Raw genomic sequence first — 72089 nt, forward strand, 5'->3', positions numbered from 1 at the left:
AGTTTTGGAGGGGGACTGTGTCCCACCGCCTGCTGAGGGTTTTCACTCCACCCCCTCCGTAGCCCCCTATGTAATACATTGTACATAGAATACATATTGGATTGTAGAGAGAAAACCTTTCTACCCGTATCATCTGAAGTCGGGTGGAAAATACTCAGTAACGTCTCTACTAACCAAATATGTGTAACTTTGGAGGGGGACTGTGTTATAGACATATGCATTTAGTCTTGAATGTTATATTAATTCCAAAATAATACATGAATGTACTGTTATTTTGATGAATATCAGTTGGGAAGACAAAACACCATAACACTTTTTCTTTTGCTTACCCTGCTCGCTTCCAGTGTGAAATAAAATGCCATTTCATTCGAGACTTTCATGCACTCTTGCCTTGCCCCAATGGAGGTACCAAATACCAATTATTAGCAGTTGATTAGTCGAGAAGTCACCTGCTTCAAAAACACAATGTAAACAATGATGGACTAACATATCTGTTAAACGAATTAGATTAATGTAATGGAAATGGCTGCAACTTTACACATATAAACCAGCCCAAGGCCAGTCTTGACATGAACCAAAAATGCATCATGTCAATCACATGGCCTGACAAAATAAAATATTTTTGAGGCAGTATGCTAGTAAAATCAAGTTGATATATGTTTATATCACCCCAATTATGTACAGCCTTCTAACAATTTTCTTAAACCCACCTCTCCAAATTGTCATTTCTTAGAAAAAGTTATTATTACTTAGCCTTTGTATTGTCTTATTTAAAGAGCTTGGTTGTGTATGTGTGCCATTCAGAGGGTGAATGGGCAAGACAAAATATTTAAGTGCCTTTGAATAGGGTGTGGTAGTAGGTGCCAGGCACACCAGCTTGTGTCAAGAACTGCAACACTGCTGGTCAACATGGGCCAGCATCCCTGTGGATGCTTTCGACACCTTGTAAAGTCCATGTCCCAACAAATTAAGGCTGTTCTGAAGCCAAAAGGGGAGGGGGGGGGGGGGGGGGGGGGGTGCAACTCAATATTAGGAAGGTGATCCTAATGTTTGGTTTACTCAGTGTATTGCATTGCAGTGAATGTAGTGGGTGGAGTAAGGAGTGACTAGCACTCTGTTAAACCCATTACCCAGCAAAAGAGACAATTTATACTGAACAAACATATAAATGCAACATGTAAAGTGTCCCATGTTTCATGAGCTGAAATAAAATATCCCAGATATGTCCACACTGTATGCACAAAAAGCTTATTTCTCTCAAATGTTGTGCACAAATTCATTTACATCCCTGTTAGTGAGCATTTTTTCTTTGCCAATATAATCCATCCACCTGACAGGTGTGGCATATCAAGAAGCTGATTAAACTGCATGACCATTATACAGGTTCACCTTGTGCTGGAGACAATAAAAGGACAAATAAAATAAAATTGTATTAGTCACATGCGCCAAATACAACAGACCTTACAGTGAAATTCTTAATTATGAGCCCCTAACCAATAGTGCAGTCTCTAAAATGTAAAGTTTTGTCACACAACACAATACCACAGATGTGTCAAGTTTTGAGGGAGTGCGCAATTGGCATGCTGACTGCAGGAATGTCCACCAGAGCTGTTGATTATGTGGCCTATTTAAAAAAAGAACAATGATAAACAGGGAATATAAAACAAGAAGACAGAAGATATGGTGAAGTAAGGAGTTTTATTAAAAAGCAGACTTCTCAATGTTGCATTTGAAAGAAATCAGTTACTCTTGAACTACACAAATGTCAACCTCAACTAAAACTGATGGTGGAAGGAAAAAACATAACGAGGATGGAGATTTTGTATTCTTTATGCAACATCAAAAGTGTCATCTTGTGTTTGTCTTGTATATATTATTGATGCTTGAGTTAGAAAGCGCATACACATTTTAATCATCGTCATTTAAAATATAAAGCAGTCACAGAGTTCCATTAAAACCATTTTGCCAGGTTCCAACCCTAAGGAACCCAATCTCTAAGAGATCGACAAATGTCAAGTCACTTGTCCTATAGATTTGTCAAGTAGGCTAAGTTACCCCAAAGCGCTGCTCTAGGATCAGCTTAAGCTACCCTCATCTTGAACATGACATTTAGGAGTAAAAACACAGCAGGTCCTGGATCAGTACTTAAGTGGAACTTCTATCTAAAAACAATCAGGTTCTCAATCAAATCTACAGTAGCTGAGAGAGGTGCACTGAGAACCAATAAGTTGCCTTAAGCCAGTGTTTCCCAACTCCGGTCCTCGAGTACCCCCAACAGTACATATTTTTGTTGTGGTCCTAGACAATCACAACTGATTCTACTTGTCAACTTATCATCAAACCTTTGAGAAGTTGAATCAGGTGTTTTTGTCCGGGACTAAAACAAAACGGTGTGCTGTTAGGGCTACTCGAGGACCGGAGTTGGGAAACACTGGCCCAGGTAATCCTGAGGGCTGGAGTTGGAACTGCCACGGGCCTCCACTCTGGAGTAAGTAGCTCACATGGACCAATAGCAAAGCTGGAAGCAACAAGGCAGGAATTAGCAGGAGCCCAGCTATTGACGACAGATCTCCCATAGTGCACGTGGGTCCTCCCTGTTCTGATTGTCAGCGCTCTGAGCACATGGCTTTGAAGGTTGCTCCCAGAGACTTAAGTCTGTCGTCCAACCTTCTCTCTTACATTTTTTTAATTAAATGTATTTATTCTTTATTTTAATGGCATTATGTCCAAAGACAAACAAACAAACTTAGTGCAGTTATTTTCTTAGTCTGTCCATAGGTTCACATGCACATCCATTGCAATAGTCAGTCTTCCAATTCCTCAGACTTTACTGTAGTAAGCTGGGTGGGTTTATGCTAACAGTCAATAGGTTTTGTATTGGTAGACAAAATGGACACTCATTCATGGCCGTCTGCTTTGTCAGAAGCGACCATAGCAAAGAGCTTGATATAATTTCGAAGTAAAATGTGTCAAGATCATAGACTTTAATAAGGTAGGAATAATGGGTGTCTGGGTATCAGCATGCATTACAGACATTTAACAAAAAGCCTGTTGTTACTGAGGCTGACCCTATTTCAACATGTCGAAAATCCATATGAAAGGACTTGTAGTTACTGTATTTTAGAACCTCTCCTTTCAGGACTAAAAGCCAAACCAGGGGTACTGAGTTAGAGCTGTGTAGAAGTGTGTACTGTAGGAATTGGGTAACCATATGCCACACAAAGCAGTTGGTTATGGGGAACACTTAACAGCTCAGATTTCTGTGTGCAGACTGTTCACATTGCATTGCCAAATGGTGGATTTACACACCCACTCAGCACAATCCCATATTCTATCCTACTCATTGAATTCATAGGTTTTGTTGGACAAGCTGGACCAAAATGCAATGTCAGATTATCGCTGATTTCTGGTAGTCAATAGGCCTCTATTTGAAGAAATAGCAAAGTGCTACACTAACGTAAACATTGTAAATTATAGCATTGTATTATGTTACATATGGGACAGAACTTTATTTCTTCAGCCACCACAAAAAGAGCTCATTCTCTTTCGGTTAGCCACAACATTCTCTGAGCTTCACTCAGTTTTCTAGTGCAACATCATTTCATTTCCAACTTCACCCCCACAAAAAGACGTTAGGGCGAGAGCTAAGAGTACAGTTTGTGAGGGTGTTTTTTGGGGGCTTGGAAAGAATCAGGTACATAAGATGCAGAAAGGCAGGCAGGAAGCGGATCAGATATAAACAAGTTGAAGCATTAAAAAAGGTAAATAAACAAAGAGAATGTACATAAGGGCTCCTATGGGTGAAAGTCTGTACTACTGTAGCCTTCTCCATGGGCCATCTGAAGCTTTTCCAGTCTTTGTGGACATTTATGGTGATAACTGTTTGAGTGTGTGATATATCTTGCAGATTTATCAAGTTCACATGTTATCCAGATGGTTTTGAAATAACAAAGTGACACCAATAACTAAATAACCTGCCACTCAAGCAGTATAGACCACTACTGACAAGTCATGGAGTAAACCTGGTTGTTATACGATCCAGTAGCATGAAACTAACAAAGGTTTCTAATATATGTGATAATATGTCACTATTGTAGTCTGTCAGATTCTCTAGACCTATACAAGCAGTTCCATGCAAAATGTCACAGTATTGTTTTTCTCGAGTTTACACATGTTTTGCTGAGATTTAGGAAGGCAAATGGTTCGGGGCATAAGTCCAAAGTCATTATTAATATTTGCTTACAAGAACACAGTTCTTAAAGCCTTAGGGGTTATTTTCCAAGAAAAAGCAAGACACCTGCATCCTAACCTCACCTGCCAATGTATTCTGAGAAAACAGAGCCTATTTCCCGTCAGCATCATTTACCTTAGCATTCAGAACTGTACATAAAACTCTCCATTATGTCATTAGGACTCTAAAGCTAGTTTATGTATTTGTTGATGTCCCAATGCAAACAGATGGTGACTAAGCACAACACTCTCTCCCCCTGCAGTCTCAATTAAGGCACTGATCCCCACCCCTTCTTCAGAACAGGAAAACTCACCTCCCTAATGACAGTATTTTACTGGAAAGCCATTTCACTTCCCCTTAGAGCCAGTAGTGGTTGCACATGCAAATTGACCAAAGGAGTCGATTTGCAGTTATTACCTCTATATTACAGGTTTGGTTTACAGTCTATCTTTCCTATCTTATTAGTGATTTGCAACAACAGGTTTACTTATAGATTAATAGAGATTGAGAACAAGGAAGATAATTGGTTTCTTGTCGGGATGTGGATAGAATAAGTATATAGGCCTACAGTACAAACATTGCTAGTTTGACTGTATATTTGGAGATTTTCCACAATGGAAGACTTTCACAGTGCTACTTTATTGAAATCACACAGCAGCTCTAGTGGCCTCTAGAGGGAAAGTCAGATACCCCACCTTTGTTTTCAAAGAAGTGTCATGTTATTCCATTCTCTGGCCCACTTTTAAATGAGTACATACAACACTGTACAAGGTGCTAGAAAATAGTTATCTTGTGGTACCAAGATACTGTATTTTACTGTACAGTACTGTTCCCGTACTCTACCAAGGCTAGGTGAAGCAGTTCTACAGTTCACATTTACCCATAGTCCCACACACCCATTCACCAATCCCCCTCCCCTACCTTATTCTCCTATGCAGGTCACATTTCTCCAAAAAATACTCTTGTAAACATTTTTGTTTTCTCATTACCTAGTGCAATTATAACCCTGTGCTCCTTATTAAAGAAACCGGACCATGTTAATGCCTCCCCAAAAGAACCATACAACAGGATCATATAGATATTCAACACAACATAACGGGCCCATTCTAAAAAATGGCACTTATAATAAAGCATTTGAATTTGACAGAGGAAATGTGATCTTGTTGTTTCTTTGTTATGAGATCCCAAGCCAATATGATAACTGCCAGCGTCTTGAATCGTGGCTTAGTGTAGGCTGTAGTCGATTTACATTGATATTCGCTTCTAAAACCAGATCAATCTTATTTTCACTTAATATAGAACAATAACATATGACAACAATTCAAAGCAAGGCTTTTCAAAAGGCTGGCCATTAAAATTATTGTCTTGGAAGTTGATTATTTAGGTTTTTGGGACCACTCCTTACCTTGTGTTTTTACCCAGGTCTTATGATCAAGTACACATTCATAAACTACAACATACCGTGTGGGTGTCTGATAGGCCTATCAATGTGTTACCCCAAGCAACTTATTCCGGTGGGTTATCGACCAACCATTTTCGTTAGAAGCTATTTATAGACTTCTTCCCTACTTTTGGCAAAAAGTAACAGAGCGAGAACAGACAAAATATATAAAAACTAAAGTGCAACAAAACTAGTAAATGTCGCTGTGCAACATTTTGTCTCTCGTCTCCCCCCTGCCGTAGAGCAACAGTCGCCGTCAGCATGACCGACCATCCAAGTCCACAAACCTCAAATCCTCCAATCGAACAAGGAGATATGGGGGCAAATTTCAGTTAGCCTACTTCTTTAGAACAGTCTAGGCATCTCCATAAGCTCCCCATCAATCTCTTCCTATAACATCTTCAAGTGCAAATGCAATAAGCCAACAGAAATGTATCATATTAGTTTCATTCAATAAATTACAAAAAACAAATAGCGGATGCAAGAAAGCTGTAGGCTGGGTGCTGTAGTCTTAGTGCTGATCCTTTCGAGCACGCCGTGACGCTAGTAAAACCGTGCTTTTCACCGGCAACTCACTTTGAAGTCCTCACTACTATGTAGTATGCTCAATTCAGCATGTCTCTAGTGCCCTCCACCCCAGATGAAAGCCAGGCCATACCCAAGTTAACAAACCTGGGTGAAACACAGGCGAAATGCATGACTCTGAAAAGAAACGCATATATAAAGGTACCTCCTTCCATATTAATGATATATCTTCAGGAAACTGCAGCTGTTGTTTCTTTTCTGTATGCATATTCATAAGTGGCTCTGTTGTTGATGTATTTTAGAATCTCTGTATTCGTTTTGCATGCAAGCTTTCTGTTAGTGCATGTTCGTGTCTCTGACATTTCCATGACTCAGTCTGTGTTACTGTGTACTATTGTAAGGGTATGCTAAGTTTGAAAGCACTGTTAATCTGATTTGTCAGAGTCTCAGATGCATCAGTACTGTATTAGAGGTTAAAATCACAAGGTGTGTGGGAAACAGTGATTGTGCGTGTGTGTATATGTATTGTATGTACGTGCGTCTATCCGTTAAAAGACACAGGCATTGCATTGACTGGCCAATCAAAGATGACGTCATCTTGTCTAAGGATGATCCATAGACAAAAAGCTCTTCGTGTTTCCAGATAATCTTTTCAATTGCGTGGAAAACCACAACCCTTAAGCAACACAAAGAGAGGTTAAAAGTTTCTTCTCTCTCTCTCTCACAACATCACATGCTATTTTTTTTTCCCAACGTGAAATTGTTCAACTGATTTGCTGTATGTTGCGACGAGATCGTATTGTATCTTCCAAGAATTTGTGTGGCACTTTAAGAAGGAATATGGTAAATTGTATTAAATACACTGAGCCATGTTGCTCCTGTAGAGTACTGTATGTTTAGTCTCTCACACCCCCAGTGTAGTGTGATCTGTTTCAAGGTTACTTAGGTTATTTATAGAACCCATGCTGCTTTCCTAGAAAGAGGACTATCATTTTACAGTCTTATCTGACCCACACTCCATAGATGTACAGTAACTGTTACTGTTGTGTAGCAAGTTCTACAACTATGCAGGAAGGATAACACAACAGTGTTACTTATTTCAGTTTTAACTACAATGTGGTCTTGAAGATGAATACTAAAAATAGTCCGGAGAAAATTACCTGATGTCTCAGGTCTAAAGTAAAGTTCTTCCATGTTCAAATGAGAGATTTTTTAATTCTCGCTAAGTAATTCTGTTTGTTCCCCAGCAATGCTTGTGTCTGTTCAACATAGCACATCTTGTACTCCCTGCCCTGCAAAAAATACACCGTGTGTGTGTGTTGTACTGTAAGTTCTGAGAGCATGGCTTTTTGTACTGAGAGGTTACCTTAGGAAAGGGCGGAGGAGGAGGAGGGGTGGAAGAGGAGAGAAAGAGCGAGTGAAAGAAAGTGTGGCGGTGGATGGATCAGAGATAGACGCCAGAGGATGTTCACTGCCCGTTCATTCTCAGGTCCTCTCCTAACTCCTTCCCTTCCTGTCCTGGGGCCATGTCACCCCGCCCCCCGGCCTCGCCTCCCGGCATCAAGGCCCCCTCCAACCCAGCCTCCTCCTCCTCCTCCTCTTCCTCCTGTTCCTCCTCCCCTGCCTGGGGACCGACAATTTCTGCGTCCACTCCCTCCCCTCCAGCCTCCCCCAACCCTGGGCTGACTGTGTCCAACAGAGAGTGAGTCCTGCGTGGGTCCTTCTGCTCCGAGTACAGCCTCTGGTCCAGGGACAGGCTAGAGGGGGTCAGGGATTTAAAATCGGTTTCGAAGGGGAGCACCACCCCAGGTCCGGCGGCTCCCAGGGCCAGGCCCAGGCCCACACCAGCAGCCACCCCTACACCGGCCCGGTAGACCTCCATACCATCAGGCAGCATGGACTTGATCTTGGGCAGCCAGCGTTTGCGAACGCGCCGCGCGTTGGTGCACATGTCTGCGGCGATCACGTTCATCTCACTCTCTTTGAAGTTGGGTGCAAAGTTCTGACAGTAGACTGGAGAGAGAGAGAGAGAGAGAGAGAGAGAGAGAGAGCGACAGAGAGAAAAAGACAGAGAGAAAAAGACAGAGAGAAAGAACAAGAGACAGAGACAGAGGGAGAGAAAAAGAGAGAGAGAAACAGAAAGATACAGAGAGAGAGAGAAAGAGACAGAAAGAGTTGGAAGACATTATTTTTTTTAAATAACCCGCTGTTTTGCCTGTGTCTCAGTCTATATAAATAGTTGATCAAAACCCCCCAAAATGAATATTACAGTATGTTACAGTATGATTTTTTAAATGTTTTTTTTTTAACTGTACTCACACTTTCATAAATGCTTGTGTTTTCATAACCTAAAATTGCTAATGGCTACAGACTAGTCTGGAACATCACACTTCTTCATTCAAAGTCTCATAAACCATCTACAATAGTTTGACTCTGAAACAGTAACATCATTCAACAGAGGCTGCCATCCCCCTGAACCATTATCCTCCATTCTAAACAACCAGATATTTGACCATGTAAGATCACCGTTTGACGAACTTCAGACTCACGTTTGACAGCGTTGAGCACACGGCTGTCCAGAGGTTTCCTACTGGGGTCACTGGTGGAAGAGCGGATGCCAGTCCCACAACTGTTAGCCAGGGTGTTCCTGCAGGCACACAGAGCCAACACCAGAGGGCAGCATGAACACCACTTTCATATGAAACGTCCGCACTGCAAACCGTAGGTTTATGTTGACTTGAGAAGATAGATTCATACATATATACTAAACTTTGTGCAAGTAAGGGCATTGAAAACAAGGAATCTAAATGTAAGTTGGATATGTGTATGGATTCTGAGTCTGAATACGAGCGCATATGAAACAGATACTTCATCATGAAAACTATACTGATAAAGCTAACAGCTTCTGGATCTGAGTCACACCTAAAACATGTAAATCATTTAACTGTTAATCAATACCTTTTAGATTGGCTTTGACTTACCTGTCGAAGAAGGTGGCGAGCAGGCGACGCAGTAGGACTTTGTGTTTGATGCCAGCACACAGGTGACAGTTCATTAGCTGGCCCCGTGTCATAAACACAGATGTACCTTGGGTGGTGTGAGAGAGAGCTTCCTGATTGAAATAGGTTTCCCCATCACGAATCCATTACCCTATGTATTTCTATCGCTACTTTATAACCCAACTCTCATTTCTTTCATTAAACATTTATGCTGTAAAAGTACTCTCACCGAGACAGTGCTATTTCACCCCATCACTTATCTCCATTCCCATCACTTATTTTATGTGACACCTCTTGAATAAATAAGATTTCCATCGTATTCATTACAAACGGCAAATCAACTTGAACATTTCATACAGCATTTGATCTAATCTCTACCTTCTACCTCAACCCTTTTACCAAAGACTAACAGAGACCTCAACCTTGCTACTTCAAAAAAACTGGTCTCATCTAACCAGTATTCACCAATCCACCTCTCATTCTCTCCTCCTGCTGCCTACCTCCCACCAGCTCCAGTTTCTCCCCCGGGTCTCCTTCGGTGTAGAGCTTGGGGTGGCAGCGGTAGCCGATCTGGCTGACGAGGCTGGCGGGCAGGGCCACCAGGTCCCTACGGATCAGCACACAGGAGCGGCTCTCCAGGGACAGGGGCATGGCTGCCATCTCTGGCTTTTCCTGGACTGGAGAGGGACAGGTGAGGAGAGGGAGTGGGTTAACTCTGTAGTGGAAGAAATCATAAGTGTTATGGAAATAACAATAAACCCTTTCTATAGAGAGGGAGGCAAAATCTCCCTGGGTGAAATACAGAGAGACAGAAAGACAAAGAGAGACAGGCAGACCTACAGGCTACGATCTAGTCCTTCTACAGTGCTCTTACATATTTCAAGGAGAAAGCTAGATAGAATTTAACATCAGCCTACACACAAGGTTAAGGTGATCTCCATTAAAAGTGAGGGTGTTTAATAAATGATTCAAGGCCTAGCACAGCTAAGTTCCAGATTCGCAACGTGCTGTATCAGCATCTTGAGAGACACAGGGGGGAGTGTGACTGGTTTCAAACTGTGGATTAATTTCCCTCCCAAAACCTTCACATTGACCTCTAAGATGGCCAGCACACACACATTCTGTCTCTGTCTCTGTCTCTGTCTCTGTCTCTGTCTCTGTCTCTGTCTCTGTCTCTCTCTCTCTCTCTCTCTCTCTCTCTCTCTCTCTCTCTCTCTCTCTCTCTCTCTCTCTCTCTCTCTCTCTCTCTCTCTCTCTCTCTCTCTCTCTCTCTCTCTCTCTCTCTCTCTCTCTCTCTCTCTCTCTCTCTCTCTCTCTCATCCCACAATGTCACCCTGGGGTGTTCTGACTGATTGTAGATAGAATGGATTTCATAAATATCTGAAACTCTAGACTTAGACAAACCTGTCCAATAGCAATGCCCTCTGCAACAAAAAATAAAAACCTCTGCAGTAGGGACAGTGGGGTGTTTTAATGTCTGTGTGTGTGCGCGCATGAGTGTGCAAGTACAGTGCATTCGGAAACTATTCAGAACCCTTGACTTTTTCCACATTTTGTTAAATTACAGCCTAAAATGAGTTCAATAGTTTCTAAAAAATAAAAAATAAATATCACATTTACCTAGGTTTTCAGACCCTTTACTCAGAACTTTGCTGAAGTACCTTTGGCAATGATTACACCCTCGAGCCTTCTTGGATATGACGCTACAAGCTTGGCACACATGTATTTGGGGAGTTCCTCCCATTCTTCTCTGCAGATCCTCTCAAGCTCTGTCAGATTGGATGGGGAGCGTTGCTGCACAGCTATTTTTATGGTTCTCCAGAGATGTTCGATCGGTTTCAAGTCTGGGCTCTGGCTGGGCCACTCAAAGACATTCAGAGACATACTGAAGCAACACCTGCGTTGTCTTGGCTGTGTGCTTATGGTCGCGGTCCTGTTAGAAGGTGAACCGTTGCCCTAGTCTGAACATCCCACAGCATGATGCTGCCACCACCATGCTTCACCGCAGGGATGGTGCCAGGTTTCCTCCAGATGTGACGCTTGGCATTCAGGCCAAAGAGTTCAATCTTGGTTTCATTAGACCAGAGAATCTTGCTTCTCATGGTCTGAGTCCTTTATATGGCTTTTGGCAAACTCCAAGCGAGCTGTCATGTGCCTTTTACTGAAGAGTGGCTTCCGTCCTGCCACTCTACCATAAAGGTCTGATTGGTGCAGTGCTGCAAAGTGCAGTGTTGTAAAAACATATCAAGGATAATCAATGGAAACAGGATACACCTGAGCTCAATTTTGAGTCTCATATCAAAGGGTCTGAATACTTATGTAAATAAGGTATTTCTGTTTTTTAATTATCAACATTTTCAAAATGTTTGCAAATGTATTAAAAATCTGTTTTCACTTTGTCATTATGGGGTATTGTGTGTATATTGATAAAGAAAAATAAATAATTTGATTCATTTTTGAATAAGGCTGCAACATAACAAAATGTGGAAAAAGTCAAGGGATCTGAATAATTTTCGAATGCAATGTATGTGTGCGTGCGTGTGCATAAAAGCCAATTCATGCTCGATCCGAAGATGGAGAGTATGATGTAATTGCGGAGCCGCCGGAGGCATGCAGAGGCCAAATTGAGCTCTGTACCGCATTGCCGTGCGCCACCTACATTTTTTAACAATGTGGACGCCTCCGTATAGCACCGCATTGACATGATTGGTTGATGGTAGGTGGTGGCAGGAGATCCAGTATAAAAACAAACTCACTTCCTTAACAACTTCCTTCACAACAGCTTTGCTCTAAGTATAAATGCCCTGAAAACTGCAGATGCTATATTGCAGTAAATGCTGTACAGCCTCTGCAGAAGTCGGATTGACCATGCAAAGCCTTTTAGTTGTATAATTAATACAGCAACTATAACCTCATATAACATTTTCATAAGTCTACATAAATAAGACTATTTAAAGCCCACCATCAAATGAGCATGACAAGACACAATGCTAATAGTGCACAATGTTCATGATTGATGTTATGAGATGCATTATATGAAATCCCATTTTATGAAGCCACGTGACATTATTTATGACACATTCATGATTTTGTAAAAACAATGTATAGGTCAGCCTGGAAGACTGGCATGCACGGCTATCAAAGTGTTATCTGATACAAGATTACTAACCTGATCCATTCTCCAGCTCACACGCAACACTCAGTAATGTGTTCATTAAAAATTGCCCCTTAAAACCAATTTTATACATGGCTGTTTTTGTGTGTATAAGGTGAATGAATTTACCTAACATGCATATTCTTGATTCTAACAATGAAAAATGAAAAATATATTGCTTAATTTTTGCATGTTTCATGTACAGTGTTGGGGTAATGTTACTGTACTTAATGTTACTTTTTTGATTACTTTTTTGTGGTAAAGAAATAACCTAACAACAGTAGTTTTTCAATTTAAGTAATCAGTTACTATGTTACTTTTTCAAATAAGTAACTACTTACTTTTACAATACTTCTAAATGTTTCCATATATAGACACACCCTATGTGTTTTAATAAAATCAACTATATGCACTGAGCTTGTATAATACTTTAATTGTACTGTTTGATGAAATAATTAAGTCACATAAATGACTAAAGAGGGAGCCAGAGATCAAGATAACCAGAAGAAAAAACCTGTTCCCAACCGTCCTCCTTCCGCTCCTACTGGCCTTTGCCTTTTTCATGTGGAGGGCCAATTTACAATTTATCTTACAATTTCTACCGATCTGCGTGCCAGTTTTTCATAAGCACATTTTCATTAATTTCAATTATAATAACGTATTTTAGATATATTGCAAACTAGGTCAAAATAGCCTACATAAAGCAAACAAACAAAAACAGGTAGAAAATATCTTGATAGAAATAAATATCCTATAAATCACTGGCTACACATGGAGGATTGTTCATGTTCTCCAATTGCATTCATCTTTCTACTCTGCCTGTCTTCAACAAACTTGAAACATTGTATCAACTATCAACTGGGTATGGCCTGCAACTGGGTCTAGCAAACTTACAACATTGTATAAATGACTCTGGGTTCTCAGAGTTTCCTGTGCCAGTGAGCTTCAGACAGACACAGCTGTATTTGTGCAAGGGATAAGAAGTAATATTTTTTTATGACGTTTACACTGGATCAGAGCATGACATTTTTCCCATTCACACCGAGAGTCGGTGGTTATTGAAAGGGGTAGAGCTGGATAAATTTTTCAAATACATTGAGGAACTATTGTCATTCTTAATGGATGTCAACTGTTCTGCCTGCGGATATGGAATCCTGACCTGTTCACCGGACGTGCTACCTGTCCCAGACCTATTATTTGACCATGATGGTCATTTATGAACATTTGAACATCTTGGCCATGTTCTGTTATAATCTCCACCCGGCACAGCCAGAAGAGGACTGGCCACCCCTCATAGCCTGGTTCCTCTCTAGGTTTCTTCCTAGGTTTTGGCCTTTCTAGGGAGTTTTACCTAGCCAACGTGCTTCAACACCTGCATTGCTTGCTGTTTGGGGTTTTAGACTGGGTTTCTGTACAGCACTTTGAGATATCAGCTGATGTACGAAGGACTATATAAATAAATTTGATTTGATGTAAAAACAGACTTTGTTTACTTGCTGTTTGAGGTGAATAAAAAAAATACATAAATGCAGACATTCTGTACATTATCTTGGAAATAATGGACAACGTAGTGGAGTTAATTCTTCCATGGTAATGTATAGAACAGAAGAGTTTATCCCGCTTATACCACAGTTACCAAATAAAACAATATTTACCGGTATATATAAAACATTATTTACCGGTAGAAATAAAACATCTTCATTCATATTTTCATTTTTTTTATAACAAATTCATACTTTCTCATCTTTTGGTTGCTAGAGATGCGACCCAGTCGTTGACTCGATTAGTTCTATATTTAAGGACGCGACCCTGATGTTAATTCTATATGTTCCATTACTATGCTCACTAGCAATGTTCTTATCCCTTGCTTGCTAGCTAGCCAAATAGCTACAGTCAACAGTTACGACGTCTGCAGACAGAATAACAGCGAACTAGCTGAATTTGCATTTGCTTAAGCTGTTTTCTATTGACATTATTTTGGATACATCCAAAACAATGAGCAGATGATGCCCAAATTTTGCCTGGCATTAGTGCCTTCTCTCAGGAAACTCGTCGATATAAATAGTTTGTTGCTAGCAAACCTGCCAATATGACAACCAAATTAAAAAATATCAGTTGCTGAAAACAGCTGGTCAAACCAGAAACATGTCGGAGGATTTGACAACATAGCACCACTTGCGTCATGACTACCATAGAATTTCACGTTCATCATTCACCACATTAGGTCATCCCAAAAATATGTCTCTACAAAAACAAATCAATTGCTAATTAGCTAGCAATGTTTTTCTTTGTTGGACCTGCTTTTACAATGTATCCAATTTCGGGTTTATGTGATTGTTGGTTTAGCTTTCTGTAACTTTGTAGCAATGGTCTGCATGTGTAGGTGCATATTGCATCATGATTGCAAGGTTTCCCAGTATCTTTTCCAACTGTCCCGATATCTTGTCCAACCGTCCCGTTATTTGGTTTTAATGTCCATTCTAGAATGCTCTTCTAGCCAATCAGAAACGAGTATTCAACAATGCTGTGGTATAACATGTATTATATGTTATTTCTACCGGTAAATGTGTGCTTTAGCATTGTTTTCTTTGGTAACTGTGGTATATGCGGGATAAACACCTCCGTTCTGCACATTACCTTGGAATAATGAACTCCGCAAAGGGACTCGGCGGTCATCCATTATTTTCAAGGTGATGTATAGAACGTCACATTTATCCCGCACATCAAAGTGAACACCAAGGAAATAGCTGGCAGTTAAACAAATGAGTAGCAGTTATACTAATATACAGTAACAGAGAACTGCATTATTAAGCAACAGTTGATACTTACTTCCGTATGGGTTGGCTGAGCGCCCATAGATCTGACTGTAGGCCTCTTCCGTGATCCCGTCATACGGCTCTTCCTCAAACTCCTCATCCTCATTCTGGTAGGAGGTTGGGCTGTCCGTGGTAGGCAGGCTGGAGGCCCCAGGACTGGACCTCTCTCCCCCTGCCACTGGATAGGGCTGCATCCCCGGGAAGATGGTGGTTCCCCCCGCCCCCGTGTAGAACAATGAGCTTCCCTTGGAGAGCCGCCCTCCCAGCTCAGATGAAGAGGACCCTTTCTTATGGTGACTCAGGCTGGGCAACGGATCGCACCCCTCCAGTTTGATCCTCCGCGTGGGCTGCACCAGGGAGGGGGACCAGCCCGGCGGCCCCAGGATGGACGTCCCTGACCCGGCCAGTGTGTTGTTACTGGGGCTCTGGGGCTCTGAGCCTGGTTGCTGCTCCTCCATGGCTGCCGTCTGAGAGTCACAGTGGGGCGAGTTGGCCTTAAACATCAGGTCCATGCCCCGCTCCACAATATGCTGGATTTGAAGATACCCAGCGGTGTACATCACCACCAGCTGCTCACTGGCTGCCATGGTCAGCTTTCCCGTGTAGCAGAAGGATAATATCAGCTGGAAGCAGGCGGGAGTCACCGACGAGGGCAGCTCAAACTGGCTCTTGGACGAGCTGCTAAACAGGTCTCGGAAGTAGAGGCTGCTGGCGGCTAGTACAGCCCGGTGGGCCTTGAAGGCCTGGCCTTTAACCAGGATGGAGACATCACAGTACTGACCGAGCAGGCGCTGCTCATTGAGGGAGCCCAGCACCGTGCTGCCGAAGTTGGGGATCTCCAAGTGGAGCAGCTGGGACATGGTGGTGGAGAAAGAGGAGGAGGAGGAGGAGGAAGAGGCTTCAGAGAGTCACCACTGACAAGGCCAGAGAAAGGGACATCTGTATAAGGAGAGAAGGAGGGATGGATTAGACAAATTGGAAAACTTGAGAAGAGAGGAGAATAGAGTATGTGAAAGACAGAGAGCAAAAAGAGACGTGAGACAGATAAGTGAAACCGATGTGTGAAACAGAGGGTACAGCGGGAAAGGGAGGAAGAGAGAGGGGGACGTTGGAGAGAAAGCAGAAAGAGACATGTGACAGAAGAATGTGTGTGAAGAGAGAGACATGGGAGAACTGCAGAAATATGGTATAAAAACATAAATTAAGGTAATATGCAAAGTAAGTATTCAACGTAGTAGGCCTCAATGACCAAAGGAACAGTTAATATAATCAGTGTAATGATATACAGTGGGGCAAAAAAGTATTTAGTCAGCCACCAATTGTGCAAGTTCTCCCACTTAAAAAGATGAGAGAGGCCTGTAATTTTCACCATAGATACGCTTCAACTATGACAGACAAAATTAGATTTAAAAAAAAAAAATGTATGAATTTATTTGCAAATTATGGTGGAAAATAACTATTTGGTCAATAACAAAAGTTTATCTCAATACTTTGTTATATACCCTTTGTTGGCAATGACAGAGGTCAAACGTTTTCTGTAAGTCTTCACAAGGTTTTCACACACTGTTGCTGGTATTTTGGCCCATTCCTCCATGCAGATATCCTCTAGAGCAGTGATGTTTTGGGGCTGTTGCTGGGCAACACGGACTTTCAACTCCCTCCAAAGATTTTCTATGGGGTTGAGATCTGGAGACTGGCTAGGCCACTCCAGGACCTTGAAATGCTTCTTACGAAGCCACTCCTTCGTTGCCCGGGCGGTGTGTTTGGGATCATTGTCATGCTGAAAGACCCAGCCACGTTTCATCTTCAATGCCCTTGCTGATGGAAGGAGGTTTTCACTCAAAATCTCACGATACATGGCCCCATTCATTCTTTCCTTTACACGGATCAGTCACCCTGGTCACGTTGCAGAAAAACAGCCCCAAAGCATGATGTTTCCACCCCCATGCTTCACAGTAGGTATGGTGTTCTTTGAATGCAATTCAGCATTCTTTGTCCTCCAAACATGACGAGTTGAGTTTTTAACAAAAAGTTATATTTTGGTTTCATCTGACCATATGACATTCTCCCAGTCTTCTTCTGAATCATCCAAATGCTCTCTAGCAAACTTCAGACGGGTCTGGACATTTACTGGCTTAAGCAGGGGGACACTGCAGGATTTGAGTCCCTGGCGGCATAGTGTGTTACTGATGGTAGGCTTTGTTACTTTGGTCCCAGCTCTCTGCCGGTCATTCACTAGGTCCCCCCGTGTGGTTCTGGGATTTTTGCTCACAGTTCTTGTGATCATTTTGACCCCACGGGGTGAGATCTTGCGTGGAGCCCCAGATCGAGGGAGATTATCAGTGGTCTTGTATGTCTTCCATTTCCTAATAATTGCTCCCACAGTTGATTTCTTCAAACCAAGCTGCTTACCTATTGCAGATTCAGTCTTCCCAGCCTGGTGCAGGTCTACAATTTTGTTTCTGGTGTCCTTTGACAGGTCTTTGGTCTTGGCCATAGTGGAGTTTGGAGTGTGACTGTTTGAGGTTGTGGAGAGGTGTCTTTTATACTGATAAGTTCAAACAGGTGCCATTAATACAGGTAACGAGTGGAGGACAGAGGAGCCTCTTAAAGAAGAAGTTACAGGTCTGTGAGAGCCAGAAATCTTGCTTGTTTGTAGGTGACCAAATACTTATTTTCCACCATAATTTGCAAATAAATTCATTAAAATTCCTACAATGTGATTTTCTGGATTTTTCCTTCTGGTTTTGTCTGTCGTAGTTGAAGTGTACCTATGATAAAAATTACAGGCCTCTCATCTTTTTAAGTGGGAGAACTTGCACAATTGGTGGCTGACTAAATACTTTTTTGCCCCACTGTAATTTACATGTATTTTTCAACTCAGTAAGTATGCTCCCATCACTTTGACTGTATAATCTAAGCTGTAGCCAGCAAGGAAACACATGTATAATAACTAGAAACACCTAACTTCAGAGACACAAAAATGTGTGACTTTGATAGCTCCCTTTACGATAACACCCAGTTACAGCCAGGCATGCTCCCCAGACATATTTGCATACGTTCCTTCTTTCCATGAACCTTATCTCTGTGTTTTTCTCCACCACACACTCGCCAGTTTCATTATTGAGCAACGCTGCAGGAGGGTTTCCAAGAATACAAACGGAAAATTGTCAACCCCTCTCTACCCCCCTCCATAGACACACACACACAGCCCTCTTCTCCTCTCTCTCACACACACACACTTGGATGGACGCAAGCACCAAACACAAACACAAACCTCCATCCCAGACCATTCTGACCTGTACAACCCAGTCCTTAGGAAAGGAGAGTGGACACACCATGAAGCTTCCGCACGCCAGGACCAGAAGAGAAGAAGGGAGGAGAGAGAAAAAAGCGCTCTGATGCTCTTCATCTGTCTCAAAGCCTTGCTCTGTCTCACTCAGCGCTCTGAGCTTTTCCCTCTCCCACTGTTTCTCTCTTTTAAAGATCTTCTCCCTCGCTCTCTCTCTCCTTTCACTCACCCTCACGCTCTTTCTCTCTCTCTCTTTCTCCCTCGGTCTCTGTCTCTCCCAGGGCTGAATTCAACAAGTGCTGCTGCAGCTGGAGAGAGCGCATCAGTGATGAAGGGAGTGGGAGGCTCTCTGTGTGCAATCAATGCAGCATCTATACGTATGTCGCAGGGAGAGGGAGGGATGGAGCCAGGGAGCGAGATGGAGAGAGAGAGAGAAAAACACAGGCTACAGTTACAGACAGAGACAGAGATGGAGACTGGGCAAGGGAGGGAGGGGGTGGGCTGAGACAGAGGGAAAGTCATCTAAGGACAGTACGAGCAAAGAAAGACAATTGCGTTTGGAGCAACTTCAGCTCCTATCTGGATGTAGACAATGGCCAAGAGAGAAAACATAATCAAAGAACTAAGTAAATAAAATTAAAGTTAAATCAGAGAAAAAGGGGAGCAGAGAGAAAAATAGTTAATTATGCTGTAACACAGTCATTTGCTCTGAAATCGTCAATGCAATATCTTATTGAGAATGTGACTCACACAAAAACAGCTCCTACTATTACCACTACTGATTCTGAATGACGGAAAAGATTGAACTTGCTAGCGTTTGTGCAAGTATTACGTTAGATTCGTTTAAAATGCTGTGACTGTCTGTTGGGGGATTTCTAACATGAGCGAGTGAGTTCTCCCAGTGAGATGTCACTGAGTTCACTGTCTTAGTTTGTTCAGGTAGACAATTTCCTCTGTTGTTGTCTGGTTACATTTTTGCACAGGCACTAAGCAGGGCTCCCGGACTGGTGTTTGGGATGGATTAGAGAAGGAAAAAGGACCCCAGACGTCATTGAGTTTGACAGAGGAAAGCCCAGGGAAAGGTTAGACAGCAGCTTACAGTACAGAGAGTGTCTCTGCTAAGGACTGTGAGGGAAGCTGTGAACATAAAACAACCATGACACACACATGAGAGAGAGAGAGAGAGAGAGAGAGAGAGAGAGAGAGAGAGAGAGAGAGAGAGAGAGAGAGAGAGAGAGTGCGTGGGGTGTGGGCAACATGAAATGTGTGTTTGTAAAAAGTTGGAGTTTCACTCCTAATTTACTCACTGCGTAGCTATGTAAACAACACCTGCTATGTAAACAACACCAGAATTTTTAACTCCCTCCCTCTCTGGCTCTCTCTCTCTTACTCACTCCCTCTCAGACAAAAACCCAGCCTGCCAGATGTAATGAAAAGATACCAAAACTGGGCAAACTTCTCACTTCACATCACCACAGGGAAAGAAAATGGAGAAGGGAAATCACACAGTCAGTTAGTGTGGTCACACATCAACAGTCATATTCCTGCCACAGCAGTGGTGATGTCTGTATGAAAAACTAAAACTCAGACGAGTTCTGTCCCATTTAACACCTGCATACCGTCATTGACACTCTTCCCTCTTCCCTCATCCTGTCTATCTGTCTGTCTGTCTGTCTGGTTGTCTGTCTGTCTGTCTGTCTGTCTGCACGCTGAAGCCTTAGGATACCTCCCCTCACTCCTGCTTTCTCTTTCCCCCTCCCTCTCTTCACACCACTTTCCCTCTGAGCTGCTGTCTTTCTGCCAATCAATGCACACGGGGCTGCAATGCAGTGAGTCCCGCGTGCGCCACAGCATAGAGAGAAGTGAAGCATGCTGGGTATAGAGTCTACAGACATGCATGTACGTGCCAGCCTGGGCAGAGAGGGGGAGGGGGAGCCAGAAATATGTTGAGTCAGGCAGACGGGACGACACAGCACTGCGCACAGCACATCAGAGAGAGAGAGAGAGAGAGAGAGAGAGAGAGAGAGGGCGATGCCACATGACAAGAATAACAAGATACTTTCATCAGAGAGAGAGAGTTAATGCGCTTGTGTGAGAGGGTGTTTGTATGTGTGTGTGTGTGTGCGCACATCCACTCTTTATGTGTCACTGTGAGTTATGAGTGTGTAGGTGTAGTTTAGAGAATGGGACATGACATTTGAATGCTTTTACTGCTCCTTCTAAATTTGTTGGAATGTGTTGTGGAAATTTGAATCAGGGCAGCACTCTGGGGCCTGGTGCTGATTACTTGTAGTAGCAGGCTGGAGTATTTGAATATGCAATACATGACAAGTAACAAAACACTGATACAATGACAGACAAGGACAGTCACACAAATGTAATACACAACGATACACAAACAATACAACAGCAGAAATTATGTGTGGGTTAGAGTGTGTCTGTGTGTGAGTGTGTTTGTATTTGTGTCCCTTCACAGTCCCCGTCATTCCATGAGATGTAATAATTCGTTTTTAAAGGTAATTTTACTGTTTGCTTGAGTAATTGGAGACAGAAGGGAGTTCCATGCGATCATTGGTCTGTATAATACTGTGCGTTCCCGTGAATTTGTTTTGTACTTAGGGAAGAGACCCCTGTTGACATGTCTTGCGGGTTATGTATGGATGTCTTAGCTGAATGTTATTTGATTATGCAGACAATCTGGAATATTCATCACAGTAATACTTCTCATAAAAACTAGGAGAGATGCAGTTAGTTTCCCGTCAAGCCTCAACCAGGAAAGACTGGCAGGCATGTTGTTGATGTTAGTTCTGTAGGTGCAGTTAACGGCAAGGTGTGCTGCACTATTGTGAGCCAGCTGCAGCTTTGCTAGGTCTTTTTTTGCTGCACTTGACCATATTACCGGACAATATTCAAGATGGGACAAGACCAGAGCCTGAACAACTAGTACAGTTGTTTTTTGTGTAAAAAAGGCAGAGCATATTTTTATAACAAACATACCCCTCCCCATCGTCACAACAACTCTGTCAATATGACTTGACCATGATAATTGACCATCCAATCCAATACCTTTTTATTTATTTCATCTTTATTTAACCAGGTAGGCCAGTTGAGAACAAGTTCTCGTTTACAACTGCGAACTGGACAAGATAAAGCAAAGCAGTGCAGCTGTATTCATCGACCTGGCCAAGGCTACGACTCTGTCAATCACCACATTCTTATCGGCAGGCTCAATAGCCTTGGTTTCTCAAATGACTGCCTCGCCTGGTTCACCAACTACTTCTCAGATAGAGTTCAGTTTGTCAAATCGGAGGGCCTGTTGTTGGGTTCAATTCTCGGGCTGACTCTCTTCTCTGTATACGTCAATGATGTCGCTCTTGCTGCTGGTGATTCTCTGATCCTACTCCACACATACGACACCATTCTGTATACATCTGGCCCTTCTTTGGACACTATGTTTACTAACCTCCAAGCGAGCTTCAATGCCATACAACTCTCCTTCCGTAGCCTCCAACTGCTCTTAAATGCAAGTAAAACTAAATGCATGCTCTTCAACCGATCGCTACCAGACCTGCCCGCCCATCCAGCATCACTACTCTGGACGGTTCGGACCTAGAATATGTGGACAACTACAAATACCTAGGTGTCTGGTTAGACTGTAAACTCTCCTTCCAGACTCACATTAAGAATCTCCAATCCAAAATTAATTCTAGAATCTGCTTCGTATTTCGCAACAAAGCATCCTTCACTCACGCTGTCAAACATACCCTCGTAAAACTGACTATCCTACCAATCCTTGAATTCGGCAATGTCATTTAAAAAATAGCCTCCAACACTCTACTCAGCAAATTGGATGCAGTCTATCACAGTGCCATCCGTTTTGTCAACAAAGCCCCATATGCTACCCACCACTGCGACCTGTACGCTCTCGTTGGCTGGCCCTCGCTTCATACTCGTTGCCAAACCCACTGGCTCCAGGTCATCTATAAGTCTTTGCTAGGTAAAGCCCAGCCTTATCTCAGCTCACTGGTCACCATAGCAGCACCCACCCGTAGCACGCGCTCCAGCAGGTATATTTCACTGGTCACCCCCAAAGCCAATTCCTCCTTTGGCTGCCTTTCCTTCCAGTTCTCTAATGCCAATGACTGGAACAAACTGCAAAAATCACTGAAGCTGGATACTCATATCTCCCTAACTAACTTTAAGGACCAGCTGTCAGAGCAGCTCACAGATCACTGCACCTGTACATAGCTCATCTGTAAATAGCCCATTCAACTACCTCATCCCCATACTGTTAGCTATTTTATTTATTTTGCTCCTTTGCACCCCATTATCTCTACTTGCACATTCATCTTCTGCACATCTATCACTCCAGTGTTTAATTGCTATATTGTAATTATTTCACCACTATGGCCTACTTATTGCCTTATCTCCCTTATCCTACCCCATTTACACACTCTGTATATAGACATTTATATTGTATTATTGACTGTATGTTTGTTCATTCCATGTGTAACTATGTGTTGTTGTTTGTGACGCACTGCTTTGCTTTATCTTGGCCAGATCGCAGTTGTAAATGAGAACTTGTTCTCAACTAGCCTACCTGGTTAAATAAAGGTGAAATAAAAAAAAAAGAATAATAAAATAATAAAAACAACACAGAGTTGTTGGGATAAACAAACGTATAGTCAATAACACAATAGAAAAATCTATGTACAGTGTGTGCAGATGTAGTAAGGTTAGGGAGGTAAGGCAATAAATAGGCCATAGAGGTGAAATAATAAACAATGCCACTTCATATAATGTTTACATACCCTACATTACTCATCTCATATGTATATACTGTACTCTATACTGGAGGTCAACCGATTAATCGGAATGGACGATTAATTAGGGACGATTTCAAGTTTTCATAAACACCTTTATTTAACTAGGAAAGTCAGTTTAGAACACGTTCTTATTTTCAATGACGGCCTAGGAACGGAGGGTTAACTGCCTTCCTCAGGGGCAGAACGACAGATTTTTACCTTGTCAGCTCAGGGATTCAATCTTGCAACCTTACGGTTAACTAGTCCAACGCTCTAACCACCTGCCTCACGAGGAGCCTGCCTGTTATGTGAATGCAGTAAGAAGCCAAGGTAAGTTGCTAGCTAGCATTAAACTTATCTTATAAAAAACAATCAATCAATCAACCATAATCACTAGTTATAACTACACATGGTTGATGATATTACTAGTTTATCTAGCGTGTCCTGCTTGCATATAATCGATGCGGTGCACATTCGCGGAAAAGGACTGTCGTTGCTCCAACGTATACCTAACCATAAACATCAATGCATTTCTTAAAATCAATACACAGAAGTATATATTTTTAAACCTGCATATTTAGCTAAAATAAATCCAGGTTAGCAGGCAATATTAACCAGGTGAAATTGTGTCACTTCTCTTGCGTTCATTGTACGCAGAGTCAGGGCATATGCAACAGTTTGGGCCGCCTGGCTCATTGCGAACTAATTTGCCAGAATTTTACGTAATTATGACATAACATTGAAGGTTGTGCAAGGTAACAGCAATATTTAGACTTAGGGATGCCATCCGTTAGATAAAAAACGGAACGGTTCCGTATTTCACTGACAGAATAAACATTTTGTTTTCGAAATGACACTTTCCGGATTCTACCATATTAATGACCTAAGGCTCGTATTTCTGTGTGTTATTATGTTATAATTAAGTCTATGATTTGATAGAGCAGTCTGAGCGATGGTAGGCACCAGCAGGCTCGTAAGCATTCATTCAAACAGCAATGTTGTGCGTTTTGCCAGCAGCTCTTCGCAATGCTTCAAGCATTGTGCTGTTTATGACTTCAAGCCAATCAATTCCCGAGATTAGGCTGGTGTAACCAATGTGAAATGGCTAGCTATTTAGCGGGGTGAGCACTAATAGCGTTTCAAACGTCACACGCTCTGAGACTTGGAGTAGTTGTTCCCCTTGCTCTGCATGGGTAATGCTGCTTCGAGGGTGGCTGTTGTCGATGTCTTCCTGGTTCGAGCCCAGGTAGCGGCGAGGAGAGGGATGGAAGCTATACTGTTACACTGGCAATACTAAAGTGCCTATAAGAATATCCAATAGTCAAAGGAATATGAAATACAAATCGTATAGAGAGAAATAGTATTCCTATAATAACTTCAACCTAAAACTTCTTACCTGGGAATATTGAAGACTCATGTTAAAAGGAACCACTAGTTTTCATATGTTCTCATGTTCTGAGCAAGGAACTTAAACGTTAGCTTTCTTACATGGCACATATTGCACTTTTACTTTCTTCGCCAACACTTTTTTTTTGCATTATTTAGACCAAATTGAACATGTTTCATTATTTATTTGAGGCTAAATTGATTTTATTGATGTATTATATTAAGTTAAAATAAGTGTTCATTCAGTATTGTTGTAATTGTCATTATTACAAATAAAAAATTTAAAAATCCTCCAATAATCGGTATCGGCGTTGAAAAATCATAATCGGTCGACCTCTACTCTATACCATCTACTGCATTAGCATTAACACTGGAGTGATAGATGTGCAGATGATAATGTGCAAGTAGAGATACTGGGGTGCAAAAGAAAATAAAAAAATAATAGTATGGGGATGAGGTAGTTGGGAATGCTATTTACAGATAGGCTGTGTACAGGTACAATGATCGGTATGCTGCTCTGCCAGCTGATGCTTAAAGTTAGAGAGGGAGATATAAGACTCCAGCTTCAATAATTTTTGCAATTCGTTCCAGTCATTGGCAGCATAGAACTGGAAGGAAAGGCAGCCAAAGGAGGTGTTGGCTTTGGGGATGACAAGTGAGATATACCTGCTGGAGCACGTGCTACGCGTGGGTGTTGCTATGGTGACCAGTGAGTTGAGATTAGGCTGGGCTTTACCAAGCAAAGACTTATAGATGATTTGGAGCCAGTGAATCTGGCGACGGAGGGCCAGCCAACGAGAGCATACAGGTCGCAGTGGTGGGTAGTATATGGGGCTTTGGTGACAAAACGGATGGCACTGTGATAGACTACATCGAATTTGCTGAGTAGAGTGTAGAGATACCTCGGAGTTTAGCTTCCTCAACTTGCTCAATGGTTAACTCTTCATGCACAATGCCAGTTGAGATGTAGGTCTTAGAGAATGTTTTGAGCCAAATGCATGCTTTTAGTTTTAGATGTACAGTATTTAAGACCAGTTTATTACTAATCACCCATTCTGATACTGACTATAACTCCTTACTTAGAATTTCAGTGAGCTCACTGGCTTTGGGTGCTGACATGTAGAGTGTGGAATCATCTGCATACATAGTCATTCTAGCTTTGTGTAAGACCAGTGGCAAATCATGTAAAAATAGAGAAGAGTAACAGCCCAAGGTAACTGCCCTGTGGGACACTGCACTGTACACATCTGATGTTGTAGTAGCTTCCATTGAAGAAAACTCTCTGGGTTCTATTGGATAAATAACTTTCCAACCATGTGATGGCAGGTGATGTAAAGCCATAGCAAGTGAGTTTCTTCAATAACATCAAAGGCTGCACTGAAATCTAACAATACAGCTCCAACTATCATCTTATTATCCATTTATTTTAACCAATCATCTGTCATCTGAGTCAGTGCAGTACAAGTTGAGTGCCATTCTCTATATGCATGCTGAAAGCCAGTAGTTAACTGAAAAATAGCATTGTATTTGGACAGAGATAGGCATAATATGGAGAAAAACATAAGTAAAATAAAAACATTGTTTAGCTAATAGAGTCCAATAATCAGGCACTTGTGAGTTTCAGTTGGTGTATGTGTGTGCGATGTTGGACTGAAGCTACTGACCCGGAAGTTTGTCTTTCTCTCTCACCCAGGCTTTTGGGAGGAAGGGTGGACAATGAGCTTGTCGTAGAAGATTTAAGCAATGTCCCCATGTTCTCTGGTAGCTTTCATAGTTGGGATAAGTTATTTCCACCTCTGGCGCACAGCTTCAGAGAAGTCCTCGTTGAGGAAGATGTTGGTTCCTCTCAAGTTCTTGGCTCTCTCAATAACAGCCTGTCACGCCCTGACCGTAGATTGCTTTGTATGTTTCTATTTTTTGTTTGGTCAGGGTGTGATGTGGGTGGGCACTCTGTTTGTATGTCTAGGTTTTGGCCGGGTATGGTTCTCAATCAGGGACAGCTGTCTTTCGTTGTTTCTGATTGAGAACCATACTTAGGTAGCCTGTTTTCCCACGGTTAGTTGTGGGTGGTTATTTTCTGTTTAGTGTTGGTTGCACATTGCAGAACTGTTTCGGCTATTATTTTGTGATTTTGAATTCAGTGTTCAGTCAGTTAAGCTAATAAAGATGAACACGTACCCCGTTGCATTTTGGTCCAATGACTCTTCTTCTTCCGACGAAAGCCGTTACAGAACCACCCACCACCAAAGGACCAAGCAGCGTGGTAAGGAAGAGCAGCGCTATCTGGAGAAATGGACATGGGAGGAAATACTGAAAGGCAAGGGACCCTGGGCACAGGCTGGGGAGTATCGCCGTCCGCAGGAGGAACTGGAGGCAGCTAATGCTGAGCGGCAACACTACGAGGAGTTAGCACGGCAGCGCAACAGGCATGAGAGGGAGCCCCCAAATTATTTTTGGGGGGTGGCACACGGTGAGATTGGCGGAGTCAGGCGAGAGACCTGAGCCAACTCCCCGTGCTTACCGGAAGCAGCGTGGTTCTGGTCAGACACCGTGTTATGCGATGAAGCGCACAGTGTCGCCAGTGCACGCTCATAGCCCGGAGGGCTATATGCCAACCCCCCGCAAGTGCCTTGCGAGAGTGGGCATCCAGCCAGGGCTGATTGTGCCAGCTCAGTGCGTTTTGGTCTCCGGGGGCCCTGTTTCGGTCCAGGGTATCCTGCGCCGGCTCTGTGTACTGTGTCTCCGGGGCGTTGGGAGGGTGCAGTTCGCCCTATGCCTGCGCTCCGCCCGTGCTGAGGCGAATGTGGGCATTGAGCCTAAGGGAGAGGTGCGTGTGGTATGCAGCAGATCTTCAGTGCTCCCCCACAGCCCGGTTCGACCTGTGCCTGCACTCTGGAGGGTCCGGGCTAAAGTGGTCATTCAGCCTGGAGGAGTGGTGCCAAGGCTGCGCACCAGAGCTCCAGTGCTCCCCCACAGCCCGGTCCATCCGGTGCCTCCTCCACGCACCAGGCCTCCTGTAGGTCTCCCCAGCCTGGTGGGCCCTGTGGCCCGATATAGCCGTCTGTAACGCAGGTTTTTTCCTGTTGCTGTAACAATTGCTTGTAGACATATTTTGTTGATTTAAGAGATCACACACCTGTGATAGGGAAACACTGTCCTCTCCATTACTCCAACCTTCTTTAACTTTGAACGGCATGATGGTAGCAACGTTGGCTTACGCTGGAACGCTACACAATTCCTGCCAGCAACGTCCCAGCAAGAAATGCAAACTTGCAGTGTAGTCGAGTTTCAAAAATGATCTAAAGTTTGTAATTTCCACTATGAAATTTCAGGCTTGATTTGCCCTCACGAAAAATGTATCAACCCCTACAAAAATGTTCATTAATTATAATCCACATAATAATTAAACATTTCTGTTGCTGCAGGATTATTTTCCTGCTGTAGCAAACTGGCTCAAATTAAGATCCTACATACAGTATGTAGGCTTAACACAATATATGTTTTAATGCATATAGCGCAGCAGCACCTTTCAATGTTTATAATGTGTGTTATTCCATATCCCTTCGAGGATAGATACAAGTCAATTCAAATTCTATACAATGTTAAACAGAGGCAAACATAGACTAACAGCTTTCCAGCACAAAGTCTAGTCACTGCTATAATAGTGAAGCTATACATTCTCAATATGTGTCACACCCTGATCTGTTTCACCTGTCTTTGGGATTGTCTCCACCCCCCTCCAGATGTAGCTCCTCTTCCCCACTATCCCCTGTGTATTTATACCGGTGTTCTCTGTTTGTCTGTTGCCAGTTCGTCTTGTTTGTCAAGTCAACCAGCGTTTTTTGCATCAGCGCCTGCTTTTCCCAGTCTCTCTTTTCTTGTCCTCCTGGTTTTTACCCTTGCCTGTCCTGACACTAAGCCCGCCCGCTTGACCACTCTGCCTGCCCCTGACCCTCTGCCTGCCCGCCGTCCTGTACCTTTGCCCCTGTTGCTGTAATAAACATTGTTACTTCGACACGGTCTGCATCTGGGTCTTATCTTTATCCTGATAATATGAACAATCCCTCTCTATAAATATTCAGATACTGCAGTTGTTCTCATGTCTAAAGTTTAACAGACAACAGATTCCATCTACATTGTTGAGACGGTCGGCTCCATGGCAACAGTTCTACCAATCGGGAGAGAGCCTCAGCTCTCAGTCTGAGAGGAGCATTATGGTATGCATTGAGAGAAGTGTGAGAGAGAGACAGAGGTAGAGAGAGTGAAAGAGAAAGATAGAAAGGAGGAACAAAGGAGAGGTGTCTGAGTGCTTATAGCTGCCTACAATACAACGTCAGGCTTTGCTTGACTACTCCCCAGGGAGAAGTTGTCTGTGCAAAGTCAATGTCAGATCATTTATTTTTGTCGTTGGAATCGTTTTGTGAACTACGGCTTGTGTAATATGCATACAGTGATTTGTTTGTTGTTGGTATGAATATTGTTTCGGTTTTTTTGTTCACGGCTTTCTTAGCTGTCTCTAAGCTCTCGTTATCATCACAATGGCTACATATACAACACAATGTCCAGTGTAAACGTACAGAGTATAACACATTTATCATATTCATACAACACAACATCCATATATTCCCTAACTAGTCTGGTGCATAGCCTTATAGTTATTGTAGTAACTAACTACTATTTCTCTCAACCATTACACTCACATCTCAACCAACCTCCACTTGAGTCTCTCAACACAGGTTTCTGACAGTGTACTCCTAGGGAGTAAAATCAGTAGAGGGACTGCCAGTGAGTGCGCTAATGGACTCCAAGTGGGCGTAGGAGCTAAACAAACAAACATTCACAGCAGCCCCACTGACAATGAATACAGCATGAGAGAGAGGGGATGGAGGATGACAAAGGGAGAGAGAGAAAGAGAGAGGGGGTGGAACAGGGGAGACAGCGAGAGGTAGGTAAAAAGGGGGACAGAGTGACAGAGGCAGAGACATAAAAAGAGAAACAGACAGAGAAAATGACCTAGGTGAAGAGAGAGATAACACAACAAATGCCATTAGAGTGCTTGAAGAAGACAGCAGTAGAGAACTCAGTATTACATTAGAGAATTGTGCAGGTTATTCCCTTCCGTCCACGGAAACCCAAACCCGAGGAGTGTGTGTGTGTGTGTGTGTGTGTGTGTGTGTGTGTGTGTGTGTGTGTGTGTGTGTGTGTGTGTGCTAACATGAGTGTGTGTATCGAGGGCAGCATAAGTCCCATGTGATCTAATAACAGCTACAGTAAGACAACAGTCATTGTCACAGAGTCTATATTATAGACCAGGGGTGCTCAACTATTACCCTATGAGGCCTGCTGGTTTTCTGATCGACTTGATAGTTAATTGCACACACATGGTGTCCCATGTTTAAATCAGTCCCTGATTAGAGGGGAACAATGAAAAAATGCAGTGGAACTGGCTTCGAGGTCCAAAGTTGACTTTGAGGGTCATAGACCTTGTGCGAATCAGGTGCTAGAATAAACTCACAAATACACTACATGACCAAAAGTATAACAGCCTCCACTCTTGTGGGACGGCTTTCCACTAGATGTTGGAACATTGCTGTGGGGACTTGCTTCCATTCAGCTACAAGAGCATTAGTGAGGTCTGGCACTGATGTTGGGCGATTACGCCTGGTTCGCAGTCTGCGTTCCAATTCATCCCAAAGGTTTTTGATGGGGTTGAGGTCAGGGCTCTGTGCAGGCCAGTCAAGTTCTTCCACACCGATCTCAACAAACCATTTCTGTATGGACCTCGCTTTGTGCACAGGGGAATTGTCATGAATAAACAGGAAAGGGCCTTCCCCAAACTGTTGACACAAAGTTGGAAGCACAGAATCGTCTAGAATATCTATGTTGTAGCGTTAAGATTTCCCTTCACTGGAACTAAGAGGCCTAATCCAAATCAACTGCCCCAGACCATTATTTCTCCTCCACAAAAACTTTACATTTGGCACTATGCATTCTGTGAGCTTGTGTGGCCTACCACTTCGCAGCTGAGCCGTTGTTGCTTCTAGACGTTTCCACAGGGCAGACATTTGACTAACTGACTTGTTGGAAAGGTGGCATCCTATGACGGTGCCAGTGTTTTTCTATTGAGATTGTATGGCTGTGTGCTTGATTTTATACACCAGTCAGCAATGGATGTGGCTGAAATAGCCAAATTCACTAATTTGAAAGGTGTCCACATACTTTTGGTGACGTAGTGTATGTACATTATTCCATGGTCAAATATATAAGGCATTCAAGGGGAGACCGTCAAAAGATTCCTTTAGCAATATGATCTTTATAAGATCTATATTAATACATCATCAAAGAAGGCTTATGTATTCTTAGTGATTGTAAAACTGCAGGAACAATATAATCTAGTGTGATGGAAAATGTTATTATGTGAAGAGAGCCTTGAAAATGTTAATCTTGTTTTTTGTGTCATAAATAATCCTTGGTTCCTGCCTGTGCTTAGTAAAGATATGAGAGGGGGCGACATGACCCCCTCCTTAGGACCATCTGGCAGAACTCCCAGAATATGTTCTATAAGTTAATATAGGAGACGGTGCCAGACACATGCAGGAACTAACCCTATGAACCATGCCCATGTAACTTGTCTGTGTAGGCAGTATATAAGAGATCTAACAGGCCTACCCCAAAGGAGCTCACTTCAGACCAGGTACTTTATGCATCTAAGTTTGACTGTGCCCTCTCTAGCTTGCTGTTAATAAACAATGATTAATTTAAGATTGACTTCGAGAGTCCCTGTGTAGAATTTCCACGACACTAGCATCAATATCCTCTAATAGCAATCTAGCCAGGGACACAAACGTTTGCTGTTCTAATCAGCAAACATGCTGATTAGGAGGTCCTGTGACTGTATTTTCAACAAGCAACTATCAGGAAATAACACTGATGAAAAGTTTTCGCACTTTGACAGTGTTTGTTTCATCAGCTGTTGTACGATATGATAGAAAACACAAGGAAAATCATTTTGACTGCACTGGGCCTTTAAGGACAGTGGGGTCAACACTACAGACTCGGGCCTGCAGAATGTTACTGTCTCATACAGGGATGTAGTTTCCACTCGGTCTGAGGTAATGGGAGGTGTGTGTGTGGGTGGGTGGGAGGGGCATATGGTGTGTGTGTGTGTGTGTGTGTGTGTGTGTGTGTGTTTGTGTGTGTGTGTAAGAGAGGTGGCGAGAAAGTGTAGCATGTATGCATGTGTAATATAGTAAGCTGGTGTGAGTTTGAGAGAGCGAGAGAGAATGTAGGCGTGTGCCTGAGTGTGTTCTTGTTTGTGTACAGTATGACACAGAGAGAAAGGAACGAGTGTAGGCGTGTGTGTGTGTGTGTGTGTGTGTGTGTGTGTGTGTGTGTGTGTGTGTGTGTGTGTGTGTGTGTGTGTGTGTGTGTGTGTGGGACAGAATTGGGTACATCCTCTGCAAGGTAAGAGGACTCTATAACTCAATCTACAAAAAAACTCTGCTGTGTTCCTGTGCCATTGAGTCACCTGTTTTTAAGGACGGAGCGCCCTGATTCTATATGAGTCAGCAGAAGAGAGGGGGAGAGAGAAAGGGAGAGAGAAATGAGATTAGAAAAACACAGAGATACATGGTATATGAAGGGAAAGTGAGTGAGTGAGAGAGAGAGATAGGGAAAAAGAGAGAAAAAGAGAGGGAAGAGGCACATAGTGATGAATGAGAAAGACACAAACTTTAGTAGGCTATATGCAGTCTCAAAATTGAAAAGTGATTAAGTGAGAGGTGCCAAAAAGAGAGAGAGAGAGTGAAAGACAGAAAACATGCTAGTCAGGTCAGCAGAGCACATACATAACCTCCATTCTCAGCTGAGTGAATTACTGTACGTCATGTGATGCACGTCTGACATTAGAGTGGGGCAACATGGCTGCTGATGCGCAAAGTGAAAGGAGGACACATCATTCAGCATCACCGGTCACTGTCGGCACACCGAAACATACACAACACCCTCAGTATACTTCTGAACTGGAGCACAGAGAATTGGTTGCAGATAAACTACTGTAAACCTGCAGGAAATATTGAATTCCATATCCAGCAAGCTCTATTATGTAACCTACAGATTTTCCATGATAAGGACTTGGCAAACTTCTGCTGTACTTTGCTGTGGGTCCACCCATGTCAAAATATACTGAACAAAAATATAAACACAACATGTAAAGTGTTGGTCCCTTGTTTCATGAGCAGAAATAAAAGATCCCAGAAATGTTCCATACACACAAAAATCGTATTTCTCTTATTTCTCTCAGACTTCCACACATTTGTTTACATCCTTGTAAGTGAGCATTTCTTCTTTGCCAAGATAATCCATCCATCTGACAGGTGTGGCATATCAAGAAGCTGATTAAACAGCATGATCATTACAAAGTTGCACCTTGTGCTGGGGACAAAAGGCCACTCTAAAATGTGCAGTTTTGTCACACAACACAATGCTACAGATGTCTCAAGTTTTGAGGGAGCATGCAATTGGCATGCTGACTACAGGAATGTCCACCAGAGGTGTTGTCAGAGAATGTAATGTTCATTTCTCTACCATAAGCCGCCTCTAACGTCATTTTAGAGAATTTGGCAGTACATCCAACCGGCCTCACAAACGTAGACCACGTGTACCACGCCAGACCATGACCTCCACATCCAGCTTCTTTACCTGAGTGATCATCTGAGACCAGCCACCCAGACAGCTGATGAAACTGAGTAGTATTTTTTCTGAAATAAAGGTATTTTGTGGGGAAAAACTCATCCTGATTGGCTGGGCCTGGCTCTCCAGTGGGTGGGCCTACGCTCTGTCAGGCCCACCCATGGCTGCGCCCCTGCTCAGTCATGTTAAATCTATAGATTAGGGCCTAATTAATTTATTTCAATTGACTGATATCCTTATGTGAAGTGTAACTCAGTAAAGTCAGTGAAATTGTTGCATGTTGCTGGTTGGTTCAGTGTCATTTTATTGTTTCCACTTGCTTTCCACAGACACAGCTAGACACGCAGGTATGGCACTTTCCACAAACACACAGCTAGACACTCAGGTATGGCGCTTTCCACAAACACAAAGCTAGGCACGCAGGCAAGAATGCACGCACGCACACACACACACACAGACAGAATCTCACATTAGTGGTTTACCAGACTTGGCTAGGTATTATAGCAGTTACACCCCCCCCACACTCCACATACACTCAAATAACATGTCAACTTAAATAATTACTGGAAGCCCCTGAGCAGTCCTCTCAAAGGAGGTGTCTTTTCCTATAGACCTAGTAATAAACAGCATAGACAAAGACTTTATATATTATATTTACATGTGATTGACCTTCAGTGAGTTTACTTAAAAGAGGGAGAGTCGTGGGTCTCCACGTAATCTTGGTTAACCCAGAACTAAAATCTCTCATCATTTGGTCAGATACTTGATGTTTACGTAAACATCGAGCATCTGACCAAATTATACAAAATTTTTGTTCTGGGTTAACCGAGATTACATGGAGACCTGTCCATGAGAGATTAGTCTCCATGCATGATAGGATTCATAATAAGGGAATTGATTGTGGCAGCCCTTTTTAAATCTCTTTAAATGTGTATTGCTGTAATCACTAAAATACTTTATAGTATGTCAAATCAAATCAAATTTGATTTGTCACAAACACAGAGTTAGCAGATGTTAATGCGAGTGTAGCGAAATGCCTGTGCCTCTAGTTCCGACAGTGCAGTAATATCAAACAAGTAATCTAACAAATTCACGATGACTACCTTATACACACAAATGTAAAGGGATGGAAAAATAATATGTACATATAAATCTATGGATGGCCGTGCGGCATAGGCAAGATGCAGCAGATGGTACAGAATACAGTATATAAACTCAGCAAAAAAAATAATGTCACTTTTTCAGGACCCTGTCTTTCAAAGATAATTCGTAAAAATCTCAATTACTTCACAGATCTTCATTGTAAAGGGTTTAAACACTGTTTCCCATGCCTGGTCAATGAACCTTAAACAATTAATGAACGGACCTGTGGAACAGTCGTTAAGACACTAACAGCTTACAGACGGAAGGCAATTAAGGTCACAGTTATGAAAACAGGACACTAAACAGGCCTTTCTACTGACTCTGAAAAATGGCAAAAGAAAGATGCCCAGGGTCCCTGCTCATCTGCGTGAACATGCCTTAGGCATGCTGCAAGGAGGCATGAAGACTGTAGATGTGGCCAGGGAAACAAATTGCAATGTCCGTACTGTGAGACGCCTAAGACAGTGCTACAGGGAGACAGGATGGACAACTGATCGTCCTCGCAGTGGCAGACCACGTGTAACAACACCTGCACAGGATTGGTACATCCGAACATCACACCTGCAGGACAGGTGCAGGACGGCAACAACAACTGCCCGAGTTACACCAGGAACACACAATCCCTCCATCAGTGCTCAGACTGTCCGCAATAGGCTGAAAGAGGCTGGACTGAGGGCTTGTAGGCCTGTTGTAAAGGCAGGTCCACACCAGACACCACCAGCAACAACGTCGCCTATGGGCACAAACCCACCGTCCCTGGACCAGACAGGACTGGCAAAAAGTGCTCTTTACTGACAAGTTGCGGTTTTGTCTCACCAGGGGTGATGGTCGGATTCGCGTTTATCGTCGAAGGAATGAGCGTTACACTGAGGCCTGTACTCTGGAGCGGGATCGATTTGGAGGTGGAGGGTCCGTCATGGTCTGGGGCGGTGTGTCACAGCAACATCGGACTGAGCTTGTTATCATTGCAGGCAATCTCAAAGCTGTGCATTACAGGGAAGACATCCTCCTCCCTCATGTGGTACCCTTCCTGCAGGCTCATCCTGACATGGCCCTCCAGCATGACAATGCCACCAGCCATACTGCTCGTTCTGTGTGTGATTTCCTACAAGACAGGAATGTCAGTGTTCTGCCATGGCCAGCGAAGAGCCCGGATCTCAATCCCAGTGAGCATGTCTGGGACTTGTTGGATCGGAGGGCTAGGGTAAATTCCCCCCAGAAATGTCCGGGAACTTGCAGGTGTCTTGGTAGAAGAGTGGGGTAACATCTCACAGCAAAAACTGGCAAATCTGGTGCAGTCCATGAGGAAGGGATACACTGCAGTACTTAATGCAGCTGGTGGCCACACCAGATACTGACTGTTACTTTTGATTTTGAACCCCCCCCCTTTGTTCAGGGACACATTGTTGCATTTATGTTAGTCACATGTCTGTGGAACTTGTTCAGTTTATGTCTCAGTTGTTGAATCTTGTTATGTTCATACACATATTTACACATGTCAAGTTTGCTGAAAATAAACGCAGTTGGCAGTGAGAGGAAGTTTCTTTTTACATATGAGAAGAGTAATGTTATAACGGATCTCGTCCTCCTCTTCTGAGGAGGAGTAGCGAGAAGGATCGGAGGACCAATGCGCAGCGTGGTAAGTGTTCATGATGTAATCTTTAATAAATAAAAATGAACACTGAAATACAAAACAATAAAGTGAACGAACGAAAACCGAAACAGTCCTGTCTGGCGACACACACCAAGACAGAAAATAAACACCCACCACTCAAAAGTGAAACCAGGCTACCTAAGTATGATTCTCAATCAGGGACAACGATTGACAGCTGCCTCTGATTGAGAACCATACTAGGCCGAACACAGAAATCCCAAATGAGAGAAAAACGAACATAGACAACCCACCCAACTCACGCCCTGACCATACTAAAACAAAGATATAATAACAGAACTAAGGTCAGAACGTGACAAATGTAGGATATGTAGACATTATTAAAGAGGCCTTATTTAAAGTGACAGTGATAACTTTATTAAATCCATGTTAGTACAATGATGTAGTAAGAATTATACTACTTCTTTGACTTAATGTAAAGTGTTACCACGCCTTTCATTGATATATCTATAGCACATTTCCTACCCTACTGACTACACACAGTTAACAGTCAAGACACCATTTATTTGATTTCACCTTTATTTAACCAAGTAGGCTAGTTGAGAACAAGATCTCATTTACAACTGCGGCCTGACCAAGTTAAAGCAAAGCAGTGCGACAAAAACAACAACAGAGTTACACATGGGATAAACAAACGTACAATCAATAATACAATAGAAAAAGTCTATATACAGTGTGTGCAAATGGGGTAGGATAAGGGAGGTAATAATAATAATAATAGAATAATATGGGGATGGGGTAGTTGGGTGTGCTATTTACAGATTGGCTGTATACAGGTACAGTGATCGGTAAGCTGCTCTGACAGCTTACGCTTAAAGTTAGTGAGGGAGATATACGACTCCAGCTTCAGAGATTTTTTGCAATTCGTTCCAGTCATTAGCAGCAGAGAACTGGAAGGAAAGGCAGCCAAAATAAGTGTTGGCTTTGGGGATGACCAGTGCAATATACCTGCTGAAACGCATGCTAAGTGTGGGTCTTGCTATGGTGACCAGTGAGCTGAGATAAGGCGGGGCTTTACCAAGCAAAGACTTATTGACAGTGGGTTTGGCGATGGGTATGTAGTGAGGACCAGCCAACGAGAGCATACAGGTCGCAGTGGTGGGTAGTATATGGGGCTTTGGTGATACAATGGATGGCACTGTGATAGACTACATCCAGTTTCCTGAGTAGAGTGTTGGAGGCTATTTTTTAAATGACATCGCCAAAGTCAAGGATCGGTAGGATAGTCAGTTTTACAAGGGTATGTTTAGCGGCATGATGAAGGATGCTTTGTTGCGAAATAGGGTAGCCGATTCTAGATTTAATTTTGGATTGGAGATGCTTAATGTGAGTCTGGAAGGAGAGTTTCCAGTCTAACCAGACACCTAGGTATTTGTAGTTGTCCACATATTCTTGATCCGAACCGTCCAGAGTAGTGATGCTAGTAGGGTGGGAGGGTGCGGGCAGCAATCGGTTGAAGAGCATGCACTTAGTTTTACTAACATTTAAAAGCAGTTGGAGGCCACGGAAGGAGTGTTGTATGGCGTTGAAGCTCGTTTGGACGTTTGTTAGCACAGTGTCCAAAGAAGGGCCAGATGTATACAGAATGGTGTCGTATGTGTGGAGTAGGATCAGAGAATCACCAGCAGCAAGAGCGACATCAATGATATATACAGAGAAGAGAGTCGGCCCGAGAATTGAACCCTGTGGCACCCCCATAGAGACTGCCAGAGGTCCGGACAACAGGCCCTCCGATTTGGTGGACCAATTCAGTTTGTCCGTGATGTGTACGCCGAGGAACTTAAAACTTACTACCCTCTCCACTACTGTCCCGTCGATGTGGATAGGGGGGTGCTCCCTCCTGCTGTTTCCTGAAGTCCACAATCATCTCATTTGTTTTGTTGACGTTGAGTGTGAGGTTATTTTCCTGACACCACACTCCAAGGACCCTCACCTCCTCCCTGTAGGCCGTCTCGTCGTTGTTGGTAATCAAGCCTACCACTGTAGTGTCGTCCGCAAACTTGATGATTGAGTTGGAGGCGTGCATGGCCACACAGTCGTGGGTGAACAGGGAGTACAGGAGAGGGCTCAGAACGCACCCTTGTGGGGCCCCAGTGTTGAGGATCAGCGGGGTGGAGATGCTGTTACTTACCCTCACCACCTGGGATTGTAGGACGGCCGGGCTGAAGGGGGTCTATAACAAGTGGCAACGGTGAGTGACTTGTTTCTGGAAATGTGGATTTTTAAAGTAGAAGCTCGAATTGTTTGGGCACAGACCTGGATAGCATGACAGAACTCTGCAGGCTAACTCCGCCCCCTTTGGCAGTTCTATCTTGTCGGAAAATGTTTTAGTTAGGGATGGAAATTTCAGGATTTGACAAACGACAAAAGCCCCCTTCAACATAAAATTACCATGACAGGCATGAGCATCTGATAATGCTATGCTAATTGCTCATGTGTTTTTGCAGTGGACTAGGGGAGCTGTGTAGCAGAGACTGTAGCTGCCTCAGATGGCAGGCTTTTTCCATTGGCCTGCACTGGAAGTCCACTAAACTCTCTGGCACAGACTGAACAAACAGCGCACATACAGGGCAAGACTGGAGAGGGAGAGAGGGGTAATGGTGCTAAATCCTGCTGAAAACTGACTTTACACACAGAGGTTTGATTTAGGTTGGATTTCGCTCTGCAGAAAAACCTGTTTGTCACAATGTCATGTATTATAATATCATGATAGTTAGAATCACACTTTGAAGAAACAACTACTTATAAAGGCTTTATGAGCACAACATAGATGTTTCACAAATCATCAAAGGTGTGTTGCCTAAAGTGACATAACTCAATATATACATTCCTCCCAAAATATGTGCTTTATAACACATGTGAATTCATTTGCAATTGTTGACAATAATAATACATTTTATTTAGCAGATGCCTTTCAGGGAACTCAATGACATCTTACAATAAAAGTATGCCTGCATAAAATCTAGTGACAGTACATCAAATCATAAATCAAGTGCATCAATCAATAGTGCAATTAAAATCAAAGACCAGACAAAACAGGACAGGCCACGAAGGGATACTGGGAAGGCACACAAGGAACTCCCAAACTGAAGAACAACAGTGCCTTCAGAAAGTATTCATACCCCTTGATTTACTCCACATTTTTTGTGTTACAGCCTGAATTCAATATTTTTTTCTCACCCATCTACACACAATACCCCATAATGACAAATTGAAAACATGATTGTTAAAATGTTTGTAAATGTATTGAAAATGAAATACAGAAATATCTTATTAAGAGCTTTCCACAGCTGGATTGTGCAACATTTTCCCAATATTCTTAAAATAATTAATCGAGCTCTGTCAAATTGGTTGTTGTTAATTCTAGACAACCAGTTTCAGGTCTTGCCAAAACTTTAACTCGACCACTCAGGAACATTCACTGTCTTCTTGGTAAGCAACTCCAGTGTAGATTTGGCCTTGTGTTTAAGGTTATTGGCCTGATGAAAGTGAATTCATCTCTGAGTGTCTGGTGGAAAGCATACTGAACCAGGTTTTCCTCTAGGATTTTGCCTATTTTGCCTCCATTCCATTTCTTAAAATCCTGAAAAACTCCAGTCTTTTAATGATTACAAGAATACCCATAACATGATGCAGCCACCATTATGCTTAAAAATATGGAGAGTGGTACTCAGTAATGTGTTGTATTGGATTTGCCCCAAACATGACACTTTCTATTGAGGAAAAAAATGTATTGCTTTGCCACATTTATTTGCAGTAGTACTTTAGTACCTTTTTGCAAATGGTATGCATGTTTTGGAATATTTGTATTCTGTACAAGCTTTCTTCTTTGTACTCTGTCAATTAGGTTAGTACTGTGGCTGTCACGGTCGTCCTCCTCTTCATCTGAAGAGGAGAGGCGAGAAGGATCGGAGGACCAAAATGTGGCGTGGTATGTGTTCATGATGAATATTTAATAAAAGAAAGCACTGAACACTGAATACAAACTATACAAAAACAATTAACAAATAACGACCGTGAAGCTATAAATGAGACCTGTGCTGACACAAGCAACATAGACAATCACCCACCAACAAACAGTGAAACCCAGGCTACCTAAGTATGATTCTCAATCAGAGACAACTAATGACACCTGCTTCTGATTGAGAACCATACTAGGCTGAAACATACAAATCCCCAAATCATAGAAAAACAAACATAGACTGCCCACCCCAACTCACGCCCTGACCATACTAAATAAATACAAAACAAAGGAAATAAAGGTTCAGAACGTGACAGTGGCGTATCTACAATGTTGTTGATCCATCTTCAGTTTTCTCCTATCACAGCCATTAAACTGGGGCGGCGGGTAACCTAGTGGTTAGAGCGTTGGACTAGTAACCGAAAGGTTGCAAGATTGAATTCCTGAGCTGACAAGGTAAAAAACTGTCGTTCTTCCCCTGAACAAGGCAGTTAACCCAGTGTTCCTAGGCCATCATTGAAAATAAGAATTTGTTCTTAACTGACTTGCCTAGTAAAAAATAAAGGAAAAATACATCAAAAATAAACTGTGTAACTGTTTTAAGGTCACCATTGGCCTCATGGTGAAATCCAATCATTTCAAAAAACACAATTCCACTTTGACATTATGGGGCATTGTGTGTAGGCCAGTGATAAACAACTCAATTGAATACATTTTGAATTCAGGCTGTAACACAATAACATGTATAAATAGTCCAAAATGTAAATAGCAGTAAAGTTATCACAAAACATTATTTTATGTGTTATTGCCTAACTAGACGATAGGCTATAAAGACCTGGGGAAAGTTGTGTCATTTAAATAAAACCAGAGAGGAAGAGGCAGACTTTCGGCTACTTTGGTGAATTAGCGATGCATGCAAGACAGATTACCAAGACATACACTACGGTTCAAAAGTTTGGGGTGACTTAGAAATGTCCTTGTTTTTGAAATAACATCAAATTGATCAGAAATATAGTGTAGACATTGTTAATGTTGTAAATTACTATTGATGCTGGAAATGGCAGATTTTTTGTGGAATATCTACATATGCGTACAGAGGTCCATTTATCAGCAACCATCACTCCTGTGTTCCAATGGCATGTTGTGTTAGCTAATCCAAGTTTATCATTTTAAAAGGGTAATTGATCATTAGAAAACCCTTTTGCAATTATGTTAGCACAGCTGAAAACTGTTGTTTTGATTAAATAAGCAATAAAATGGACTACTTGAGTATCTGCAGCATCAGCATTTGTGGGTTCGATTACAGGCTCAAAATGGCAAGAAACAAATAACTTATTTTGAAACTCGTCAGTCTATTCTTGTTCTGAGAAATGAAGGCTATTCCATGCGAGAAATTGCCAAGAAACTGAAGATCTCGTGCAACGATGTGTACTACTCACTTACTCACTATAGCTAAGACAATGTTTGTATTGGTAGTAGTATGAGTTGGGATTATGCCGGTTCATTGTTTAGCTAGCTAGCTACATGTCTAAACAAAAGACTCACCAAATGATTACATGACCCATCATGTTAGCCAGGTGTGTCTGGGGGTGAGTAAGGCCATCTATTGTATTTCATGAACATGAGTACATGTCTAGACAATAGCGACCCATCCACTTAGCTAGATGTGTTTTGGGGTGGTTATAGCATTTCCTTCACATGACCCATCAATTTAGACAAGTGTGTCGGGTAAGAGTCATCTAATAATTATAAAATATTTCTAAAATATTTTTATCTGGACACTTTCTGTTTTTGATATTTCTAGTATGCAAGTTACCATTTCACTGTACTGTTTACACCTTCTGTATCCTGTACATGTGACAAATAAACATAGATTTTATTTGATATAGTGTGTGTTTACCAGAGAAGGTAATGTGAAGAACATGACCTGCACCAAGGTCAGATTAGGATATAGGCCAAGCACTAGATAAAGTGTAATTCTACCTGAAGTTTTTCCTTATTGTAGGTTACTACTTTTAATCTTTAAATCTTAGGTTGTTTACTAAACTACTCACTCTGTTTAGCACATGCCCTCAAATGTGAATCATTAAAGAGATGGGTGGGACTAAGGCTTAAGAGGGTGTGAACAATGCTGAGTGTGCATAGACAAAGAAGCGCTCTCCAGTAGGTGTACCATAACATCCAAGGGCCATTTTCCCAAAAGTGGGGTTACAAGTTTATCAACTTTCAAAGCAGAATTACCTTCCCATTGTTCCTCGACTGCAGTGTATGATATACCATTTTCTAGCTCTGAAAATGGTATATCATTACATTGGATAAAATATCTACTTTTTTCATATGTAAAAAACACTATTTCAAATTTTGCTACATAAGATCGAATCGAGGCAGTCGGTCACATATACACTACATGACTAAAAGCATTCGGAGACCTACTTGTCGAACATCTCATTGCAAAGTCATGGGCATTAATATGGAGTTGGTCCCCCTTTTGCTGCTTTAACAGCCTCTACTCTTCTGGGAAGGTGTTTCACTAGATCTTGGAAAATGGCTGCAGGGACTTGCTTCATTCAGCCACAAGAGCATTATTGAGATCAGGCACTGATGTTTGGTTCGATTACACCTGGCTCACAGACGGCTTTCCAATTCATCCCAAAGGTGTTCAATGGGGTGGAGGTCAGGGCTCTGTGCAGGCCAGGCACGTTTTTCCAGATGGATCTTGACAAACCATTTCTGTATGGACCTCACTTTGTGCATGGGGGCATTATAAAACTGAAACAGTAAAGGGCCTTCTCCAAACTGTTGCCACAAAGTACTAAGCACAGAATTGTCTAAAAATGTTATTGTATGCTGTAGCTTTGAGATTTCCCTCCACTGGAACTAAGGGGCCTAGACCGAACCAAGAAAAACAGCCCCTGACCATTATTCCTCCTCCAACAAACTTTTCAGACACTATGCATTAGGGCAGGTAGCATTCTCCCAGATTATTGTTGTTGGTGAGTTTGGTGGGAATACCAGTAAGGAGTGTTGCAGTAGTCCAGTCGGGAGGGGCCAAAAGCATGGATGAGTGTTTCAGTGATAGAGTGTGACCGTGAGGGGCGGAGCCTGGAGATATTGCGGATGTGGAAGAATCCTGTCCAGGTGATGGTTTTTATGTGGGGTTCAAATGACAGGTCACAGTCATGGGTGACATTGAGGCGTTTGACTTTGTTGACAAAGGGACCTGGAAACCGTCTATGGTGATGCTGAGTTTGTGCCATTTGAAGACAGTGGATTTGGAACCGATGAGCATGACCTCCGCTTGTTGCTGTTGAGTTTGGGTTTGGTGGAGAGGTGGAGCTGGGTACCATCAGCATAGCAGTGGAAGTGTACTCTGTGATGATGATATAGATTACACATAACATTAGTTGCCCTATAAACAGTTTAATCTGCATATGCAACCGCCATACTTGGCAGATACCTCGTGTTCTGGCCTGGAGCAAGGCAGGTGTAACCGTCATGTGAGGCCTAATGTGTTTATGCTAAACTAAGCCAATAACACATGCCCTCAGTAAACTGACAAGGTAAAATAGAGATGTTATGTATACTATATAAAGCATGTATAAGTTGTAGTTTGTTTAAAGTGAAACCATGGTAAGATACTGTGCAGAAGTTACACTGAACTCGAGCCACACTACTTTTTTATATATTTGACTGTCAAGTTGAGTGTGCCTGTGTGTGCATGCACCTATGTGTGGTGTGTATATATACAGATGTTGGATCTTAATTGCATCAGGTAATACAAAGTTGAAGTGTATTGGAGGTTTAAACAAGTTTGTTATTTCTTTGTCCTAAAGAAAAATGTATCAACACCTACAAAAAATGTCCATTAATTATAGTCCACATAATAATTCACATGTCCTGTTGCTGCAATATTATTTTCCTGCTGTGGCCAACTGGCTCAAATTAAGATCCTACATCTGTAAGTATTCCAAATTGTCAAGTCACTTAAAAGCCTCGGGGACTGAGGGAATAACATGTACTGTAGGTAATTGAGATATATTAGCCTATAATTGAGCTAAAGAAGTAATCAGATAAAGCCTGTAATCAGAGAAAGCCGGACCCTCAAAAAGATAAGGGAAATGAAAATACTGTTTTGAGCCCACACACTCTCAAGAACCATTTAGTGTTCACTGGAGAGATAACTCCAATGGTATCGTTTTCCCCTTAGCAAATTAACTTACATTTTACCTCAAGGTCCATGGACGGATACACATTAGTAATACCACTGACCTAGAGCTTCTGTATAGCATAATCTTATAGATACTGTAGGGAACACTCCCTTTTGAAGGACTGCTATACCTTTAATACACATTACTATATTTTTTCAAAAATCAATGTCAATTCATGTACTCTATGATTACAAGTCCCCATAATAAATTATTAACATTTAGTGTTTTGTATGTATTCACAAATGCTAATGATACATTAACAAATGGTTTACACAACATCTATTAATGGTCTACAAACTATTTACTGATGGTTTTTAGTGATTTTAAGTGATTTACAAGCAAACCTTCAGGAGGTTGCAAGAGATTCTATTGACTTCTTTTCAGCCAAACCAAGACAAATCTACTTTTTAATTTTTGTATACAGTGGGAACAGAGGAAACTGCAAGTGTAAGGCTATCAAAATGTCATTAGAATTCCACAATCATCCCACCCCTTAGTACTTCTCTTAATTTGCTGCAATGGCTATGTGCTCTCATTCATAGGGAAACACTTAGAACAGTAAAATGCACACAAAATCTCTCTCACACTCTCTCTCTCTCAAACACACACACACACACACACACACACACACAAAACTGCCGTGACATCCATGCCATGTGATCTTGCCAGGCGTTATGCCAAAGGCCAACCCATGTCACTTACCAGAAATCTCATACAGAGAGAAAGAGAGAGTGCACAAGAGCGAGCGAGAGAGAGAGAAGCAAGTAAGGGGAGAGTAAAGGGCCTTTAGTTATGCAAGAGCTCTTTGTCAATCCTTTCCACAACGTACACTGAAAAAGCATATGAAGCTTTATGACTTTTCTCTGTTTCTCCAACGTTCTTGAGGCAGTAGGCCCTAAGTAACAAGGAGCACATGAGCTCTTATGTTAAATTGTTCTGGAGAGCATGTTTACTGTCCATTGTCTCAGTTCTTGGAAGACTTCCTGAAAATCACAGAATGAGCCAAAGCACCCAAATCAGTTACATTTCATGAATCTCTCTCTCTCTCTCTCTCTCTCTCTCTCTCTCTCTCTCTCTCTCTCTCTCTCTCTCTCTCTCTCTCTCTCTCTCTCTCTCTCTCTCTCTCTCTCTCTCTCTCTCTCTCTCTCTCTCTCTCTCTCTCTCTCTCTCTCTCTCTCTCTCTCTCTCTCTCTCTCTCTCTCTCTCTCTCTCTCTCTCTGTCTGTCTGTCTGTCTCTCTCTCTCTGTTTGTCTGTCTCTCTGTATTTGTGTGTGTTTGTATGGGTGTGTGTTTGTATTGGTGTGTGTGTCTTCATTTAGAATGTACAGTGGGTTAACAGTTAAGGAAACACTGTTGACCAACCAAGTACCATGCCATGCTACACTACCTACAGTTTGATTTAATCTACCACCCAAAATGTCAACAGTAGTTCAAATAAAGTCAACATACGTCGACATCACTAGTTAGGCTCCATAGGTAGGCCTGTTTATTGTTTATTGATTGCATATGCTTAAAAGGCTTGAAGGATAGAAACAAATGGAAATACAGATCTGTCTCGCCATACAGATTCAAATTTCAGTCCATTTCACACAAGAATCTTTAAAAACTATATTATATGGGAAAAAAGAAGGAAAAACTAAGAGAAAAAGGTTTGAAACCATACCCATAACTAAACACGTCAAGAAGAATAAGGCAATGCAATACTGTATGACGGAACCCACTCCACATCTAAATGACAGGATCTGTGTAGTGGACTCAGTTGACCTTGTGATGGGATCTGCGACAACACCACTGGCCCAGAGCAACTGTACATACTGTACATACAGATGACGCATGAGAAAATAATGTATGCCTGCTCTGTATCACGTACCATGCACATTGTCATCCCATTGTTCCATCATCATCTCTAGAGGGCCTCACAGACAGAGGCCAGATGAATGCCGTTTAGGCCTTTTTTACACAGAGCCTTTGTAGTATGGTTACTCCCTCCCTCTCACCAAGTGCACTAGCTAAACCAAGGAGCCAAAGAGACAGAAATCAACACTAGGCATTTTTCAGTGAGCACTGTAAACAAAGACTGGGAAAATCTCATCTCAAATATTGGTTGTCAAATAAATAACATTTACTCCCACATACTGGAAGTTAAATAAAACATATTCTCTAGACATTACTATAAGGTTGACTATTCATATTACAAAACCAGACTCAAGTTATGGTAGTACAAACATATGAGAAAATAGTTCTACTGGTCGAGCAACAGAGTGGGTGGATCCTACAATGATGGAGAATAAACATTAAGGAAGGTAACAAATAAACCTAAACATTTCCTTTACTGTCGATCGCCCCTTATGATAATGAGTCCATGCTGTTCAGTCAAGCATCTGATGATGCAGTTGAGTGAACCCTACAACCTCTCTCTCTTCCCATGTACGTGTCTATCAAAATGTGTGTGTGTGTGTCTCTCTTCTCACTTCCCCCCTTGGCCCCCCTGTGGAATGTTTTGTAGTGCAGGGCCTATGGAGGAAGGGCATCTGAGGACACGGCACACACAAATACAGCTGTTGAGCGCCATCACAGCGCTTGGCAGCCATCCAACTCAAAGACGTGTGGCGGTGAAGGCCTTGGTTAAGAAAAAAAAAGTTAACAAAGAGCACACTCCTTCCATGTACTGTATGTTGTGTTAAACATTGAAGATAAGAACTTGGCAGTACACCTCGATGCCCTCACTGACTTCCCAGCAATAAAGGAACTACTAAGAAAAAAAGGTGTCATTGTGTGAAGCACACTATATATACAAAAGTATGTGGACACCCCTTCAAATTAGGGGATTCGGCTATTTCAGCTACACCCATTGCTGACAGGTGTATAAAATCGAGCACAGAGCCATGCAATCTCCATATACAAACATTGGCAGTAAAATGGCCTTACTGAAGAGCTTAGTGACTTTCAACATGGTACCGTCATAGGATGCCACCTTTCCAACAAGTCAGTTCGTCAAATTTATGCCCTGCTAAAGCTGCCCCGGTCAACTGTAAGTGCTGTTATTGTGAAGTGGAAACGTCTAGGAGCAACAACGGCTCAGCCACAAAGTGGTAGGCCACACAAGCTCACAGAATGGGACCGCAGCGTGCTGAAGCACATAGCGTGTAAAAATTGTCTGTCTTTGGTTGCAACACTCACTACCAAGTTCCAAACTGCCTCTGGAATCAATGTCAGCAAAAGCACTGTTCGTCTGGAACTTCATGAAATGGGTTTCCATGGCCGAGCAGCCGCACACAACCCTAAGATCACATTGCACAATGCCAAACGTCGGTTGGAGTGGTGTAAAGCTTGCTGCCATTGGACTCTGGAACAATGGAAACGCTTTCTCTGGAGTGATGAATCACGCGTTACCATCTGGCAGTCTGATTGACAAATCTGGGTTTGGGGGATGCCAGGAGAACGCTAACCAGCCCCAATGCACAGTGCCAACTGTAAAGTTTGGTGGAGGATGAATAATGGTCTAGGGCTGTTTTTATGGTTCGGGCTAGGCCCCTTAGTTCCAGTGAAAGGAAATATTTATGCTACAGCATAAAATGACATTCTAGACGATTTGTGGCAACAGTTTGGGGAAATCACTTTCCTATTTCAGCATGACAACGCCCCCATGCACCATCCATACAGAAATGGTTTGTCGAGGTTGGTGTGGAAGAACTTGACTGGCCTGCACAGAGCCCTGAACTCAAACCCCTTTGACCACCTTTGGGATGAATTGGAACACAGACTGCGAGCCAGGCCTAATCACCCAACATCAGTGCCTGACCACACTAATGCTCTTGTGGCTGAATGGAAGCAAGCCTCCACAGCAATGTTCCAACATCTAGTGGAAAGCCTTCCCAGAAGATTGGAGGCTGTTATAGCAGCAAAGGGGGGACCGACTCCATATTAACGCCCATGATTTTGGAATGAGACGTTCGACGAGCAAGAGTCCACATACTTTTGGTCATGTAGTGTATATAGGAAGGCAGGCAGCCATGTACACGCCTACACACACAATGTGCCTATAGATTTCGTTTGAATCAATAAGCGGAGAGATGGGAGTCACTCTGTCTGTATATCTTTCTCTTGTTTGGTATGACAGCTCAGATGGATTTCACAGTGTTGAGAGCTGTGTGTGAAAGGCAAACCTGTAGACTTGGAGTGTTGGATGCCAGCCATGTTAGTTAAAGCTACACACACACACACACACACACACACACACACACACACACACACGGGGCAAATGAGGCCAACCTCCAACCCGACACCATTCCACCTCATATAGATGAAAATAGAGGGAACATCTTGCAATGTACTGGTCTAACAGCTGTAAATCATCTCCAAACAATAACTAAACAACATAAAGTGTATGTGTGGGAGAGAGAGAGAGAGTTAGAGAGAGAAAGTGTGTGTGTGTGTGTGTGTGAGAGAGAGAGAGAGGAGAGAGAGAGAGAGAGAAGAGAGAGTGAGAGAGCAAGAGAGCAGGAAATGAATAAATTGCCACAAGTCACATGCAAGGCGCAAACAGTACAGTAGGCATTGATCACATGTCAGGGGCTTCAAGGGAAGCAGAAAGTGAGTAACATGCCAGTCAGACCCCAGGTCATGGAGAAGCACTGATCTAGTGTGCCACTGTCATTTTTTGCCAACAAACAGCAAGGATGTAGCCTATTGAGATTCCATTGAATCAATAATGGCCTATTACCTCTTCACAAACAAAATAATGTATAATGTATACTCCATAGGCTAAGGCATGTAGGGTACATTTAAACAACTACAGACCCATTTAAATATTACACAGAATTACAAGAGGACATCATAGTTAAATTATACCAAGTTTATAAGCTATTCTCCATGCTGCATAGCCTACTTTATAGTCTACTCCTGAGGCTTCAGACTTAGATTGATTTTCTGTACACCACGATTCACAAATTATGGTAGCACCGAGGACATAAAAATACTATGATATATAAGGTTGAAGCCTATATTATGCCACAAAATATTCTGGTCTGATGGCGGTGAGTCGAGTTGACCTAAATTCAGTGTAACCGCTCTCATTTGGATCCCATAACTTTAAGATCAACACCTATGAATAGGCTACATTGTATATAACATTCTGCATGTCTGGGGTGTGGTTAGGTCGGCTACATGTGTGTTATAATGCCTACAGCCTACTAAGAAGTGGGGGGCGTTTTTGTTGTGGACTTGACAGCGACGCAATGACCGATATATGCTCCACATATCCCGTTAGAAACACTGTATTTCGTTGACTGATAAAAAGTGGTCCCAAAATGTTAGGCCTACATTTCATAAAGTTAATTGTTAAAGTAGCATTTCTAAACATCTGCGCAAATTCCTTTAGTCTAAAATACTGGCGGGTTATATTTTTCAGGAATCCAGTTGCATTAAATCAATGTCACGGTTCTAACAAAATCACAAAATCTACGAAATTTCTAGGCTATTCTACAATACTATAAAAAGTTAAATCGTTGTTGTAGTTTATGTCAATATCGCTATGTCATTCGTGAATTAATATATCAAGCGATGGATATGAAAGATGGGCAGATTAAATCTAGCCTACATACGAGGAAATAAAACATGGCAAAACCATATGCGTTATACAAACAAACACTATAGCCTACATATCAAACCACGATTATGACAAATGTTTACCCGATATGGTCGCTCCTCCATAAAAGGTTGCTGTCAGTAGCGGGCACAGCTTTATTTCTTGCGATGTAAAGTTTCCAGGTTCCGTCTGTAGCATAGGCAGGCCCCGAGTTCACCTCGTTTGCTTGCTCGCTCTCCTATCTTGCCTGCTCGCCCCCGGCGCTCTCTCTCGCTGCTCTCTCTCTCTCCCCAATGTATCCTTGTGCAGGAAGTGAATGACGCTCACATGGACGCTATATGAACTGTGCGCATAGCCGCAGACTGACATCATTCTACAGTCGATACACGATACACTCATTAAAGACACAGACTCGGCGTTTAGAGATGCTACTGTACAGTCTTTCAGATGTTATGTACTTTACTGTAAATTCAAAAAAAACATTGAGCGCTCTACGTTATGCACCTCTAAATCATGACACCTTTACATGCACTCGATTCTAATGACAGAATTCACGACAAAGTTAATTGTTCAACTGTACCGAAATCTAGCTAATACTCAAGCACGCAACTTGAGCTCTGGAGTGCATTTACATGCATGGTTACCTCACGTGGCATATTAGTTGCAAGCTGCGCATGTGTGCAGCTCATAATTTTGGGGACCAACTGCGGGCTACATATTATGACCTCAAGTCAACTGTCCCCTAACTGCTGTATCCGTTTTACTGTAGTGAATCCATATACCACCCACTGCCAGACAACAAAATGTATTTACATTCACTGATACGTCTATCCATTACTCTATTTCCATAAAATCTGCTATTATATTTACTGTTTGTAGAACATGCCCTTAAATCTCAACTGTGCAGTTGCATGACTCCAAAAGCAACTGACCTTAACCATGTCTGACCAAATCATTAAACATATCTTTCAGTGTGTGTATCTCGACAGAGGGTGCAATGTAGAATACGCCCACTGTCAATAAACACATGTATTGGACATTGGTAATGGTTAATAACCATGAGGTCCCCATCATTAATACTGTAGACATTTTATAATGTATCCTAATGTATTTCCATATACTACACAATTGTATGAGAAAAATCTAAATACAACACTGTATGAAAATGTGTCTCTGTAATTCTATGAAACCATAAATTATCAGTCCACAAACATTGCAAACACCTAAAGCACATCAAGCTTTGCCCCCGTATTCATTATATAACAGGGAATACATTAGCATGGTAAAGAATGACACAAATAAAAACACCAGGAGCAGACACATTTTTAACATGTTATATATACATTTATTCATATGCTCTTCCCAAGCAGCTTTGGTAATATAAAAATGTACAGTACAATGCCCTGAATAACAGGAGCAACGGAGGAAACGATAACATACCATGTCCATTTCACACGTACTTTTCCACATAAGCATTCTGAACAGCTTAGGGATATATTGAGATATTGAGATATATTGAGATGTTGTTAATGAGGGCCAATGGTTATCACTAGTTACCACAGCCACAAAGTCAAATATTGGCTATATTGTAAAAATTCATTTAAACAAAACATTGCCTTTTGGGCTTCATTTAAGGTTAGACAAAAGGTTATCAGCGGGGTTAAGGTTAGGTTTCAAATCAGATTTTTTTAGAAGATAAATTGTAGAAATAGGCAGGGTTTAGACAAAATTATGCCTTTGTGGGTGTGGTAACTAGTGACGACCAGGTTAAATGGAGGGTCAACTCACCTGGCATCCATCAACTCAGGGAATAGACTTGAAATGTTGGTGAAAATAACTTGCAACTCTCATTTCATAAAATGTGAATTCTTTACATTCCTCAACTGAATTGATTCGGAATTAACCCCAACCCTACTTGCCATAGGCCTACATGGCTATCTATTGCATTGTACAGCTACAGTGGCTTCAGAAAGAATTCACACCCATGACTTTTTCCACATTTTGTTGAGTTACAGCCTGAATCAAAAATGTATTAAATTCAGATTTTTGTCACTGATCTACACAAAATACCCCATAATGTCAAAACAGATTTTTTTTTTTTTTTTTTACAAATTATGAATTAAAAATGAAAAGCTGAAATGTCTTATTGACTCAAGTATTCAACCCCCTTGTTATGGCAAGTCTAAATACACTGAGTGTACAAAACATTAAGAATACCTGCTCTTTTCATGACAGATTGACCAGGAGAATCCAGGTGAAAACTATGATCCCTCATTAATGTCACATGTTAAATCCACTTCAATCAGTGTAGATGAAGGGGAGGAGACGGGTTAAATGATTTTTAAGCCTTGAGACAATTGAGACATGGATTGTGTACTGTATGTGTGCCATTCAGAGAGTGAATGGGCAAGACAAAATATTTAAAGTGCCTCTGAACGGGGTATGGTAGTAAGTGCCACGCACACTGGTTTGTGTCAAGAACTGCAGCGCTGCTGGGTTTTTCACTCTCAACAGCTTCCTTTGTGTATCAAGATTGGCCCACCACCCAAAGGACCATCAGCCAACTTGACACAACTATGGGAATGCTTGACACCTTGTAGAGTCCATGCCCTTACGAATTGAGGTTGTTCTTGGGGCAAGGTATATTCAGTGGTATGGTATATTCAGTGTAAGTTCAGGAGAAAATAATTTGCATGGTCTGTGTACAATAATAAAGTTTAACATTATTATTACAATTACCTGCAAGGTCCCTCAGTCAAGCAGTGAATTGTAAACAAAGATTCAACCACAAAGTCCAGGAAGGTTTTCCAATGCCTCACAAAGAAGGGCACCTATTGGTAAATGGGTACAAATTTTTAAAAAGTAGACGTTGAATATCCCTTTGAGCATGGTGAAGTTATTACACTTGGATGGTGTATCAACACACACAGTCACTACAAAGCTACAGGTGTCCTTTCTAACTCAGTTCAACAACCAATTTGACAGAGCATGAAGAATTTTGAAAATAATAATGCACAAATGTTGCACAATCCAGGTATGGAAATCTTAGAGTAGAGACTCTCTTAGAGACTTACCCAGAAAGACTCATAGCTGTAATCACTGCCAAAGGTTATTCTACAAGGTATTGAGTTAGGGGTGTGAATACTTATGTAAACTAGATATTTCTGTATTTCATTTTCCATAAATTAGCAAACATTTCTAAAAACATGTTTTCACTTTGTCATTATGGGTTATTGTGTGTAGACGGGTGAGATCATTTTTTTAAATTGGAATCCATTTTGAATTCAGGCTGTAACGCAACCAAATGTGGAATAAGTCAAGAGGTATGAACACTTCCTTTAGGAACTGTATGTCAAAAACGCAATTCTTCCTTCTTTTCAGTTTTAACAGGACATACGAACTAGGCTAACAAATATGAGTGCCCCAGAGTATGAGGCATTTGATGAGTTGATCCTAGAACAATACAGGGTTGTGCTGCGTACCCACTTCAGCCCAATGCCAGTCCTCAGCCATGTCGCCATTTTAAATTGGTCAAAGTAGTCAACTGGGTAGGGATTCTTATGGGTTGTAGCCTCACTGGCTATCACAGACACTATAATGGCACAGATATTAAGATGAGTTCTCTATCTCTAAACTCCATCCAACGACTGGGGCCGAGTCCCAAATATTTTAAATGGTTTCTTCCCTTAGTATTGAGCACTGATCTGAAACAGACTGAATAGAAAGTAGCATGGTGGAAACTTGGCTTGTACACTGTTTACTGTTTAAGTACTGAAACAGAGGCTGTGACTATAACTAGGGCCAGACCTTTTCCTGGCCAGGACCTAGGCTTGTGGAAAAGGGGACAAGGAAAGGAGGAGAATTTAGGAGAAATTGATCAGGATTTCAGTACTTAAAATTAACAATGAGAAAGTTATTGGCACATGGTCAGTGAAAACTACAGGCTTTACACATGACCACAATGATAAACATTCTGAATAGGTTTTCATCCTATCATTACAGCCTTTCCTATATTTATCAGATCACTTCTAGTGTAGGGAAGAAGCTGAGTAAAGGAGGCCATTGGGACACAGCCACAGCCATTGTTTTGGTTGGCAGAGACGGAGGTGTCTGGCTGTGATTGGCTATTGTTTTCTGAGGGAGGCCGAACAGAGTGTTCTCTCTGCGAGAGGGATTCTGGGACCATGTGAGGGACTAAATGACCACTTCACCCAAAGCCACCCACTGTAACTAACTCGCACTGTTACAGACTCGATGACACAGCTCAAGCAGCAGGCCATGCCCATGGCAGATATTAGTGGCATCAATAAGACACAATCTGCAAACACTAACACATACTCACTTATCCATATACTTTACAGCACGATACTGTTGCTTTTTTTTTAATGAAAAGAAGATGTGTAAAATAATAACGTTACAAAAAGAATGTTGGTCACCAAGGGATTTGAATCCAACACCAATACGAACGTATCCTTTATGCTTAGAATTCAACATTTTGCGTGATTTGTTTTCTCCAGTCAAACAGAAGACAGCATGTTTTCCTTTCTAGGGTCTTGAGAGGCATCCCACACCTCATTGTCCAAACTAAAGTAAGGCTTGTTATTACAGAAGTCTTAGTGTAAGTATGCATCAGCTTTTTTCAGGCAAATAGCACCAGAGTATAACCATATATTCTGTCCACCTTCTATTCCTGGTCATCCTTACGCCTTCATAGCAACTGCTGCTGTGTGGTAATGTTTTGGTACTGACATTGGTATATAACAGTGCACACACTGTATATAGACTTTTCCCCCATACTGTGTTATTGACTGTACGTTGGTTTATTCCATGTGTAACTCTGTGTTGTTGTTTGTGCCGCACTGCTTTGCTTTATCTTGGCCAGGTCTCAACTGGCCTACCTGGTTAAATAAAGGTTACATTTTTTTAAACAATAAAAAATCCATGGTCACTGTTGTCACCAGAAGCTACATGTCCACAAACACCATGAAGCACCAGCCCAGGCCTCCCACCAGGAACATTGTGACCTGCATACTGTAGATAAACAGGTTGTTGAGCACCCCAAAGTCAAGGCGCCGGTGTCCTAGCAACAGTAGGATGACGGACAGCTTGTACTGCAGCCGCAGGAAGACACGGGCGCTCATGTACTGCAGGCAGAATAGAGCCGACAGCGCCACCCAGAGGAGGGAGGTCAGAAGGCTGCAGCCGAAGTAGAGCAGGAAGCGCAGGAAGCCGTACATGCATCGTGAGCGCAGGTAAAGGTCAAAGTTGTTGTACTTGGTGCGCACAAGCTGGGTGGTGTGTGCAGACCCACAGGCCGAGTGCATGCAGGTGGAGTGGGGACCATGGAAGCTACGCACACGCCGAGGGATGGGGATCACAGGCATGAGTTGGAGAATTGAGCCACAAGCTTCTGTGGGGAGTCGCAGCAATAGGCCTTGTCCTCTGCTTCAGGGGTGGTGGGGGTTAGCATCATTGACTGGCTTAGAGCTTAAAACGGAACCCCAGGCATGGAATGTGGGCCTCTGATTAGGTCTGTTTGGAGTCTGTCGCTACAGGCATCCAAAAGGCAACAAGGCTCTGTAAAGAGGGCACAACACATTTATGTTACATTTTTGTGTTACACACACCAAACTAAATATAGACATTGAAAGGAGCGATCCCTCTCCCTCACACACTATGATAGCAGTGTGACATTAGGACAGCCTTGATAGTAAAAGCAGTAAATCATGGTTTATGCTGCTTATGTCTATTGAAAATGCTCATTCTCAAATATTTTAAAATCTCTATTATGGATGTAGCCTGGGCCTATAGACTTGACTGCTTGGAAACGTCACTTGACATTACAATATGTATCTTATTTATCAAACTGAAATTATACATACCGTTCGTTTAGAAAAATGATTTCGAGTTATTGAAAGATGTCTTGCGCAATGAATTCTCAGCATTCGATTCGGTGCTCGTACATGAGTTCCTCAAACTCGTCGTAGTATGCTGTGAAACGACTGCTGCAAGTTATCATGTTATAACTCGTCACATGAAGACCTTTCAGAAACAACAAACAGTAATTACAGCCCTCTGATACATCATTGTATTGACATAGATGGCTATGCTTGCTACAATGTAACTCAACAGGGGCGGTAGTGTTGCTCTGACAACTGGTGAATACATCCTGTCGTAAAATGTTTCAGTCATTCTTCTCACGACAACATCTGAAATTTAAAGGAGAAGGGTTCAATTGTTTTTTTTGTCCAGTTTAAAACTGTGGTTGGTTCTCTTTTTTGCCTTGGGTGTGATAGAGATTGTTATTGTGAGAAAAATGGCTTGCCAGGCTACCTCCCCAAATCCATGTTGCATAGAGGTTAATGATTTCTGTGAATGTGTGATGACAGAGAAAAACTCTTCAGTGTCAATGTCAGTCAAGCCAAACTGCAATATGGTTTTGGAATTTAAAAATGATTGGAGAGAGTTCGGAGAGAGAATACATGGCCACATCATGTTATAGCCTCAGAGAACAGAGATCACCCCCAATCTGACATTGTAATATTGGGAGACAGCTTACTGATAGTTTCACCCTAACACAAAAGACCTAACCTAAGATTTAGCCATAGCCTGACCACAACAGTCATTCCTAAAGCATGTTGACCTAGTGAGTGTGTTTGAAACCTGTAGATGAATTTAAATGTACATCTAAATATGTTTGATAAAGTATGCTTTAAAGTTTAAAGGTCCAATGCAACCTTTTTTAAGGGTAACAATTAAGTACCTTACTATGATTGTTTTCCAATCAAAAATAAATTGCAAAAGCATTTTCTAAACCAAGAATTTTGCTAGAATTGTCTGGGAGTGTTCTGAGTTCGGAGGGGGAAACTGAAAACGATCTGTTATTGGCAGAGAGATAACTGAACTGAATGACTCTGGCCCGTAGCACTCACTTCTGTGATCATGAAGTGCTTTGAGAGACTAGTCAAGGATCATATCACCTCCACCTTACATGCCACCCTAGTCCCACTTCAGTTTGCTTACCGCCCCAACAGGTCAACAGACGATGCAATCGCCATCACACTGCACACTGCCCTATCCCATCTGGACAAGAGGAATACCTAGGTAAGAATGCTGTTCATTGATACCAGCTCAGCATTCAACACCATAGCACCCTCCAAGCTCATCATTAAGCTTGAGGCCCTGGGTCTCAACCCCGCCTTGTGCAATTGAGTCCTGGACTTTCTGATGGGCCGCCCCCAGGTGGTGAAGGACGAAACAACATCTCCACTTCGCTGACCCTCAACACCACAAGGGTGCATTCTCAGCCCCCTCCTGTATTCCCTGTTCACCCATGACTGCGTGGCCATGCACGCCTCCAACTCAATCATCAAGTTTGCAGAAGACAGAATAGTAGTGGGCTTGATTACCAACAATGAAGAGACAGCCTACGGGGAGGAGGTGAGGAAAACAACCTCTCACTCAACACCAACAAAACAAGGGAGATGATTGTGGACTTCAGGAAACAGCAGATGGAGCACCCCCCTATCCACATCGAAGGGACAGTGTGGATCAGTTGGAAAGTGTTAAGTTCCTCGGCATACACATCACAGACAAACTGAAATGGTCCACCCAAACAGACAGTGTGGTGAAGAAGGCGCAACAGCGCCTCTTCAACCTCAGGAGGCTCAAGAAATTTGGCTTGTCACCTAAAACCCTGACAAACTATTAAAAATGCAAAGTTGAGAGTATTCTGTCAGGCTGTATCACCTCCTGGTACGGCAACTGCGCCACCCTCAACCGTAAGGTTCTCCAGAGGGTGGTGTGGTCTACACAACACATCACCGGGGGCAAACTGCCTGCCCTCCAGGACACCTACAGCACTCGATGTCACAGGAAGGCCAAAAAGATCATCAAGGACAACAACCACCCGAGCCACTGCCTGTTCACCCCGCTACAATCCAGAAGGCGAGGTCAGTACAGGTGCATCAAGGCTGGGACCGAGAGACTGAAAAACAGCTTCTATCTCAAGGCCATCAGACTGCTAAACAGCAATCACTAACTCAGAGAGGCTGCTGACTTACGTAGAGACTCACTAGTCACTTTAAACAATGCCACTTTAATAATGTTTACATATCTTACAATATTCATCACATATGTATATACTGCATCTTATACCAACTATTGCATCTTGCCTATGACGCTCAGCCATCGCTCATCGGTATATCTATATGTACATATTCTTATTCCATCCCTTTAGATTTGATTGTATTAGGTAGTTGTTGGGGAATTGTTAGATTACTTGTTAGATATTTTTGCACTGTCGGAATTAGAAGCACAAGCATTTCTCTACACTTGCATTAACATATGCTAACCATGTGTATGTGACCAATACAATTTGATTTGATTTGAGGTTTGGAATGCTCTTTTTTTTGGTCTATTAACTAATGCACCACCTGGTTATGTAAAGAGGCAGGCCAAAACTCCCACCACAACAGGCTGAAATTTCAAACAGCTCTTACACTCATAATTTAAAAAATGTCACAGTATTAGTCCAATCTCATAGTGTGGAAATATATACAGTTGAAGTCGGAAGTTTACATACACCTTAGCCAAATACATTTAAACTCAGTTGTTCACAATTCCTGACATTTAATCCTAGTAAAAAAGTCCCTGTCTTAGGTCAGTTAGGATCACCACTTTACTTTAAGAATGTGAAATGTCTGAATAATAGTAGACAGAATGATTTATTTCAGCTTTTATTTCTTTCATCACATTCCCAGTGGATCAGAAGTTTACATACACTCAATTAGTATTTGGTAGCATTGCCTTTAAATTGTTAAACTTGGGTCAAACAAGCTTCCCACAATAAGTTGGGTGAATTTTGGCACATTCCTCCTGACAGAGCTGGTGTAACTGAGTCAGGATTATAGGCCTCCTTGCTCGCACACACTTCAGTTCTGCCCACATATTTTCTATGGGATTGAGGTCAGGGCTTTGTGATGGCCACTCCAAAACCTTGACTTTGTGGTCCTTAAGCCATTTTGCCACAACTTTGGAAGTATGCTTGGGTCATTGTCCATTTGGAAGACCCATTTGCTACCAAGCTTTAACTTCCTGACTGATGTCTTGAGATGTTGCTTCAATATATCCACAAAATGTTCCTGCCTCATGATGCCATCTATTTTATGTGCACCAGTCCCTCCTGCAGCAAAGCCCCCCTACAACATGATGCTGCTACCCCCGTGCTTCACGGTTGGGATGGTGTTCTTCGGATTGCAAGCCTCCCCTTTTTCCTCCAAACATAACAATGGTCATTATGGCCAAACAGTTCTATTTTTGTTTCATCAGACCAGAGGACATTTCTCCAAAAAGTATGATCTTTGTCCCCATGTGCAGTTGCAAACCGTAGTCTGGCTTTTTTATGACTGTTTTGGAGCAGTGACTTCTTCCTTGCTGAGCGGCCTTTCAGGTTATGTCAATATGGGACTCGTTTTATGTGGATATAGATACTTTTGTACCTGTTTCCTCCATCATCTTCACAAGGTCCTTTGCTGTTGTTCTGGGATTGATTTGCACTTTCGCACCAAAGTACGTTAATCTCTAGGAGACAGAATGCGTCTCTTTCCTGAGCTGTATGACGGCTGCGGGGTCCCCTGGTGTTTATACTTGCGTACTATTGTTTGTACAGATTAATGTGGTACCTTCAGGCGTTTGGAAATTGCTCCCAAGGATGAACCAGACTTGTGGAGGTCTATATTTTTTTCAGAAGTCTTGGCTGATTTCTTTTGTTTTTCACATGATGTCAAGCAAAGAGGCACTGAGTTTGAAGGTAGGCCTTGAAATACATCCACAGGTACACCTCCAATTGACTCAAATGATGTAAATTAGCCTATCAGAAGCTTCTTAAGCCATGGCATAATTTTCTGGAATTTTAAAAGCTGTTTAAAGGCACAGTCATCTTAGTGTATGTAAACTTCTGACCCACTGGAATTGTGATACAGTGAATTATAAGTGAAATAATCTGTCTGTAAACAATTGTTGTTAAAATTACTTGTGTCATGCACAAAGTAGATGTCATAACCGACTTGCTAAAACTATGGTTTGTTCTCAAGAAATATGTGGAGTGTTTGAAAAACGAGTTTTAATGACTCCAACCTAAGTGTATGTAAACGTCCGACTTTAACTATATAAAACACAGGAAAATCACATTTTTGACTGCACTGGGGCTTTAACTTATACATTCATGAAACATAGTTCCTTTAGTCATAATTAGTTACACGGCAGTGGTACGAGCAGTAGGCTAGCCATAAACTTTACATAGCCATAATATCCTCAAATACTATAATGTATTTCAAAGCACTGAGCCAAACTTGGGAAGCTTTTCACTTTCGGACGTCACTAGGTCATGTACTTTTGGCCGTGGTGCCGTGCCATCCCCTGGACGGGTCGCATGTCACCCCTGTAAACTGTCTCTAACCCTTCTCTAACTTTCCAGCAGATCAAGCAACCTTCATTAGGCAGATTTACGAGGTGGCCAAATGATTACTGCCCGGCTATTTGTCAGCCGGCCAGATGGCCGGGGGAGGGACAAGGCACATGCAAATAAATTATGAACAGAGTCGTTTTTAAAAAGAGTTTATTACAGTCGTTAATGGTGCGCCAGATTACTTTGCACAGGATTTAAAGGTATATTATGCAAAATCTGAAAAACAAACCTTATAATACTTAATCAAACATGCATAAAGCTGTCGCCAGGGCTTAATAAATTATCCCAATTACCTTACTTCCAGATTGTGATTGCTTTTACTAATTAAATAAACAGTGTAATAATTTGAGTGGTGGCTGAGGATTGATATCAGATTTGCGAACACAGAGATAATGACTTCTGCAGAGAGCTCTGGGGATTATGATTAAAATGGGAGGGCATCCATTCCATCCATTACAGAATGCTTAATTTCTCTACATGCCCAGTTGCCCACCAACTGAACTGCTTTGTAGGGAACCAAATTAGGTTGTCACAGCATTGTCACATGGTAATGTCACAACTTATTTGCAACGTTGTGATAACGTCATGCAGCCTATTAGTAACAAAGCCCTGTCAAACTCTACAAACGCAGCAACGTGCTATGAAAGATTGTAAGAAAGAGACCTAGAGCCTAAGTCCTCCAGTGATGGTACTGGTGATTAAAGGGTGTTGTTGGAGTGAAAGGAGGGAACCAAGTTTTTTCTGCACCAGGAACCAAGTTTAGATTTGGTCATTTTCTTGTAGGGATCCAAAGAGCAAAAGGGAAAAGTATTACAGGAACTTAAGTACAAAAATACAACTACATTTAATAAAAGTAAACTGCTGGTTTAAATAATGACAACAATAACCCTGTGTAGGCCTACAGTAGATCTAAAAAGGCTACCTCTCCAGATGGTGAGCAGTGAGCATTAACCGAGTAGGACATCGGAGAGGCACGTGTACCTGGTATAGAGAAGGGTGGAGACACGCTGTCCCGAAGAAGGGGACTTCTTGACCAAATGGTTAAGGTGTTGGCTAACCAGTCACTGGGTCCGGATTTGAGTCCTGGTGGGGGAACCTTCTGAATTCGCTACAATATGATGTGGTTAGCTGATACGTAAAATACCTGTTCAGGCGTTGTAAGAGCTGGCATGTGTCATCAACGTCTGAGCAGGGGAACACAACTTATAACTAGACACATCCAGTGCATTCGGAAAGTATTCAGACCCCTTGACTTTTTCAACATTTTGTTACGTTACAGCCTTATTCTAAAGGATTAAATTTTAAAAATCCTCATCACTCTACACACAATTACCCATAATGAGTTAGCAAAAACAGTTTTTTGAATTATCTGCAAATGTATTAAAAATAAAAAACAGAAATACCTTATTTACATAACTATTCAAACCCTAACAGAAATACCTTATTTACATAACTATTCAAACCCTAACCGAAATACCTTATTTACATAACTATTCAAACCCTTTGCTATGAGACGTGCAATTGAGCTCAGGTGCATCCCTTTTCCATTGATCATCCTAGAGATGTTTCAACAACTTGATTGGAAAGGCACACACCTGTCTATATAAGTTCCCACTGTTGACAGTGCATGTCAGAGAAGGTGGAACGGGTAGGAAGGCTTGGACGATTCTCACTAGAGGAGTGCTATGTTTTTGCAACAGAATCTCCGTAAGCTTGGACGCACGAGGTTCGACGTCAAACAAGGAAACACTAGAATCCATTGTTCTATATTGTTGTAGGCGGTTTTAGCAACAGCAGCGCTAGACTGTGGTTGACATGGATGATAGTTCTGATGGTATGGGTGGTATGATGAAAGTCATGGACCTGGATGGTCTGTGGTGAAAAGATCAAGTTAAAAGAATGGCACTGCTATAAGCGCTGCTGACAGCAGTAGCAGTTCTAGTGTTGAGAACGTGAAGAGGGTGAAGGTAGTGAAAAACAAAAGCAATGATGTGTCTCATCTAGACCCTATTCGATTAAACAATGCCGTTAAGAAAGAGATAGGGAAGTCACGTTAGCCCGGTTCATTGGTAATGGTAGACCGTTAACATTCTGTGCTGACCATGTTCAGCAAGGGAAGATTCTGAAAATGAATTCTCTCAATGGGAAGAAAACAGTCATGTCTGGAACTTCGGCTAAGCTGAGGGGGGTCATTTCTGGAGTTCCACTATTCATATGCATATATTATATAAAATAAAATGGTAGAAGCCAAAAGGCTGTTCAGTAAGAAAGAGGGGCAAAGAAGTGAAAGCCTGTCTTTATTATTCATGTTTGAGAAGGTTGTACATAAGAAAGTACAGATGGGTTTCCTGGCTTTCACTGTTAGAGAGTTTGTCCCACCTCCATTAAGGTGTTTTAAATGCCAAAGAATGGGACATGTAGTGGCTCTGTGCAAAGGAAAGAAAAGATGTGCCAAGTGTGGAGGGGAACATGATTGTGGTGAATGTGGGAACAATATCAAGGTTAAATGTTGTGGACTACAGGCAAAGGAGGGCCAATCACGCCCCTATTCACAATTACGGAGCTGTAGTGGAGCGGGACGAGTTTCAAATTCCTTGGTGTCAACATCACCGACAAACTATAATGGTCCAAACACACCAAGACAGTCGGGCATGACAACACCTTTTCCCCCTCAGGAGACTGAAAAGATTTGGCATGGGTCCACAGATCCTCAAAAAGTTATACAGCTGCACCATCGAGAGCATCCTGACCTGTTGCATCACCGCCTGGTATGTCAACTGCTCGGCATCCGATCGTTAGGCGCTACAGAGGGCAGTAAGTACGGCCCAGTACATCACTGGGGCCAAACTTCCTGCCATCCACGACCTAGGCATGTCAGAGGAAGGCCCAAAAAATTGTCAGACTCCAATCATCTCCAATCAATAGACTGTTCTCTTTGCTACCGCAGACTGGGGCGAAGGTTTACCTTCCAACAAGTCAACGACCATAAGCACACATCCCAGAAAACTCAGGAGTGGCTTTAGGACAAGTCTCTGAATGTTCTTGAGTGGCCCAGCCAGGGCCCGAACTTGAACCCGATCGAACATCTCTGGAGAGACATGAAAACAGCTGTGTAGTAACGCTCCCCACCCAACCTGACATAGCTTGAGAGGATCTGCAGAGAAGAACGGAAGAAACTCTCCAAATACAGGTGTGCCAGCTTGTAGAGTCATACCCAAGAAGACTCGACGCTGTAATCATTACCAAAAGTGCTTCAACAAAGTACTGAGTCTGAATAATTATGTTAATGGGATATTTCGGCATACATTTCTAAACCTGTTTTTGCTTTGTCATTATAGGGTATTGTGTGTAGATTGATGAGGGGAAAAAACAGTGTAATCCATTTTAGAATAAGGTTGTAACGTAACAAAATTTGGAAAGAATCAAGGGGTCTGAATACATCCTGAATGCACTGTAGCTAACTGATAGTTTCAGCCAAACACAAAAAGATGAACCTTATGTTTAGCAGTAGCCTGACACTAGTTAGCTCCCATTTCGTGGGTGTGAACACCATTCTGTCACATGATTACGTTTTACATACAGTACCAGTCCAAAGTTTGGACACAGCTGCTCATTAAAGGGTTTTTCTTAATTTTACTGTTTTTGACATTGTAGAATAATAGTGAAGACATCAAAACTATGAAATAACACATATGGAATCATGTAGTAACCAAAAAAGTGTTAAAAACAAATCAAAATATATTTTAGATTTTAGATTCTTCAAAGTAGCCACCCTTTACCTTGATGACAGCTTTGCACACTCTTGGCATTCTCTCAACCTACTTCACCTGGAATGTGTTTCAATTAACAGATAAATATGGCAGTGTGCCATATTAAGAGTTCATTTGTGGAATTTCTTTCCTTCTTAATGCGTTTGACGCAAGGTAAGGGTGGTATACAGAAGATAGCCCTATTTGGTAAAATACCAAGTTCATATTATGGCAAGAACAGCTCAAATATGCCTGCTCAGCTACCCTGAAAGAGACGTAGTTTCCCTAAATGCAACAAAAGTGAAATGTTATGCTAATTTAACCCCTCTCCGGTAACACTTTGTTTTAAGGGGTAAATACACTGTAAAAATATTGTAACTGGTGGTAATTGCGTTCTGTAATTACAGAAGTGTAACAACAAATGCTTGTTACCATGATTGTTATAAATGAGCAAGTTTATACTAAATTAATACATTTAGTGTTTAGTTTCTTCTCAGTTGCATCTGATTCAGTAACAACTTTTCAGAAAGTTGTAATCTCTTGTGGACAGATTATTTTATTTATTTAACCAGGAAGGGCTCATTGAGATTTGAAATGTGTGTGTCCTGGCCAAGATAGGCAACACCAAGTCATTACACAATTACAGACAGACAACATGAAAAACTACAAGGAATCTAGTAAAAACCATATAATTCACAAGACTAAAACAAAATCATAAAACAGCAAATTAAAAATATTGACAGGTCAGAGAATCAGCCTCACAATCCTTCATCAGTGATTTAAAAACACCAATCGGGACAAGTTCTTCCAGTTTTAAAGTCTTTTGTAAGGCGTTCCAAGCTGATGGCGCAGAGTACATAAAAGCCCTTTTACCAAATTCAACCATTAGCCGGATAAAGTCCTGCAAACAAAGAAAATAAGAATCTGTTCTTAACTGACTTGCCTAGTTAAATAAATGTAAAATTAAATAAAAAATAAAAAGAGAGTACCCACCACATTTCTGACACACAACACACAACACACAACAATAAATAACAGTATCATCACCATAAAAGTGAAGTTGCGCATTTTGCTCATTTTTGTCTAAATTATTTATATAAATAGTGAATTAGAAGGGACCAAGTACAGTGCCTCTCTCTCTGAGGCATGGGAGCCTGACGAGCCAGCTGAGGCATCCCCGGTTGCTTCGGCAGTGGCACCCGGACCCGACGTCACCACATTTAAAAAAAAAAAAATTGGTCTTTCTTTGCAGCACTTGGCCCCATGACTGGACAACTGGACAGATCTCTCCCCATCTTTACAACCATTGAATCTATATATTTTGACCATGACAGTTTACAATCAAAGGTAACACCAACTATCCAGGTGAAAGCTATGATCCGTTATTGATGTGACTTGTTTATTCCCCTTCAATCAGTGTAGATGAAGGGGAGGAGACCGGTTAAACAATATTTTTTAAGCCTTGAGACAATTGAGACACGTATTGTGTATGTGTACCAATCGGAGGTTGAATGGGCAAGACAAAATATTTAAGTGCCTCTGAACAGAGTATGATAGTAGATAGTAGTCAAGCGCACCGATTTGTGTCAAGAACTGCAACGTTGATGGGTTTTTCATGCTCAAAATTTTCCTGTGTATCAAGAATGGTCCACCACCCAAAGGACATCCAGCCATCTTGACACAACTGTGGGAAGCATTGTAGTCAACATGGGCCAGCATCCCTGTGGAGCACTTTCGACACCTTGTATTCCATGCCCCAACAAATTGAGGCTGTTCTGAAGGGAAAAGATAGAGCAACTCAATATTAGGAGGTGTTCCTAATGTTTGGTATACACAGTGTATGTTTGTTTTTTCAGATGTGCAACTGCGAGAGGTAGAACTAAAGGCAAAAAGTGAACAACAGAAATTAGAGCTTGAGAACAAGGAAAAGGAAAGAGAACGTGCAGCCAGACTAGAACAAGAACAATGTACGCATGCTACTCTATTAAAAAAGATTGAAACAGCCGGCTTGTACCGCCTTTCAACAAAAAGGAGATGGATGACTATTTTACTCTGTTTGAGGGGATTGCCACATCCCTAAAATGGCCACGGGACATTTGGTCACTGCTCCTCCAAAGTGTTCTTGTGGGAAAATCTCAGAATGTGTACGCCGCTTTATCTCTTGACCAGAGTTCAGATTATGACCATGTTAAAGCTGCTATCCTTCAGGTTTACGTGTTGGTCCCAGACACACACAGACAACAGTGACATAAATTACGAAAGACAGAATCACAAAGTCTTGTTGAGATCGCCAGGGTATAAGCATGTCTTTCTGATTGGTGGTGTGATTCTCAGGAGGTCAAGGACCTTGAGGATTTAACTTCTTTGGGACTGGGGGGCAGTATTGAGTAGCTTGGGTAAAAAGGTGCCCAGAGTAAACTGCCTGCTACTCAGGCCTAAAAGCTCAAATATGCATATGATTAGTAGATTTGGATAGAAAACACTCTGAAGTTTCTAAAACTGTTTGAATGATGTCTGTGAGTATAACTGAACTCATAAGGCAGGCAAAAACCTGAGACAAAAACCAACCAGGAAGTGGGAAATCTGAGGTTTGTAGTTTTTCAAGTCTTTGCCTATCGAATATACAGTGTTTATGGGGTCATATTGCACTTCCTAAGGCTTCCACTAGATGTCAACAGTCTTCAGAACCTTGTTTGAGGCTTCTACTGTGAAGTGGGGGCAAATGAGAGATGATTCAACCAGAGGCCTGCCAGAGTGCCATGAGCTGATCACGCGCACTCACGTGAGATCGACCTGCGTTCCATTGCATTTCTGAAGACAAAGGAATTCTCCGGTTGGAACATTATTGAAGATTTATGTTAAAAACATCCTAAAGATTGATTCTATACATCGTTTGACATGTTTCTACGGACTGTAACGGAACTTTTTGACTTTTTGTCTGGACCTAGTGATTGCGCCTCATGAATTTGGATTACTGGGTTAAACGCAGAAACAAAAATGAAGTATTTGGATATAAATTATGGACTTTATCGAACAAAAGCTACAGTTAGCTAACCATGGTTTCCATGTGTTTGATGCAATTCCATTCACTCCGTTCCAGACATTATTATGTGCTGTCTTCCCCTCAGCAGCCTCCACTGTAGCTAACATTGCTAGCTAACTACCTTTGCTAAATCATCCAGCTGACTTCATGTATCCAAAAAAACTAAACAAATTGCATGGAAGATGTACTTTCTCTCTCCTGTGCTGATGCTTTTGACCTACAACACTTTGTTTCTTTCGTGGCATCTTTTGTGTCTGGATTTTGCACACTGATCATCTTCTTGACCACGTTCTTTTCGCACTATTACATAAGTCAGTGTCGACACATGTAGGCACATTCAAGGTCATGTTATTTGAGCGTATTGCAAAAATGAGCAGATATTGACATGACACTGTAATTCCTGGGATAAATAATTGCACCAATGCATCCTTTCCAAAAGTGAGAATGTTCCTCAACAGTGAAACCACAGCTAGAACAATGACGCACATGTTTCACCGGCTATATAAATTAGAAGCATCGGGGTTTGCATTTCCACTCACTACCAAATATGCTGATGAGAGGAAGCCAAGTGGCCTGTCATGGGAGAACATGGAGCGAGATGGATTTTGGCCAGTATTCTGCTAACTTTCTCATCTCCATACAGTCTTCTGTTTCCAAAACTAAAATCTGTAACAAAGACAGACAATTTTGCCAGTTTCAAAAATGTCGTTGTTTAGAAGGAGTGAAAGGATGAATTGAGTTCAGAGTAGGCTTCTCTTAACCGAAAAATGCAAATAAATGGTAGGAGGAGCCAATAGGATCTCAATAGCTCACACTTGGCTCTACCCACCTCCTTGCTTGTTCTGCCCACTACGATTAATTTAATCCCATTGGAACCGACAGGCTATGGTCTATCTGGAGTTAGTTATGAAATCTTTGGTGAAACCCTTGCAAGGTTACACAATGGAATAAGAGTTTGTCTTTTGACCATTTTACTTGCATTTATAAACCATTATTCAACCAAACTTAATAGACAGATTGGTTGTTTAGCAACAAAACCGACACGTCCGCAACTATGGGCCAAAACAGAAGGGTTTGCCTTAGATTGTTGACAACATGTCAGCTATATTTTGTCTCCACTGTTTATGGAAAACATAACACAATTTGCACACTGAGCACTTGTTGACTCTCAAATACATTGTTACATTGAGCCATTTACTATTCCCCATATAGCATTTTCTTGTCATTCTTGCTAGCAATCTGGCCATCCAGAATTACAACAAAATGCTAACTTCTGCCCCACTGAAGCACACACATTGTTTTGTGATGTTGATGTTGTCAGGCTTACAATTTGGCAAGCACAAATGACTATCTCACAATTTTAACCATAGCTGTTTAATTCATTTTAAATGTGTCCATTTTGGGTGGATTTATGATTAAAGTAATTGACCCATTGTCAAATGCACAGTTAAACGATTTAACAATTGAAAGTAAAAAAAAAATGTGAACCATTGTGAACCCTGGCCCTCGCTTCATACTCGTCGCCAAACCCACTTGCTCCAGGTCATCTACAAGTCTCTGCTAGGTAAAGCCCCGCCTAATCTCAGCTCACTGGTCACCATAGCAGCACCCACCCGTAGCACGCGCTCCAGCAGGTATATCTCACTGGTCACCCCCAAAGCCAATTCCTCCTTTGGCCGCCTTTCCTTCCAGTTCTCTGCTGCCAATGACTGGAACAAACTGCAAAAATCACTGAAGCTGGAGACTCATATCTCCCTCACTAGCTTTAAGCACCAGCTGTCAGAGCAGCTCACAGATCACTGCACCTGTACATAGCTCATCTGTAAATATCCCATCCAACTACCTCATCCCCATACTGTATTTATTTATTTATCTTTGCTCCTTTGCACCCCATTATCTCTACTTGCACATTCATATATTCTACACATATACCATTCCAGTGTTTAATTGCTATATTTTAATTACTTCGCCACCATGGCCTATTTATTGCCTTACCTCCCTTATCCTACGTCATTTGCACATACTGTATATAGACTTTTTCTACTGTATTATTGACTGTTTGTTTATTCCATGTGTAACTCTGTGTTGTTGTATGTGTCGAACTGCTTTCCTTTATCTTGGCCAGGTCGCAGTTGTAAATGAGAACTAGCCTACCTGGTTAAATAAAAGGTGAAATAAAAAATAAAATAAAACATGTGTTTAATGCTTAACAATGACAAATAACACTGTCATAAATGTCATTAATGTAAGGAAAGAAAGGTATTGTTTTATGTCACATGATATGTGAAGACATTAATGCATACATTTTGGACAACTCATGAACTAAGATGTGAAACATGTTTTGATTCAACTCATGTATTATATTGAATGTAGGCTCCCTGTTCTGCCTGTGTTCATGTGTGTAAAATTACCTCGGCTGAGAGGGCAGGCTACCGGCAGTGGTGTAGGCCTAGTGTAGGCCAACTTTCTCCGGAAAATGCTTTTGAAGTATATGGAGCGTTTCTTTTTTTATTCATATTTTTGGCAATCAGAGATTACCCACCTATTTTTACCACTACATCACTGGCTACCAGAAGTCCTATTTGAAGTTCATGGTAATACACATTGTAGTCCAGTCAAGTAAGTTGACCATGTGTGTATCCCTTTTTCCTGGGATAGTTTCAGCCCCGGCCCCCATTTCACGTGTCCCGACATTTCAGGCTACAAAAAAAGGTAAATTTGTCAGCTAGGAGCATCAATTAATATAGGCCTAATCAATGACCATAGCTGGATGTCATTAGGAACACTTCTTGATGTTTTGTGACAGATGTCTATTTCCATTCATCAAATGGCATGTAGTTTGGATGCTGAAATTATTTTGGAGTAGAAGAACATGACAATCAGAGGAAAATATTATGACTGGTTTTGTTCATGCCACAGTGAAAGGTCATTAATTATTACTGTTTAAATGACACCCAAATGTCATGGTGTAATTCACACTCTGGTTACATATGTGAGACTTCATGTGTTAGTCTATAAGAGCTTTGCACACCTGGATTGTGCAATATTTGCCCATTATTCTTTTCAAAATTCTTTAAGCTCTATCAAGATGTTGGCGATCATGGCTAGACAGCAATTTAAGTCTTGCCATAGATTTTTTTAGCAGATTTAAGTCAAAACTGTAACTTGGCCACTCAGGAACATTCACTGTTTTCTTGGTAAGCAACTCCAGTGTGGATGTGGCCTTGTGCTGTAGGTTATTGTCCTATTGAAAAAAAATCCTCTCCCAGTCTCTGGTGTCAAGCAGACTGAAGCAGGGTTTCCTCTAGGATATCGCCATCCCATTTCTTTTACTCCTGAAAAACTCCCCAGTATTTGCCTATGTCAAGCATACCCATACCACGATGCAGCCACCACCATGCTTGAAAATAAGGAGGCAGTAACTCAGTGATGTGATTTGTTGGATTTAGCTCAAACATAAGGCTTTGCATTCAGGCCAAAAAGTGTATCCCTTTGCTGTGTTTTTTTGCAGTATAACTTTAGTGCCTTGTTGCGTACCTATGCATGTTTTGGAATATTTGTATTCTGTATATTTGTATTCTTCTTTTCACTCTGTCATTTAGGTCATTATTGTGGAGTCATTACAATGTTGTTGATCCATCCTCAGTTTTCTCCCATCACAGCTATTGAACTCTGTAGCTTTTTAAAAATCACCAATGTCCTCATGGCCATATCCATGAGCAGTTTAATTCCTGTCCTGCAGCTCATTTCAGAAGGACGACTGTATCTTTGATGTGTCTGGGTGGTTTAATGCATAAACCACAGCATAATTATTAACTTGACCATGCTTAAAGAGACATTCAATGTATGATTTGTTATTGTTACCCATCTGCCAATCACTGCTCTTCTTTATGAGCCTTTCGTAAAGCTCCCTGGTCTTTGTAGTTGAATCTGTGCTTGAAATCCAATACTTGACTGTGGGACCTTACAGATGTTGTATGTATGAGGCACAGAGGAAGGGTTAGTTCGACAGAGTGAGTCCATGTAACTTATAATGTGATTTGTTAAGCCAAATTGTATTCCTGAAATCATTTAGGATTGCCTGAACAAAGAGGCTGAATACTTATGCAATGACAAAATTTTCTTAAATAAATAAAAATCTTTCATTTTGACATTTCAGAGTATTTTGTATAGATTGTTCACAAAAAATGACAGTTAAATCCTTTTGAATCCCACTTTGTAACACAATAAAATGTGATGAAATCCAAGGGGTCTGAATACTTTTGCAAAGAACTGTACATCGTAGGTTGTGTATTGTACCCAATGGTTTGTTGATATTCTGCTATTTTCCTCAAATAGGAGCACAAGCTTGAAAAAGATACATAAATAACATCATGTCAGTCTGCACTTTCACCACTAGATGGAGCTGTTTGTCCATCTCTGCATGCTGCCTTCTCAAACGCAGTAAGGAGACAATGATGTACATAAAGGAGTATGGTAAGCTTACCTCTCTTATTGTGATAACAATATACATTATAACTCACAGCTTCTTTGTCTAACATATTTCACATGTTTCTTTCTGGTCTGTTCTTAGAATAATATAATATAAAAAGTTTTATTAGGAAACATTTTCCTTATACCAACTTACACTTAAGATGCACAAATGTATGCACGCACACTCACTCACTCACTCACTCGGGTCAATGGTAAAGAGCTCTTCCATGGGCATGGCAGCAAACTGCCTTTTTTCATAGACGTGGGCAAATTTGAAGAATGTCCAGCTCATACATTAACAACATATCCTTTGACAAATGGGCAGATTCAGCAGCCATTACAGTTTCTACCTCCTTAAAGCAAACAGCACTAAAATGGTGCCAAAAGTTGATGTCCTCTCCTCCTACGTCTCCTTAATGAATGCATCTAGTCCAGTGCCCACACA

The 72089-nt window shown here is 41.8% G+C and overlaps 2 protein-coding genes across 3 annotated transcripts; both read right to left on the reverse strand.

The window, feature by feature from the left end:
- Positions 1–1679: 1679 nt before the first annotated feature.
- On the reverse strand, positions 1680–50570 carry nacc2 (NACC family member 2). Of its 2 annotated transcripts, none has more exons than XM_021590951.3 (6): positions 50016–50570; positions 15180–16105; positions 9697–9873; positions 9179–9284; positions 8747–8844; positions 1680–8210 (listed from the first exon to the last, which is right to left on the reverse strand). In XM_021590951.3, the coding sequence occupies exons 2-6, from the start codon at positions 16024–16026 to the stop codon at positions 7666–7668; spliced, it is 1773 nt and encodes a 590-aa protein (XP_021446626.1). In that variant the 5' UTR covers positions 16027–16105; positions 50016–50570; the 3' UTR covers positions 1680–7665. The 2 variants fall into 2 exon arrangements, with proteins under 2 accessions (XP_021446626.1, XP_090083008.1); XM_090226882.1 differs by lacking the exon at positions 50016–50570 and adding an exon at positions 18688–18833.
- Positions 50571–54277: 3707 nt separating this feature from the next.
- On the reverse strand, positions 54278–56092 carry LOC110509824 (transmembrane protein 250). Its single transcript, XM_021590950.3, has 2 exons — positions 55794–56092; positions 54278–55488 (listed from the first exon to the last, which is right to left on the reverse strand). Exon 2 carries the CDS (start codon positions 55293–55295, stop codon positions 54876–54878), a length of 420 nt encoding a protein of 139 aa, XP_021446625.1. The 5' UTR covers positions 55296–55488; positions 55794–56092; the 3' UTR covers positions 54278–54875.
- Between the last annotated feature and the right edge of the window lie 15997 nt (positions 56093–72089).

This window comes from Oncorhynchus mykiss, chromosome 29, assembly GCF_057628025.1.
Source record: "Oncorhynchus mykiss isolate SJ-2025 chromosome 29, ASM5762802v1, whole genome shotgun sequence".
Lineage (NCBI taxonomy): Eukaryota > Metazoa > Chordata > Actinopteri > Salmoniformes > Salmonidae > Oncorhynchus > Oncorhynchus mykiss.

Coding starts and splice junctions, on each gene's coding strand:
- LOC110509824 (XM_021590950.3), bottom strand. CDS start 55,295: ATGCCTGTGATCCCCATCCCTCGGCGTGTGCGTAGCTTCCATGGTCCC.
- nacc2 (XM_021590951.3), bottom strand. CDS start 16,026: ATGTCCCAGCTGCTCCACTTGGAGATCCCCAACTTCGGCAGCACGGTG. Junction 9,285..9,696: donor GAAACTGGAGCTGGTGGGAG/GTAGGCAGCAGG, acceptor ACACCACCCAAG/GTACATCTGTGTTTATGACA. Junction 8,211..8,746: donor TGTGCTCAACGCTGTCAAAC/GTGAGTCTGAAG, acceptor CTCTCTCTCCAG/TCTACTGTCAGAACTTTGCA.